This window comes from Gymnoscopelus microlampas (genome assembly GCF_963454915.1).
Source record: "Gymnoscopelus microlampas genome assembly, chromosome: 9".
Lineage (NCBI taxonomy): Eukaryota > Metazoa > Chordata > Actinopteri > Myctophiformes > Myctophidae > Gymnoscopelus > Gymnoscopelus microlampas.
In genome coordinates, this window is record NC_139946.1 from 33,228,085 (window position 1) to 33,300,173 (window position 72,089).

The 72,089-nt window shown below is 44.0% G+C and overlaps 3 protein-coding genes across 10 annotated transcripts in view; 2 read left to right on the top strand and 1 right to left on the bottom strand.

Annotated features, from left to right (window-relative positions):
• The first annotated feature begins 4,193 nt into the window (after positions 1-4,193).
• Positions 4,194-34,912, top strand: tprb (translocated promoter region b, nuclear basket protein). Of its 6 annotated transcripts, none has more exons than XM_084067698.1 (51): positions 4,194-4,345; positions 5,351-5,455; positions 6,065-6,138; positions 6,381-6,477; positions 6,616-6,719; positions 6,935-7,099; positions 7,292-7,384; positions 7,720-7,800; positions 7,979-8,066; positions 9,189-9,329; positions 9,473-9,576; positions 9,854-10,051; positions 10,184-10,291; positions 11,256-11,482; positions 11,864-12,027; positions 12,137-12,279; positions 13,139-13,287; positions 14,215-14,377; positions 14,503-14,637; positions 15,135-15,275; positions 15,842-16,016; positions 16,904-17,070; positions 17,262-17,414; positions 17,617-17,733; positions 17,931-18,134; positions 18,624-18,811; positions 19,195-19,342; positions 19,805-19,942; positions 20,475-20,606; positions 20,774-20,904; positions 20,997-21,207; positions 21,397-21,543; positions 22,343-22,541; positions 23,250-23,443; positions 24,064-24,137; positions 24,261-24,448; positions 25,314-25,598; positions 26,026-26,177; positions 26,313-26,393; positions 26,519-26,713; positions 27,359-27,514; positions 29,115-29,208; positions 29,789-29,949; positions 31,591-31,659; positions 31,754-31,845; positions 32,046-32,155; positions 32,513-32,611; positions 32,864-33,005; positions 33,558-33,679; positions 33,936-34,061; positions 34,774-34,912. In XM_084067698.1, the coding sequence occupies exons 1-51, from the start codon at positions 4,195-4,197 to the stop codon at positions 34,821-34,823; spliced, it is 7,131 nt and encodes a 2,376-aa protein (XP_083923824.1). In that variant the 5' UTR covers position 4,194; the 3' UTR covers positions 34,824-34,912. The 6 variants fall into 6 exon arrangements, with proteins under 6 accessions (XP_083923824.1, XP_083923827.1, XP_083923825.1 ...); XM_084067701.1 differs by having other exon boundaries at positions 33,564-33,679; XM_084067699.1 differs by having other exon boundaries at positions 31,757-31,845.
• A 120-nt stretch (positions 34,913-35,032) lies between these two features.
• Positions 35,033-43,590, bottom strand: prg4b (proteoglycan 4b). Of its 3 annotated transcripts, XM_084067704.1 has the most exons (15): positions 43,534-43,590; positions 43,301-43,400; positions 42,600-42,713; positions 42,248-42,370; positions 41,546-41,626; positions 41,366-41,437; positions 40,540-40,593; positions 40,046-40,333; positions 38,801-39,877; positions 38,140-38,226; positions 37,644-37,780; positions 37,136-37,292; positions 36,609-36,722; positions 36,156-36,296; positions 35,033-35,170 (listed from the first exon to the last, which is right to left on the bottom strand). In XM_084067704.1, exons 2-15 carry the CDS (start codon positions 43,383-43,385, stop codon positions 35,055-35,057), a joined length of 2,646 nt encoding a protein of 881 aa, XP_083923830.1. In that variant the 5' UTR covers positions 43,386-43,400; positions 43,534-43,590; the 3' UTR covers positions 35,033-35,054. The 3 variants fall into 3 exon arrangements, with proteins under 3 accessions (XP_083923830.1, XP_083923831.1, XP_083923832.1); XM_084067705.1 differs by lacking the exon at positions 43,534-43,590 and having other exon boundaries at positions 36,156-36,284; positions 43,301-43,447; XM_084067706.1 differs by lacking the exons at positions 41,546-41,626; positions 43,534-43,590 and having other exon boundaries at positions 43,301-43,447.
• A 28,379-nt stretch (positions 43,591-71,969) lies between these two features.
• The window catches only part of LOC311051513 (uncharacterized protein), a gene marked incomplete at its 3' end in the record, with an annotated part of 1,611 nt that continues 1,491 nt past the window's right edge, over positions 71,970-72,089 (top strand). Inside the window, exon 1 of the mRNA XM_084066091.1 lies at positions 71,970-71,991. The remainder of the gene's footprint in view (positions 71,992-72,089) is intronic.

Sequence of the window (72,089 nt, forward strand, 5' to 3'; positions counted from 1 at the left end):
ATGGGTAATAGAAGATATGGCTGGGCCATATATCGATATTATTGATATCATGATGAGACTAGATATCGTGTGGGATTTTGGATATCGTAATATCATGATATGACATAAGTGACATGACATTTGAAAGATCTTATGGAAATTGTATATTATCGTCACAATACAACAATATGATCACAATGTCAATATCGAGGCCCAGCCCTAATAGAGTGGTTCAGTAGGCATGAGTCAGGTGCTACACGTGACTATACATACCACACCTTTCTTAAACACCATGGAATGCAACATATGTACCGGTAGCCACATTTGACACAAAGTATTTACTCTGGGTTTCCCTTTTCTGACAAGTGTTGAAACATCTCACACAGTTTAAGAAGTTTGACAAAACTTCAGACAAAAAGGAGTACTCCGGTGTTTGTTACAACCTGTCTGGACATGGCTATACTGTGTACAGTATGTGTCACAAGGGGCACCGGTGGTGTTGAAACTGAAACTGCGGAGGCGTTTACTTAAAGCATCCTCTTAGAGGAAAAAGCAGTAATCCAGGATAATGCAATAAATGCCTCGATCAATTATTAAGAATTAAGAAGTTGCCAGAGGAAGGCCTCAAGCATTTGTCACTGACTTCTTTTATTTTCAAGGAAATATCAAACTTCATTAAATTGTCTCACATTAATTTCCTTAAAATGTGAATGAAGTGATCGTAATTGAGTGGTAGTTCTTATGATAGGGAAGATTACCATTATATTACTGTATACTGCATCCATATTTACATTAGGTACTGTATATTATTTTAGGTATGATGAAGCATTGCAACATGTAGACTGGACATAATGAGAGATCAATTAATTAAATCACAGATGGAAGATTGATGTTTTCACATTTCAAGGCTATAATAGCAACATTTACATTGTGGTTGTAAGAAAATATAGAAAATCTTCAATTTCCACTAACAGTTTTAGAATTGATTTCAAGATGTCACTGATTACTTTTAAAAACTGGCTTCCCTACTTTGAGAAAGAAAACTTTTTTTTCAAATGCCATGAGCTTGTAGATTGGCTATTTTAGCTATTCTTTAAACTAGAAAAAAGCCCCCTTCGGAGTTTGGCCACTTTCTATGTGAAAGGCCCGATCTTGATCTTGTGTTTTTTTTCCCTATAGAAACTGGGACCTATATAAGTAGATGGCAAACAATACAGAGGTAGGAATAGAAGATTTACAGAAAAGGTCACTCTCCATGTCTACAATAGGCTGTGGCATGTTAACCAACCTCAACCAATAGCCTGATAACAGAGAAAATCTGACTCCTCTGTGACCCTAATGAGGTGAACAGTTCAAGCATAACAAAACCACGACACAGAAGCATGTTTAGTACAGATGCATATAATTCAGCCGCAATTTAATGTGTCATGAATCAAATTAAGCTGTTTCCTGCTTTCTGTTCAAATCAATTGACACTCACTCGGTTAGATGAATTGTGGCTTATGCTAGTAAACAGAGAAATTAGGACCTGCTTTACAGAAGGTCTGTACTCTGTAGTATACGATTCTGTTTTGTGGTTCCAGGGCATACACTACAGTGTATAAGGTTTATCAGTTGTCCTTGATAAGCAACCACACAATATAAAGTAGATGTGAGCCGAGCCGTTTGAAGATCTATGTCTCTATCCATGTCCTCAAGTACTTTTTACTGAAGTAGTCATTAAATTGTCTGGCAATGTGAACGAAGAAATGTGCTATACAAGTGCTATACAAATAAAGATTGCATTATTGAATACACAGGACCACAATGGAAACAAGCCCTTAGGGCTTTTTGTGTTATCCTTTTATCACCATTGTATAATCGTACCACTGTACTATTTGCAAACTGTTAATAAAGTATTCAATGAAGATCTGATGATCTTCATTGATCATAATCTGAAGACAGATTATGATCATTGCAGTTTGCAGATTAGTCACCACTTGATGGCTGCTGTTTGTTTAATACATACATATGTACTGGACACACATTGGTGTACTGCTCCACTTTATCCTCAACCCTCAGTTCAAACTGCTTAACACAATTAGCAGGCACAGGAACTCATTTGTATGCCTAAGACTATCTGTTGACTGTGTCGAGTCAACAAGGCTGTAAGAGAAAACCAGGGATTATCCTTGAAATAGTTTATCCGCAACAATACCGTGCATCTACGTAGCCTTTAAGCCTCTTAAAAATGTGCTTCTGACCTAAAGTCTTCTGTTTAGGATTTCCCTGTCTCAGAGTCCTATTTCAAGCATCATTGCACTGTGTAGTGTTGTTGCCATTTTGTGTTGTACCTTGATGTGATTAGTCCACAGTTGCCTCACAGCAGAAGGTTCATACTGGGGCCTTTGCATGTTCTCCGACTCCCAGGGTTCAAGTGGGTTTCCTCTGGGTCTTATGGTTTCCTGCAACACTAAAAGACATACATGCATGTTAGGCATGTATAAGTTCAACTATCGGATACAGGATAGGTGGGCACTAGGGACATCTGGGCACCTCGATGTAAAATTGGCTATTTTGACCAAAATGTTAAAGAATATATATTTGAAAATGGTCTTAAGTACACATGATGTGAACATGCACGGTACATCATTATCAGACGTAATTTTATCCTTCAACTTGACAAAAATGTCAAATGTCAAAATGACTGGATATACTACAGGGTTTGTAGCAATTTGTAGCAATTGTAGAAATATTAGACCTGAATTGTTGAATGTTTATCATGTATACTTTACTTTACTTAAAGACATTTAAGTATAAAATAATAACACATTTTTAACATTTTGGAAGAAAATGCCAATTCAACACCGAGGTGCCCACTCTTCCTTGGTGCCCACCTATCCTGTTATCCAACTATCAGCAGTGCCAAGGCCCTTGACCAAGACACTGGTCTTTCTGGAGGCTAGCCTAGAGTAGGTCCCTGGGAGTTGCTCAGTGGCGGCACACTGCTCCTGATACTTAGTCAAAACTGGTCCCAAAAAATCACTTATTCCCTGTTTTACATTTTAAAACCAGAACAACATGACAAAATACCAATACCCAATTATCAGTTTCAGTTTTATAGTGTTCCAGTTCCAAATGTTCTGCTCTTTTTTTGTTCTGATTCATCACTTACAATTTCATTTGTTTAACCTGTTTACTGTATGAGTTCTGTCGCCTGATTGGATAGGCCTACAATTGGTATCCCGACTTGAAAATTAATTTTCAGTTCACTAAAGAGCAGTAGGCCTACTAGACGACCCTGTTACAGAAACAAACACAATAGCAATTATTGCAATACAGAGCTATTTAACACGTAGTTTAAACAAACAAAAATATCACTTGACTTTACACCACCTTTGCTAGAACTCTACTGATTGAATTGATTGCTGGTTGAAATCAAATGAAATACATTACCTCCGTTTTTCCAAAGTGATGCATTGTCGCCATCTGCTGGGGGAAATTGCCTCGCGTAAACACTTGAGCCTACACATCAGATGGAAATAATCAGTGCATACAAATTACAACTTAACTGTGGTTGTAAAAGACTAAAAGTACTCACATTCAATTTTTTTTGTATTTAAATAAAAGTATCAATACTGCTATGTTACAAAAGTAAAAGTAATTAGTTACTTTACACCACTTTTATCGTTCTTATGTTTTCAGGTAGTATTAGTCCACTCACCACCAGACACCGGGCAATCATTTCAAAGAGATTCATGGCAATAAATTGTTAAATTACTGAAGCTCAGCCAAGTTGCAGTAGTTCCACGTCTCCCGGTGTTAAAAATTCCACTATTCACCACACCAAGTCGGGCATGGGTGTGAGAGATGGTGGCATATTTGGAACATTATTTGGGCACCCACGCAGGCAGGGTCACAAAACATTTTACTTTGTTTGTTGACCTGAACCAGAGTGTAGAAGAGAGAGCAACGTCACGCCTTGATCTATAATATGGTCTATAGTAGTTCCAAGCATTGGAACTATCTCACTGAGACAGAGAACTTCCGCATTCCATTCTTACAATGGGAACGAGTCAACGCTAGTGTCGTAAAACTCTCTGGCTCTGAGTCTGACCTGAACCCTGAACACTTTAACCACGTGACATCGAAACACTACAGCTCCCATAATGCTCTACGACCTGAAAAGCTCCCAACTGCGCGTGCGTGCTCACCTTTCACAGTTACGGCGGAAAAATGGCGGCGGTGCTGCTGCAAGTGTTAGAACGAACGGAGATCGGTAAATTACCAAAAGCCGTTCAAAATAAACTGGAGAAGTTCCTTTTGGACCAGCAATATGAGATAGACTCGTTGAAGGCCCAGCAGGAGCAGTCCAGGGTCGATAACGGTAAGACAGAGCCTGTTGTTTGAGGTAGAAAGCCGAGGTAGTTGATAGCTTGTTTTGGCATATTAACTTGGCTGCGCGCGCCGGTGTCGCGCATTCGAAAATAGCAGATCTACAAGCTAACAACGCGTCGCATCGCGACGCGTTGTTAGCTTGTAGATCTGCTATTTTCGAATGCGTCGCGCATGCGACGCGTTGTTAGCTTGTAGATCTTCTATTTTTGAATGCGCGACCAACTCGGACTTTAGCTGTCTAGCTAGTCTCAAACGTGACAACGTTTTGCTTAAGCATGAACCAAGCTTTTGGCATGGCATGAACGACGGCTGTCCATTATTAAAGCGTCACGTTTTAAGTAACTATTTACTATTTAATAAATAGTATTTATTAGGGCTCACTGACACAAGCAGTGGTGGAAAAAGTACAAAAATGTTGTGCTTTTCAATACTGCAATGTAGAAATACTCCGTTACTTACAAGTTAAAGTCCAGAATTCAAAATGTACTTGAGTAAAAGTACAAAAGTATTGGTATCAAAGTGTACTTAAAGTACAAAAAGTAGAAGGTACTCATTATGCGGTATGTCCCATTTCACAGGTTTCAAATGTGTAACATTAACAAGGCTTAGATCAGCTATTTTCAAATAGCTAAAGTTTAAATAGAGCTGAAGTGGTTAATGTATGTTTTGTAATAATAATCCAAATCTACAAAGTAACTAGTAACTAAAGTTTTCAAATAATTGTATGAAGTAAAAAAAAGTACAATATTTGACTCTGAGATGTAGTGGAGTAAAAGTATAACAAATTGGAAATACTTAAGTAAAGTATAAGTACCTCAAAATTGTAATTACATACAGTACCATAAGTAAATGTACCTAGATACTTTCCACCACTGGGCACAAGTCACATGCTCAAGCCAAAGTCACCTAATTGTCTGTCCGTGTTGACAGACACATGTGTCAGACACATTTTAATTAGTGTTTTGTGTCTTGTTGTCATTTATTCCTCCTGCAGAGCAACAATTCTTCGAGAAAGTGAGGCTGCTGGAGCATTGCCAGGAAGAGTTTGTGCACCAGACTCATGATCACCATGCTTTGAAAAAGGCGTTCGCTGAGCTTCGTAAGACTGTTTTGAATATAAATATGGTTACAGTGTTGATTTTGACAGCAGATTTAGTTTTAGTCATAGTCTCTTGAATAAAATTCTATTTCGTTTTAGTCATATTCTAGTCATCTGAAATGTTTTACTTTTAGTGTAGTTTTCTACAGTAAATCTACAGTTGATTTAGTTGACTGAAATGTATTTTGGCAGGCCTTGATGGCGTCATAATGCCTGATTTTACACTTGTTTGCGTGCTGAAAATATCCGATGTACAAGCTCACAACGCGTGGCGACGCGTTGTGAGCTTGTAGATCTGCTATTTTCAGAGCGCAAACAAACGTAAAATGATTCGTCTTTTAGTTCTACTGAATCTCTTCTCCATTAGTCCTTCCCTAACATTTTAGTCTAGTTTTTATTTGTTGACGAAATTGTAAATATATTTAGTCTTTGTTTTAGTCATCATCGCTTAGTTTAGCTTTAGCTTTTAGCTTAGTGTCATTTACCTTGAGAATAAATGTCTCCACTGCTATTTTTTTATTCCAAGTGGTGTGGCTAGCCATTTGTTTAGTGTTTGTATCACTGATAGGGTCTTTAATGTTTCCCTTTTGATTCAATCTTTTTTAATAGAGGAGGAACTAAATACCGTTCGGGAGAAGAACAAGGAATATGAAGTCGCTCAAGAGAAATTACTATCAGAACGGGTAAGGGAAATTTAATGTATTTATTATTTTCGTAGCTGGTTACATGACGATGGTGGCTTTGGCAAATGGTTATGTATTTACAGTAAATACTATAACAAACCCTGTTGACATTTGTTGTGGACTACCACAGAAAACATTTTGCATTAGGGAGAATTTGGATGTCCACGCCAGTTACAGTTGTAGCAACTACCCAGCACAAGTACCAATAAGTACAATTGCTTAAGCTAAAACATCTCTTTTAGACTGTGCTGTCAAAAGCCAAAGAAGAACTGGATGCAGAAAAACGAGAGCTTATGCGAACATTGGAGAGGAGGTCCTTGGAAGTGGACAATCTTAATGGTATGGATTGATGAGTTAATTTGAAATATATCAGGACATTGGCCTACAAGTGCAGAGTCTCAGACAAACAAGTTAATTTGCAGACCTTTGCACGTATCGTACTCAACTCGTAGTCTTGTAATTTATTTTCCTCACCAGAGGACACCAGGAAGCTCAATGACAAGTTGGTGGAAGTCAGCGCCTCCAAGATGGGGCTGCAAATGAAACTGGATGAGCTTGAAGCTGCAGAGGTGAACATAAAGGTAAGCCATAAGATCTAAATTCAGACCACTTGTTATTGGATGGATGTAAGTCCCATGCTTCCTCATTGGAAGATGCAGTGTGTCAGGTCCCAGTGAAATCCACAGGCATGAAATGTTTCACAGAAACTGAATGTTCAGCTGAGTGCTGAAAAGAAGAGACCATAATACCGATCCTACCCACCCCTGACTTTTACTCCTGTGGATTGGCTTCTCAGTACAGGGAGAAGCGTATGGACCAGGAAAAGGAGCTACTTCAGGGTCAGATAACCTGGCTGAACGGGGAGCTAAAAGCCAAGAGCGAGATGTTGCTGTCTCTGTCCCGCCAGAAGGGTAATGAGATCCTGGAACTTAAATGCAACTTGGAGAACAAAGAGGATGAGGTATGTTGTTTTTTCCCCCGCCCCTTTTGGTCCTCCGAAATGTAGTATCTTCTCTTATAGAAAATGTATTTTGGAAAAAGTAATTCCCATTAATAATAATATGGTTAATGTATATAAGAGCTGAGTTCAATTTCATTGAGATGTGTGTTAATATGATCAAGTCAAGAATGTTGTTCTGTTTGTGTTTTCAAGTTGAACAGATTGCAAGACCAAGTGGCTAGCTTGAAGACGTCAAATGAAAACCTTCAGAAACGGGCTGAAGACATGATTGGCAAATTGAAAGAGGTATTGTGTATGATATTTCTTAAGCCTGATTTATACTTCGTATAAATCAGGCTTAAGAATGGTACAGTGAACAGAATGGTTCAAGTTCACAACGCATCGCGTCCATGACACATTGTGAATGTTTAGGTCTGTTGTTTTCAGCGTGCGATAAAGCATAAATTGGGCTTTAGGTTTACTTTTTTCTCTTCAATTGGACAGCTAAAATTACTTTAAGATGCTGTGAAGAAATTGGGATCACATAAGTCTTCAAAATAAAGTTGTTTGTTGTCCCTCTGTAAATTTGTCTTTGGCTGCATTGTGAGAACAGTATGTGATTGGACATCTCCTTCTTTCAGGCAAAGGAACAACAGGCAAGCATGGAAGAGAAGTTCAGGAACGAGCTGAATGCCAACATTAAGCTGTCTAATTTATACAAGGTTGGTAGAATATGGAGAATATGATATATAGTGAAACACTGACCTAATGTAAATGTCATCTTCTAGCATTCGAATTCTAGTACTACATCAGAAGAAAATGCTGTTGTGGCCATGTAGAATATTGGCTAGTTCCATTAGCTAGAATTTACCACTGCTAACGTTATGCCTTTGTTTGCAGGGAGCAGCAGCCGACTCGGAGTCGAAGAGTGAAGAGCTGAGTCGTGCGGTGGAGGAGCTGCACAAGCTACTGAAGGACGCTGGAGAAGGTGAGAGGCTGCGATAAAGTAAATCTAGCAGCCCCAATCTAAGTTGTAGATTGGCTATTTTCACAATTTCTGAAAAACAAATTGATTATTATATTAAATTATTTATGTTTTTTTTCATAATCGATTAAATTATTAGTTTGGTTAGTTTGGTTAACTGTTGCTCCCCTAGATGCTTTTTCTATTATTATTAGTTGCTTTAATTTTCATACATTCTGTAATCACATTATATGGATATACGGACATACACAACACAAAAACAAACAAAAACAAAAATTGCATCACACATTCAACTGCATCAGACACATTAAAGAAAAACGTACAAAGGCATCACAGACACGGGCAACAAAAAATTATTCTAACGGCACCAATCATCCATACATGACCTTAAGACACTCTGGCCAATAGCGCAGGGAGGACAGGCAACCAGGCCGTTCAATCAACTCCTGTCCATTGACATTAAGGGGGGGCCGCATCCCCAATCAGTCTGGGCAGCTGCAGTACTACCGGTCTCCATCTGATATTGAAATCCTCTGTCCTCATATGTAGTCTAGCTGTAATGCTTTCCATCAGGTGTTTTTTTTTAGCCTCTCCCTCCATTGCTGGATAGTCGGTGGCTCCAAGACACAGTAATAATTGTTTTTGCGATCAACAGCAACACCCCAAGCAAATACGGTATGTCTGGTTCAGTGGTTCTTGGTTACTATTCCCCCCGGAATCTCACCAAGTATAAAGAACGCTGGCTCAAAAGGAATGTCAACTCCCATAATTTGTTTAATCTCCCCTTGAATATCCCCCCAAAATGTAAGTATTTTTGGACAATCCCAAAATATGTGGGTATGGTCCCCAATCTTCCCACATTCTCTCCGGCATAATTCTGATGTGTTGCTGTGTTTCGCTAACATTTTAGGGGTCTTAAACACTCACATTTTTTGTTTTCCATTCAAACTCTCCAAGTAGGACTGCTTGTTAATTTATGAACATTAACTCTTTCACTGCCAGAGTATATACATTAATAAACTCACCCACTGCCAGAGAATTGTGTTTTAGAAACCTTTATACTGCTATATTGCCCTATTACACATATACTGCGGAAAAACACAACAAATGCTCTCCCAACTACAGCAAACAAGGCCCTGGAGGAGAAGCTAGAGGAAATGAATGGTGCCAAAGACGAGGCTGCCGCTGAACTCAGGGAGAGGATCCAGAGCCTAGAGAAAGAGTTGGACAATGCCAACGTACTGCTGTCGGACTCCAAATTCAGAGGTTAGTCAGTGCTCTTTGAGGTATTGATAACATTAGTGGTACAATATGATTGTCTTCATTTTGAATACAATCTACATCATAAGAACGGTTAAGGTCAGTCTAAATGAAAGAAGACATTTGTAGACATAACGTTGTATTTCCAGGTCCTGCTGGTGCAGCCACATTACTGTCGGAGGAGCAGATGACGACCATGTCTCCAACAGCAGCCGCTGTAGCCAAGATAAAACCTGGCATGAAGCTGACTGAGGTACATATTGCTCATATCGCTTTCTTTTACTAACTTGACCAAAATATACAGCCTACATTGTGCATTCCCAAACTAATTATTGTTCACGAACATTTCAAAATGGACATGTGCAGTTTATGATCGGCAACTTTTAACACTCCCTTGAAGGAGACTTTGGTCCAAACCATGGATGTGATTGTCTTACTCTGCATTCAGGTTACTTGGTTGCTGAAAGTGGACAGTTGTGCTCAGTAATAATGAACCATCATTGAGTGTTATAATCTCCCCTCTACCACAGCTGTACACAGCCTATGTGGAGAGCCAAGAACAGCTGCAGCTGGAGCGCTTGGAGAACAAGCGGGTGAACACGTACCTGGATGACATAGTGCAGGAGGTGGAGGCCAAGGCTCCTATCCTTAAACGACAGAGAGATGAACACGAGCGCATGCAGAAGTCCGTTGCTAGTCTGTCGGGCAAGCTGGAACACTCTGTGAAGGTGAGTCATTTAGACAAAGCTGGTTGTGTGCAGGGGGGATGGGAGTATTCATTTATCAGCATTTAATTTGTTTCCTTTTGCTGCTATAGCAGTGCTTTGTGTCTTATATTATGTGTGTCCACATGTCTTCAGGAGGTGCATCGCCTACAGAAGGAGTCTGATGAATCCAACAAGTGCTCCTCTCTACTGGAGAGGGAAAACAAGAGGTGTGAGCTGCAGCTGGTAGACATGGCTCAACAGGTGAGACTTTCCATACACAATTGTCAGGAGTGGCGTGTGTGTGGGGGGGAGAGTGCACATATATGAGCTGGGATAAAATGGGCAGAGCCATTCAGTGAAGGTAAAGGCATGACCTAAATAAAAAAACTAGTAGGCATAGCTTTGTCACCGGTTGCCTTCGCCGGCCGTCCAAGCCCATACAATGATTTGAAATGTATCTAGGCATTTGGTAGGCAGAGATATCCTATCATCTGGCTATGCAAGACTTATCTTAATGTGGAGTATGCTCCAGGCTTTACCGCTCACCTAGTTTTCCCCCTTTCTCGTCTAGATTTCCTCCCAGCACTCACCACTCAAAAATGTCCAAAAGTGGTTCTGTTTTGTGATGTCATGCTTATAGTGGCATGTGCTGTGATTGGTTTACTTAATACATAGTACAGACAAACCTTGTTGTAGATGGCATATGACCATAGATATTTAAAGAAAAGTTTCTGCAGTAAGACATGTCCCCTAGTTTGAGAGCGTTAGACTTTGACGTTTATTGGCTGGCAGCACAAATGATGAGTTTGCAACTTTGACACAGAAATAGAATCAGTGCAACTGGTGTGAAAGTGTTTGTGTTTGCTTGTTAGGTGCAATACACAGATGAGAACATTAATGTATACTTGGTTGTAAATGTCTTTCATCTAAGCCTAGAAAAAAAGAGTTTTTAGTTGTCCATCTGCAGAAAATTGTAGTTTCATTACAGCAGACTTACGTTAATAACATCCACCGTAGCATAATTACGTCACCTAGTACACAGTATGTGCAATGACTATTGGCTCTGCGCTTATATTTTTATTTTATTTTTATCTTTTAGAGTTCACCTTCACATCTCTCCTTGACCTCATGACATTTTCCACTGAGGTCAAATAAAAGTGGTAGAAAAGACAATTCGGATGTAGCACTAGTCTTGTTATAAACCACATGCTGTTCTTCCCACCAGGTGCGTGTACTGCTGCTGGAGCTGGAGGAGGCCCGTGGGAACCATGTGGTCCTGGAAGAGGAGCTGAGCTCAGCTGACATCAGCAGCACGTCTGAGGTGATCAGCCAGCACCTGGTGACCTTCCGCAGCGTGGAGGAGTTGCAGCAGCAGAACCAGCGCCTTCTGGTGGCCATCAGGGATCTCAGTGAAGCCCAGGAGGAAGAGGAGTTGGAGACTGCAGGCACCAAGTAAGATAGGGGGGGGGTGTGTGTGTGTGTGTGTGTGTGTGTGTGTGTGTGTGTGTGAGAAATAACCTGATGGTTTCCAATGGGTCACAATGTCTGTTGTTTGAGTTGTGCCCAAATGTTTCTCTTGTTGGTGAGATGTTGGAATAGACAAGAATAGACCATAAGAATCGATGTGTTTTTGGAAAGTTTGCAAGCATTCGGACATCTCAAGACCTTAAAACAAGTACGATAAGCAGGCATGCTGATTGGCTTAAAATTTTGTGTAACGTTTTAGGTCTCAGATTTTACCTCAGATTTGAAAACTACAGGGTTAAACCCAGTTATCTTATGCATGCGATATAGAGAATTGTCTGTTAAGCTATTTTAAATGAACTACCCTAGGCGCAGTGAGGTGGAGTGCAGTCTGGAGAAAGCCCAGTCTGAGCTGGAGGGTCTGAAGGAGCAACGTAACCAGCATATGCAGCTGACCGAGTCCATCGTCAGGCAGAGGGACATGTACCGTGTGCTCCTGGCCCAGGCGACAGGAGTCAGCTTCCCTCAGCAAGGTATCGTACACCATTTTATTTTGAAAAGAAAGAAAGTAAAATCATCAGAAAGTGCCTGCCGTCTTCTATGCCTGTTCCATTGAGCTACTGACCTATGATTTCTCTTAAGGAACAGGACAAGAGGAGTTGTCCCTGACCTCCACTCCTCGGCGCTCACCGGCAACCACGCCCACCACAGCCACGCCCACTGCACTTGTCTCCATGACCGCAGAGTCTGCTGAAGCTGTGGAGGCCAAGGCCGCCCTGCGACAGGTGAGTGTCAAGAGTTCCACTGCGAGTCTGTTGCATTGAGTAAGTAGGGATGCCCACATTGTGGAAGTTTGTGTAACTCATGTAATGTCAGCAGCTGACAACAGGGTATATTCAACTGTCCAGCAGATGACAACAGGTTATACGGTATTCAACTGTCCCAAATCAGTGATATGCACAACCTTTGTAGCCCATTAAACACGTTTAACAAATTCTGTGTTGTTGTCTGTCTGATGTGGATAAAACCTGCCTCTGAACCTTGTGGTAACCAGATTCTGAATTTCATTATATAAACTAAAATGTCCCCAAACCTTCCCTAGCCCATTGAGACCTGAAGCCGATTCTACATGTCTCCTAAATCTCAACAGTTTTCTGAAAACGTTTGTTTCTATATCAGTGGTGCTCAATCTTTTTCATGTCAAGGACCCCCAAAATTATATGTATTTGGCCGCGGACCCCCATCAAAATATTTTGTTCCACGGACCCCCAGAAGCAAAGATTTGAGTTAAAAATGTTCGCTTTAAAAATATATATATTCAAAGATTTGCACACATTTTCACGATTTTTCAAAAATAGCAGATCTACAAGCTCATAGCGCGGCACTCGGTGCCGTGCTATGAGCTTGTATATCTGCTATTTTTGATTAGCCCAAAGTGTAAAATAATGCTTTTTAGCTCAAATCTAAAAATGAGACCAGGTCTCATGAGTTCCAGGTCTCAATGGGCTAGATCAGTTGTTGTGGGCAGGTTTATCCATCAACCAGAGTGGCTTAGCTCTGACACTAGAGGGCAGTATATGCCTACTCTACTTACCAACTTAATATTATAAGTATGTGAGCATGTGTGTCTGGTTGCATCTGCAGTTGCAGGAGGTGTTCTCCACCTACAAGAAGGAGCGCGTGGAGAGCGACAAGGCTTTGGCAGAGCAGAATGAGAAGATGCAGGAGCAGCAGTCTGACCTACGCTCCCAGAATGCCAAGATATCCACCCAGCTGGAGTTTGCCTCCAAGAGGTAAGAGTGGAAGTCAAAACATGTTCAGGCTTAGTTCCCCCCGTGACAACAAATAAACGACTCCTTTTACCCAATTAAATCGTTAGGGGGCGGAAATTCGGTTCCGATTCTGAGGGCTACGATTCAATTAAATTGCGATTTGCGATTAATTTACTTCCATTATCTTTTATTGATAATAAAAACTAATGGAAGAGATGTGTCACTGTCAGCTGGAAGGTTATATTTGCCAACATCAATTGCAGAAAACCAACAAAAAAATAAAGCTAAAGTCCTTTTTTGTGAAATAATACTGACTTATAACTAAGGCTTCTCAATATTCTGATAACCAACCAAAATATGGCTGCTGCTCTGTGCAATTAGCGATATGATGAAAAAAATCGATTCATAATCGTCCATGTCCGAATCGCGATTAATTGCTGAATCGATTATATTTTCCACCCCTATATATCGTATATACTCTTTTTTCCCTCTACACTGAAATTAGCCAATCTACAAGCTCATGACGGGTTGTGATCTTGTAGATATGCTATTTTCACCTAATGTTTGACAGTTTTTGCTGAAAATTCACCTATTATGACATGGGAAGTTATGGTTCATGTGGTCAATTTCCAGTAGATTTCCTAATGATTTTACCTCTTTGATTAATCACATTTTTGTCTGGCCCTGTACAAAAGCCTAACAATATTGAACCACAGGCTTGTATTGTTGTATTTTATTGAGCCATGAACCAGAAATTGCTTAATATAACAATGACTCCACTGCACAAAATAACTCTGTAACTAGATTATAATTAGAGTTCAGCTCTCGTCGGTCAACAAAATATTTAGAACATTTTTCGGATTGTTCAACTTTGCCCCACATTAGAGATGGATGAAAATTGCATTTTAGACAACTGACATGATGTCTTCCATCTGATGATGGTGATAGATATGAGATGCTGCAGGACAATGTGGAGGTCTACAGGAAGGAGATTGCCTCCCTCAGGGAAAAGGGGCAGAAGATGGCTGCCGCCGCCCAGAGGAGCGAGCAGACGATTCACACCATGACACAAGACCTGAGGGCCGCTCAGGAGAAGCTCACCATGTCTGAGGTGTGTATTTGTGTTTTAAGCAACATTGTGGTAAATGATCTACATGCCAGGTGTTATTTGGCCATGCTTTTTATATGAAGTGTTGTAAAGTGTTGAGGCGTGCCGTGTCCCCTCGACCACCTCAGGGTCGTGCTGAAAGTGTGCGTAAGGAGAAAGACCTACTGAAGATGGTGGAGTCCAGACTGATGCAGGAGAAGGAAACCATCCTCGGCCAGCAGAGGAACCAGAACCTGCTGCTCACCAACCTTCAGACCATCCAGGTAATTCACCTGTCGCTTTATTCACTTGCTGTCTCTTTATCAAACACACAATATACCACACAGCTCAAGTCCAAATGTATTAGTAGTTGAGCCTGTACTGTTCTGCTTTTTTTCTGCGCTGTTTCTGCCTGTGTATTTCCTTCCCCTTGGTTGTCACCATACAGTCTGGCACAAAGAAAGTTGCTGTTTCAATGTATCGGTAGTATTAATTTTAGGCATTGCAGGCTTAAACTAAATATTGTGACACTCACAGAAATGTTCCAAACACTGACACAGACTGCCAGTGGGCCATAAGTAATTGTTGGGCATTGGGCAATAACGTTTATTTTTATTTTTAGATCAAAACTATTTTTGTTACCTTGCAACCCAACTTGTGTGATCCTGTCCGGGAACCACAGAATCCACTTTTGGCTCCCAGACCCATGAGTTGAGAAACTCTCCTGTAGAGTACAACTCCCCCTCCATTATTGTTAAAATGTTCCTCCAATGTGTCGTAGGCCACTCTGGAGCGCTCTGAGACGGACACCCGTCAGCGTCTCAACAGCCAGGTGGAGAAGCAGGAGAGAGAGATCTCCCAGCTGCAGAAGAGGCTGGAGCACGAGGTGGAGCAGCGCCATCTGCTCAACAGGAACCAAGATGTAAGTATGGATTCTCACCAACTCTCACCAACTGTCACCCATCTGTTTTTACCTGCTGTTGCACCAAAGAATGATTTATCTCCTTTTTGACATCCACACCCCCTATTCTTTCCGTCTTTGCAGTGGGGTGATTTAAAAATGAAACTAGAAAATGTGCTCCTCGGAGCACAGGTCTCCGCCAGTACTGTTCCTGATTAATCCTGTCTTACCTATTTATATTACATATTGTCACGTGTCACTTGACCAATGTTAGCTTGATCCCGTTAGCTTGACCAATGTTACCTCACTTCCAAAAACATAAATGTTTTTTGGAAGTGACACACCTATTTATAGGATTTTATTTCGTCATGCGTCTCGCTAGCCAATCAAAAGCATTGGTGACAACATATTGTCACGTGAAGCTTGACCAATGTTAGCTTGGCTAGGGGGGGGACACACACAGCGTGACGGGAACGAAAACATACTCTCCACCATGCCTTCGGCCTGGCGGAGACAATCAAAAGGTTGACAAAGTAAAACATGGTGACTTCATCTCTCCGTGTCTCTCCATGTCTTCTTTCACTCAGATCCAGCTGATGGAGGCCAAGAGGCAGCTGGAGACCCAAGTGGCTCTGCACCAGAAGACCAGGGAGCTTCTCAATGCCACCCAGCTGGAGATCAACACCCTCAGGGGGCAGCAAGGAAGCGGGGAGGCCCGACTGGTGCTCAGTGCTCCCACCACACCTACTCTGAGCTTCAGAGGTTTGTACACACAAACACACAGTTATATGAATTTGATGAAATATCACATTCTGTGACCCCAGGTTTAGGCTATGCTTAGCTTGAAGAGAGGTTGTAGTGAGTCAAGTGATGCATGCCATGAGTTACTGAAGTCGATATGTGGAGTCTTGTGGACCAACTTAACCTTGTTTTGGTACTTTTCTTCCAAAGGACATGGCAGCCAATTTAATCCGTCCAGTCCAGTAAATGTTTTATTTCAATTGGTCAATTTTACGTCCAGTATTTAGACACTTTATTTTTATGTTTGTCCTAATTTATCAGATGGGGGTTGGAATTGATAGCCCAGCTCTCATTTGCTCATGTGGCTTTGAGGCGAGACATAGTAAAAGACCCCAATGAAATACTTAAGCAGTTGGCTTTGAAAATGTTGCGGCTGGTTAAGCACAAACACAACTCGAATGATAGTTTTATTAGTCGTAGTTCGTATTGCTTTCTATCACTCCTTTACTTTGTCCTCATCGTTGCTGTCAGGCAGAAGCCTTGTAAATCCAAAACCATGTTAACACATCCAGGGATTCCGCCAGACAAATCTTTGCAACAAATACCATTTTGTTGCAATTGACTTAACAAAGGCGAAAAAGGTTTTAGTTAACATGTTAATACTTTATATTGTAAAAAAGAAAAACCACAGACTTAACCACTTTCAACCTGGTGTCCCTACTCTTTTTTAAATTGTGGACATACTTGTAGATCAGCTATTTTTGCATACGACGATGTACTATTTAATACAGAAAAAACTAATATGAAAAATGGAAGTACAAGCTTTCTGGCGGACAGCAACGTCATCCAACCATTGTTAACCATGCACTGTGCTATGACATCACACCCCTCCCCTCTATCACCTTCAGGTGTTCAGGTTTCAGACCAGGACAGCGAGGACCTGCGTGGTCGCCTGCAGCAGGCCGAGACCCGGGTCGAGGAGCTGGCAGAGCGCCTGAAGGGGGCCAGCTCCAGCATGGAGCAGTACAGAGCCATGGCCCAGAGCCTGGAGGAGTCGCTGAACAAAGAGAAGCAGGTGGGTCTAGTCTACTGTGATGTTTGCTGGGGGTGACACAATCCCAACAAACCACATTACTTTACCACCGCCTATGAAACGGATGGCTATAAACCACTAATTAAGTTACAGCATCACATTGAGATGCATGCAAGTTTTTGGTTATTAGCCTGCATGTCTTCATGGTACTTTGTCCTGTGGTCTGGGTCTAGGTGACGGAGCAAGTGCGCTCCTCTATTGAAGCCCGTGTGAAGGAGGGCCAGGAGCAGCACAGGCAGCTGGAGAAAAAGCTTCTGGAGGCAGAGAAGGCAAAGCAGGAGGTGGAGGAGGGGAAGAGGAGAGCCCTGGTCTCTGTCGAGCAGCAGGTACACCATTGAATGGCAAATACATTTAATGAACTCAGTATCGTACGGCGTATTGGCTTGTACGACTCATTTTAGCTTGCATGGGCAAAACATTTACGGTATTCAGTTTGATGTTTTTGGACTACCCTTAATCGCCTTTAGAGGAATCTGCAACAACAATATTGAAATGCATTTTCTTAATTTTACTTTGTGTGTGCGTTAGATGAACGAGCTGAGGAGAAGTCTGAGCAGTGTCCAGGCAGACCACAAGGAGGCGTTGCAGAAAGCAGCCGTGGCTGAGGCCCAGCAGAAGCAGGCTGTTTTGGACAGCCAGGAGCAGGTCAGGAACCTGAACTGATATTGTCAACAGTAGCTTGTAACACCACTTAATGCAGTTTGACTAACATGAATCTTTTCACAAGGTACTGATATATGAACATAAACTAGGTAGAGAATTAATAAAATGTTAGAATCGATATACAGCTTCCCCTTAGAACCACCATTGTCTTAAATGTTTTTATTTTTCCTGTTCGCCAGGCTAAGCTGGCAGCTGAAGCCCAGGATAAATATGAGCGGGAGATGATGCTGCATGCTGCTGACGTGGAAGCCCTCCAAGCAGCCAAGGCCCAGGCCCTGCAGGCTGCCGAGTTCAAGCACCAGCTGGAGGAGAGGGCACAGAGAGCCAGTGCACAGCTACTGGAGGCCAAGGTGTCTTGGGAGGCGCAAGAGAGGATCTTCAAGGTTGGTAGCAAAAAGATGACTGGATAAATGGATAGGTCAATTATTAAGAAATAACTCATGACAGCCAATTGTACTATATTGGTATTATTTATATTAGCACCGGCCTATGCAGGGAGTTGACCACACAAGTCGGGAACGATGTAAGTCTGGAACGCTAGTTGGGAATGCATGCCCCACCTGGTTATGCAATACCTGTTGAACCTGTTATCAGATTATTACAATTATTTATAAATGGGGACCGGCCTACACAGTAACAATGTAAGTTGGGAATGCATGCCACATCCAGGGATTCCGCCAGACAAATCTTTGCAACAAATACCATTTTGTTGCAATTGACTTAACAAAGGCGAAAAAGGTTTTAGTTAACTTGAATGTTGCCGCCTTTAGGCCAGTCGCAAAAGCCTGAATGTAAAGGTCAACAAAATAAATGTATACCATGATAAAATCACTTAATTAACCATTATATTTTGAATCTCGAATCTCTTCCAGGAAGAGATGTCAAAACTGGAGACCCGCTCTGAGGAGCTGCAGAGACAGAACACACTGCTTCATGAGCAGATCCAGACCATGAGCAGCAAGATGGCTGCTAATCTGCAACGTGCTGCCAACGAGAGCCCCATGAACATTTCTCTCACTGAGGAGGGCAAATCTCAAGACCAAGTCCTGGAGATACTCAGGTGAAAAAAATGAAATGAATAAATAACTAGAAAATGTGCTCCTCGGAGCACAGGTCTCCGCCAGTACTATTCCTGTCTTACCTCACTTTGAAAGAGACCAAGACTCTTTCAAAGTGACACATCTATTTATAGGCCGCTATACGTCATGCGTCTCACTAGCCAATCAGAGCACACTCTTTCAACGTATTGTCACGTGTCACGTGAGGCTTGACCAATGTTAGCTTGGCCGAGGGGGGGGGGGGACGGAAAGTGAAAACATAGTCTCCTGGCGGAGACAACAAGCTTTTGATAAACAAGGTGTCTCATAGATATAGGAAAGAAACATTGAAGTGCATGCAGTGAATTTAACTGAGAGCTAAATTGTGCCCCTGTTGCTCTCCCAGGTTTGTGCGTCGGGAGAAGGAGATTGCAGAGTCTCGTTTCGAGGTGGCCCAGGGGGAGAGCCTGCGTCACCGTCTGAGGGTGCAGCACCTAGAGCGAGAGCTGAAGGAGGCGCAGGACAGCCTGAACACAGAGAGGGAGAGAATGCAGGTCAGTATTAGGTGTATAGATCCCCTGACCTATACATTTAGTAAATGTGGTAAATTGGCAATTCTAGTATCAGTTATTCCCTTTTTAAATTACTAGACGTCCCGGCCTACGTCGCACCACCACATTGTAAGAACAGGAATGAGATTTATATTGTGATGCGTGGCTTCTTGTATTTAAAATGTAGTGTTTTGTAGAGTGTATATGGGTCCATTTACAAACAGAAGCTGTGGTAATGGCATTTAGGTAACAATGAAACAGCAGGTCACAAGGAATTATCACTTCACCCGAGTCACAACATCATAAGCACCGTGGAAGTCTCTTGCACATGTAGCCTGAGACGCCTGCTCCTCATTGCCTGTATCATTTTAGACATGGCATTTAGAAGTAGGTAGGCACACAACACGGGCATCTTTCTTTTACCATGTCAAAGTGTTGGTGTGTTATACCTTGTCGTTTGACTAGGTTACGGCCAAGACGCTGGCTCAGCACGACGAGCTGATGAAGAAGACGGAGACCATGAGTGTCCTGATGGAGACCAACAAGATGCTGAGAGAGGAGAAGGACAGGATGGATCAGGAGCTTCAACAGACCCAGGCCAAGGTAAGAGCTGTGTTCCGTGAAAGGATTCTGTTTGTGTGTAACCTTTATTTAAGACAGAGAGTCGCATTAAGGTATGAAATCTCTTTTGCAAGAGAGACCTGGCCAAGATGGGGCCAAAGCAGTACAACAGATTACAAAATTATAACAGAATGTAACAGATTTAATCAAAAACAATGAAAAATTAAATGATAATCAAATTAAAAAGTAGTAGTGTTGTAGTTTGTTGAGGAGGAGGGAGCACTGTGCTTTATCAATAAGCAAGACTCCTTTTTATCAAACTATCATTTCTAGGGGTGGGACGATATGGGTATCTCACGATACGATATCTGTGGCGATATTAGGCCCTCAATAACAATATATATCTATATTTTTAATATATCTATTTTTCGGCAGTATATCGATTATTTATCGCGGGAGGAAGTATTGCGATATATCGTCCCTCCCTTAATCATTTCAACTATAGAAACTAAATCACTTAATTTTACTTAAGTTTGGGGTTAGCTTTAACCCTCTCTCCCCCTGTGTCATTCAGGTGCGTAAGCTGGAGTCGGACATCATGCCGATGCAGCAGGCGAACTCAGAGTTGAGTGAGAAGAGCAGCATGCTGCAGGCTGAGAAGAAGATTCTGGAAGAAGAGATCAAACGCTGGAAGAACCGCACTCAGGTCAGCTGGACCCTAGACTAGAACACTGTAACTGAAGGAAAATGTCACGTTTTCAAGTTGGCAAAGTATTGTGCTTTCTCACATTTTGATCTCGTTGAAAGGAGAATGCAAATATTGCAATATACATTAATAGTTACACTAAGTTTGTCCCTCATGTGTTTCTCCAGGTCTTGGTGAGCCAGCAGAAAGACACAGATCCAGAGGAATACAAGCGTATGCATTCAGAGAAGGAGATGCACCTCAAACGCATCCAGCAGCTCACCGAGGAGAACAGCCGCCTCAAAGCAGAGGTGTCCAGGTGATGAGGGGACCTTTAACTTGCTCATTCCTCACACAGGTCCCCAACTCTTAATTCCCTCATTCCTGAAACCCTGTCATTTCTGTCTGCAGGAGCGGCGGGTCAGTGACCTCCCTGCAGAGTCAGCTGCAGAACCTGCGTGAGAACATGGGCAAGGTGGCGGAGGAGAGGAACAACCTGAGGAGGGAGGTGGAGGTCAAGAACCAGGATCTGCAGGAGAAGTTTCGCACCATCACCCAGGTCAAGAAGATCGGCCGACGCTACAAGACCCAGTATGATGAGCTCAAGATGGAACATGACAAGGTGTGTGGAGGAAACAGAAATTGGTGGCTCAGCCAGTTCACACTATGCACTAACCACATGCTCCTTGTGAGTCCCAAGGACTCAAGTTTGAATCTGGCTTACCCGAGGAATGTACCTCACATTACTCTACGTTCCTCACAAATATTTGAAACTGTTAAGCATTAACATGCCATGCCGTGGTTCCTCCAGATTGTGGCTGAGGCAGCAGCGGGACCGTCCCAGGACCAGGAGGCCCATCAAGCCTCAGTCCAGGAGCTTCAGGGCCTGAGAGATTCCCTGGCCCAGGCAGAAACCAGAACCAGGGATCTTGAGGCACAGTTGGAGAACCTCAACACGGTCAGAGACCATTATGTCACCCTTTTCTATTTCCTTCATCCATTTGAATGTTAATTGTCTGCAGATCTATCTTACTTTTCGGAGTGACCTGCAAAATGAAAGAGTACTCACCCGAAAGAAATAACTACAAAAGTGTGCTCTGGACGGCAGTCATAGCCTGGAATGGGATCTGAAAAATCTGACTTAGGCATCTTGATCACATGACCTCAGAGATGACGTGTACCGATTTGTGAGGAGTAGTAGCAAAAAGTATGTTTTGAAGAAAACTCAAGATGGTGGAAAATGTAATCTGGCACCATATGGCTGGGGCCTATATGGAGAGTGATGGTCCAAGGAATCCAGGGGAAAAAAGATTTTGATTGTATGATCTACGGTTCAAGAGTTAAGGCGAAAACCGTATGTGGGATGTTGTAGCACCACCATGAGGCCCATTTTAAAAATTGGGGATGGAGGTTCTTCTTGTCCTATTGTGACTGTGTGTGCAAAGTTCCACAGCAATCATTATGGATACGTCTTGATCACATGACTACAGAGTAATGTGTAACGAATTGTGCATGCAAAGTTTCACACCGGTGCCGGAGATTAGCTGCTCACAGACAAACGGACATACAGGAGCGAAAACGTATCTCCAGCCTTTGGTCTTCCGTACTGGCAGAGACAATAATATAAAACCTTGAATTGCTTTAAATGTGATTTTTATGATTATTAAGACGAGTGTCGGTTGATGGTGTCGACTGCCAAAATAACGTGTTATCAACTGAAGCATTAAACATGACTATGTCTGTCTGCCCTGCGCCAGGTGCTCGGGGAGCGTGATACAGAGGTGCGTGCGGCCCAGGAGCAGTCATCCAGGCTGCAGGTAGAGATGGGTAGATTGAGGCAGGAGTTGCATGACAGGGCTACCCATGAGGACACACTGAAGCAGCAGATGGCCGACAAGGAGGAAAAGACCAGGAAAGCTTTTGTGGGTGCCAAACAGAAGATCAACCAGCTCGCAGGTAAGAGTTTTCAAATGGGGGAAGCCTCCCCATGAGCCATGCATTGGAGTGCTCATCTTAGATCCCTGACCATGTCCACTTGTAGCATGTGTCTTAACCACATGAACCCTAGCATAATGTCATAATAGGCGAACTTTTGGGGAAAGTAGACAAACATAATGCTAAAATATATCTACAAGATCACAACAAATTGTGTTGAGACATTTTGTGAGCTTGTCGATCAGCTATTTTGAGGAAAGAGATTTTGTGGAGAGGGGAAAAAGGAGGGGATGAAACGTAGCCCCCTGGGTTGCATCGTGACTCGCTGAGCTTGCAGATCTGCGCAAAATAATGAATTGCCCAAAATAGGGATACTAGGGAATAGGGATGGTTAAAGACATTGCATTGGGGCACACCTACTGCATATCCTCTGTATTATACGAACACCAATAAAATGGTATGCATCATTCAAATGCATACCATTTTAACTGAGCAGGATTGGACTGGACAGGACTGAGCCGCCTTTGAAACAACCACACAAAATGCCAATTTATGCCAACAATAAATGAGTGAGTGACAGATAAACAGAGAAAACTATGAGCAGCATACATATCAACAGGAGGGGCTGTGCAATTTATACAGTATGGTGAAAAATAGTGATACTCGGCTGTATTGATTTTCTAGGCACATCCTTATCCTTAAAGTGCTTGCTCGTTTGTTTTTCTCCAGCCACTAAGGACGTTCTACAGAAGGAAAATGAGGAGCTGAAGCAGCAGCGCGAGGAGCTGGAGGTGCGCGTGAGCGCGCTCAAATCCCAGTACGAGGGCCGTCTGGGCCGACAGGAGAGAGAGCTCCGGGAGCTCCGGGGTCAGCAGGAGAGACAGGAGCAGAGGGATGAGCCCCCTGAGGCGGGCCCCAGCAAGGTGAGCTTGGTTTTAAGGGCTTTAGTAGCACAGACTTGACACATGGGAATCAACCAAAATATAAGGTTGATATCTTTGTACAACCAGTAGTTATTAAATTAAGAGAAAAGAGTGCTACAGTTCAAATTCCCGAAAGGAATTTATCAGTGGATTGAGATTCCCTCATCTACTTTAAATGTTTTGTTTCTGTTGTGGTTTACTTTACCGTAGGGTTTTCAATTCATGCAGAAAATGAGTTATTTAGCATAAGTATCATAAGTTTGACATGAAAGTTAATACATTATACCCTTTAATTCCTCAACATGTAATCTGAAGCCATTATGTTTTCTGTTTTAACTTGATAACTGCCTGTGTGGTTCCAAAATTCAAAAAAGTGATTTGTAGACACTATCTTGTGAACAAAACATGTTAATATCATAAGGATTTTTTGCTAAAGTGCACATTTTTATAATTCAACCAAAACATAATGCAAAGATTCCAACAAATCTGCAGGGTGTTACATCATCCTTTGTAGCACTATTTGTTTAACTACCAATCGGAAACGATTCTGCAATAATCCAGTTATTCATTGATGGTCAAACTATGAGTTTGTGATCATTGTCCACCTGTCCTAATGTTAGACCCAGGAACAGCAAAGGAATACAGAGCAAAGACAGATCAGTCTGAAGACCACCCAAGCTGCAGACAGGGGCAGGTATGATTTAAACTCTCATTCAGAGGATATATATACTGTATACTTGTCATTCATGCACTGTTTTGTTAAAGGTTTGCTTTCCTCAGCCACAACATTACTTGGTGTCATTTTTTGTTTTCTCAGTGCCAGTACATCAGAGCCCCCGACCGCCAACATTAAGCCGACCCCTCTGGCGGCTCAGGCTGGCAAGCAGCCTGTCAACCCAGGCAACAAGCCCACCCCAAGGGCTAGCATCCGACCCATGGTCACTCCAGCCACCCCAACACCCACGGCCACGGTCATGCCCACTACACAGGTGGAGAACCAGGAAGGTAAGTCTGTTATTACATTATGTGTAAGAATTTGCATTCCACATAGAAAGGTTTTCACTTAAAAATGATATTCATTTAGCATTAACTGCACCAATAGATGTATGTTTAATTGTAGAATGTAGCAGCATATTACCTTTTTATGAAGGGAAATTCCGCCCAAAAGCACTTGAATGATATCACAGAATAAAGAAATTGGCAACATACATAACTTTTTTTGGCTGCCGAATGTAATTTGGTTAATTGTTAATTGTAACTCAGCAACTGCAGCAAGGTTATGCTTTACTGTATTTTGTGGGAAAGTGGGTACACCCAAGAAAAAAAGCTTAAAACAACATTGTGGATAATCTTTTAGATTATAACTCCAGGAGTATATCGAACCTTAAAGACTGACAACTCGAAACAGATGAGTATTTTTAAGTGTGCTTTATACTTAGTTGTGCGTCTGTGTCACACACTGAAAATAGCAGAATAAACTGTAGACACGTTCAACACGGTTCAACTGGCAGTGATCAGGCATGTGCGCGACACGAGCACAGGCGACCTTTTCTGGGGATCACGCCCGCTTTTCACTCTACCTGTCCGATTGCCCACACCTCTCTACCTGCCGCAAAATTAATTACTGTGTGCATCAATCGCTTTCCATGTGAAAAGACCTTAAGGCTTATTGGTATGATCTTGACCTTGCTACACAGTGGTCTCAACTGAATGGAATGTTCTCTCTGTGACAATTTATTTGGACCACGTATGTATTTAGTATAGCAAAGACCAGTATATAGTAACTTCTATCACAGATGTTCTTTTAATCTTAATGGAAGCAGGACTATTAAAAAGCACTGTGTTCCACTTTCTTTTCCCTCTTCTCCAGCCATGCAGTCCAGCGAGGGTCCTCCAGTGGAGCATGTGACCGTGTACGGCAGTGCCAGCGGCTCTGTGCGTTCCACCAGCCCCAATGTCCAGACCACACTGGCTGGTCCCATGCTGACTGTGCAGCAGACGCAGACGCAGACCACCGCGTTTGTTCAACCAACGCAGCAGCAGAGCCTCACCCACACAGAACCAGCCACCCAGGAACCACCGTCCATGGTGATGGAGGCAGCACCCAGCTCACAGGTGGAGAGACCTTCGACGTCCTCGGCTGTGTTCGGCACCGGTGAGACTCATTAATGTTATGAGGAGAGAAAGAAATGGTTAAAATATATTTTCGTGAACGGCTTTCGGGGAGATGTAGTTCCAGACTCTATATAGCATTCAGAGATTGTGGAATAGCGGTCTGGCTACGCTAATATGAACCCTAGCATTCTATTCTAGACTTGTCATAATAGGTGAACATTCAACGAAAATAGATAAATATTTGGAGAAAATGGCAGATCTACAAGCTCACAAGACATCACAACAGATCAGCTTTTTTCAGTAAAGATTTGGTGTTGAGTGAAAAAGGAGGGGGGCAGGTACAGACCATTGGGGGACCCCAGTATATAGGGTTTAAGTGGTTAATAATTGAATTGTCACAATCATTGATAATATAGCTGTGAGAAAAGTTATATTGAAATGTTACCCATCTCTGTTTCTAAAATTAGTTTCAGCTACACCAGGCACCTCCTCCATGTCGAAGAGGCCTCGTGAGGAGGAGCAGGACAGTTCGTCGATGGTCACCGACACAGAGCAGGAGGACCCCTCTGAGTTCCCCGTTCCCAAAAAGTTACGCATCATTCAGAGGGTGGGCCCTGAGGTGAGAGAAGAATTACCTCTTAGCTACGTATGTTAACCATTATAGTATTCAACAGTATTGGAAGGTAATTGGGTGTTTCCAGTAATCTGATCATGGTTATTGTGTGAGACTTAAGTGTTGTGGGTTCTCCCTCAGGAGGAGGTGCTGGCTGAGGACAGTACTGAGGCAGAGGGAGTGGTGCCAACAGACAGCCAGGAAGGTCCAGATGCCAATCAGGTCAACCATTTATTATCAATCATAGGATTTATTTTTCTTATTTAATGTCTAATGCCAGTTAAGAACCTAGAGGCATGTCATGGATGACAGGTGAACATTGTATTGTACTGTATGTGATCTTACAGGGAGAGTTTCAGGTACTGGAGGAGGGTGAAGAGGAGGGAGCCTCCCAGTCTGTCCCTGTGGAGCTGGACATCGCCATGACACACCCTGACACCCCCGACCAGCCCCAGCAAGACGTTATCGTCATACTGACTGACACAGAGAGCGAGGATGACCAGGAGGAGGACGAAGAAGAGGACGAGGAAGATGATGAGCAGGTACAGTATCTTCCACTGGAAGCTTTGAAGAGAGGGATCACATTGCGAAACACTTTTAGCAAAGCAGATGTTGACAATGCATAAGAAAACTATTCCAGGTACTTAGTTTATTAGAAAGTGAAATGATTGTATTGATGTTATATTACCACGCTGACGGTTGAAGTTCTCTAGCATAACAAAAAGACTATAAAACTATAACATTACATTACATTACAGTAATTTAGCAGACGGTTTTATCCAAAGCGACTTAAAAGAATTCAACATAACTTTAAATCTGTTACACTTTGGAGTTACAATACAGTAATGATGACATGTTCAACTTTATTATTATTATTGAGATCTATACAATTTATCCAGATCAAGAAAAGGTTGATATACAGTAGAGCAGTGTATGAAATGACATGGATACTGTAAGTGGTTGTCAAACATTTTCTTCACGTTCAAAAATAGCCGATCTTGTAGATCAGCTATTTTCAATAGCCGAAACACATAATAGAGCTTAAGTATTTTAACTGTTACTCATTTTGCTGGGGACCGCCTGGAACCCCTTCAAGGACGTCTGGGGTCCCCACACCCCACTTTGAGAACCAGTGCTGTAGTCTGTAAGATATTGTCTGTAAATACCGGTTTTCATGGCTACCGTAGGACTACGATGAAGAGGATGAGGAGGAAGATGACGACGAGGAAGAGGAGGATGAGGATGATGAAGATGAGGATGACGGTGCAATGGGAGAGGAAGGGGAGGACAGCAATGAAGGGAGCGGGGACGGCAATGAGGCCTACGAGGGAGACGACACAGAGGTTCGATCACCATGGGACACATGCATACACACCCAGAGTTACTGCTCTGAACTTTTACTTGCCCTCACCCGCAAAGCTATCATTTCCCGTATCCCAGAATCCCTTCGACACACTCTGTTATGCAAACACGCGCACACGCCCTCCTCTGCCCACCCACTCAGTTTTTCCACACTCTCATCCCCCCGCCACATGTGTGTTGTTATCCCTCTTGTCATAACTACGTCTGTCTGTGTACAAGGTGTGTGTTGACTTTAGCTATTTACCTTGCTTTCGTTCTGTGCCAGTGTGTGCACACACACACACGTTTAGCAGGATGAATCACAGTGTCTAGATGAATACTAAAGCGACCTTGGCCTTACTTGTACACATAATCTGCAATGGCAGTAATGATTGGAATGGATTCCCCAGTTCCAACTCGAGGCTTTTTTCCCCCTTTTTTAACTGTGTGGGTCTGAAAGAAGTATCTGTCTAGAACAGGGCCTGTCTGTCTCTCTGTGTCCATAACTAATCTCGCAAACCACTAGACCAATCAGCACCACATTTCTTGTGCACACTGTTACTAGGCTAACGAGGAATCCCAGTATCACTACCCCATTCTAGTTTACACCTATACTTTTTTTCTAAATATATATTTTTTAACTTTTAATCACTTAAAAACTTATAATGGAAGTCAAAAAGGATCGGATTGACCGGTGACCTCATCGGCTAGACTCTTTCAGAGCCATGCCGTCAATAAGGAAGTGAGTGGTGGTGGAACGAGACTGAAAACGTGCCCAAATATGGAGTCATAAGTCATAGATACGTCATAGACTGCCGTTATAGACTGGCCACATGAAGTCCATAATCTGTGTGAAGTTGGACTGTTATTGGACCCAGTCTTGTTGTTAAACTTTAGACTTTAAGTGGAACAACCCAGTTTTATTTAACTGATATAATACCAATAAATGTGTAGAATAATACATACTGTATAATAAGCTAATATGCTCTCAAATAATACTATAAATATATTTTCAAATGGCATGCTGAAATCATAGGACAATGTAAACGCTTTTTAAAACCATTACTTATGGTCTGTCTCATGTCCATCATTGTGTCCACTGTAAGGTTGATTCAATTAAATTAGCAAATTGTAAAACGTACGATGGGCTATTGTCGCTTCTCTGGATTTTTTCATCAAAGGGACATCAAGCGGTCAAATTGAGGTCTGTCAAAGTTGTGAAACAAAGAATGAGCCTATAGTAAATTCCCTGTCCTCAAAAGAAAAGCCAGGGAATCTCCAGATCCAGGAAAATATTTTGTCACAGAAACGGTGTGACACCCCTATAGCCCCGTTTGTATTATATTTCATGTGTGTATGCATATGGCTGCTGTTTTTCCAGGGTAGGGGGAAATGAATCATAATCGACTTGTGGTGCCCTGCCAATATAACCTGGCAGCAGCCATGGTGTGTGGGAACTGTCCTGTACACTCTCCCACCCATCCCTCGTCTTTACTTTTCTCTTTCATTTTTCACCCTTTCTATAATCTCTGTCTTTCTCATTGGGATTTCCCGATTTCATTTTGATGACTTTGACACACCTCTCTTTGTCTCCCTTACCAGGGAGCTGATGTGACTGATCCAGGCACGGAGACTGAGGAAAGCTTGGGAGCGACTGACTCCACCCAGCGGCCGGCCGACTCCCAGACACCCAGCTGTAAGATCCAGGAAAACGCTGACAAAAAGCATGCATACACACACATACACCCGCCCCCGTCTCTCCACACGCACACTCCACACATTCACAGACACAGACGCTCACACCCCAATGTATCCCCCCACCCAACAAACACGCACACACACACTCCCTCTCTCTCTTTCGTCCCGACGTAGAATTAGCTATCTGACCACTTTGTGATGACTGAGAAAGCTGTAATATGTTATTGTCCGTCTGGGGCAGAGAGTGGCAGACCTATTAGTGCTATGCAGAATTTATTTTCAACTGAAACATATAAATGTTATTTGGTTGGTGTTTGGACGTTTTTACTGTGTCTATAGCTCTGTAACACATATATAGTGTATACGCTTTCTGAAACATTTTGTGGCTGAGACCCAAATTGAGCAGATACAGTGACATCTTGGTACCCAGACATATTAAAACATGCTGTTAACCACTTTACTGGTAGGCCCTACCAGAAATTGACCCATGACCCGTCTTGGGTGTTGACCCAGAGTTTAACAGTCGCTGTTGAAAACCAGGTCCAAACTAATTTGTTAAATCTTGCTCTTTTTCTCAGTTGAAGGAAACATGATGGAAGCCTTCTCCACAGAGCAACCAATCACAAGTTCCAGTCAACGCATGCCCCAGTCACCACGGAGACCACCAAACCAACTGCCCCCCCGCCTAAACATCCACCCCGCCCAGACACAGGAGCTGGGGCCCCCAGCTCAGGTCCAGGTATAAAAGGATAGAAATGTAACCTTTTAGCCACACAGTTGACCCTTGGCACTCCCATTTTGTTCTGTTTCTCTGCTTTTATCGTATGTTTTTTTGCCATTTTATTAAATAAAATGAATTTTATAAATGAATGAAAGAAATTGTTTTATTTTTCACCTGATAGTATTGATAGTACTACCTTCATAGTACTTGGTTATATATTTCTTAGGCTACATCTACACCAATATGTTTTTGCTTTTGTTTTAAAATGACCATCTTTTGACGCTCCATCTATACAATAGTAGATAGGTCAGGCATGCCAAACAAATGTTAAGTTGCGGGCAGGATTGGTTAACATTTGACTTTATGTGGTGATGTGTTGTTTGGGCACTTGTGTCCAATGCTGAAAGGCACAAATGCTGCTAAACATACTGAAACCTTTTTCAACAGTTGCTTTTGTACTTGGTGCCATTATGGCACAAAGAATTGGACAATTTTAAGTAGAAGCTGTGTCAGCTTAACACCTTCCCACACATGTTTCCAAACATTGTAGTCGTACCAAAGAACTAATTCAGATGATAAATGTTGAATTTCATTCATGGAAATGTTCTTTAGCTTAGACTTTAATATGAAACCTTAATACTCAAGTTTTGTGAAAACTCAGGCGTGAGAGATTGGTCAAACATAAAATCCATAATTTTGCAGGATTTCCTCCATCAAGGTGGCTGCAGGTAGCCTTGAAAGCGCTGGGGGAGCAGCTTCCCAACATGCATACCTAGATTCACCAGTATGTGGTGGTATTCGTTATAATTAATAAGGGTGCTCACTGCTCAGGTGGGCAAAAGTCAGAAGAATTGGTACTCTGTACTGGGGAGTTTCTGCCCAATTCAAGCAATGTCTGTAACAATGATGTTCATGTCAAATTTCTAGATGTACTGTATACTAATTGAAAGGAACCTTTGAGCACAGCTCCTTTGCTCAACCAGCGTATATGTGGCTGGGTCAGCCGGGTAAAATATCTTCTGACAAAATATAACAAACTTGTCGATATATCAATGCAGTAGCGAGTCTTCCCTTGTCACTCTGGTAATACAACATACTGTATGCTACCTTGATAAGTACATCCACAGGCACCCTCATATTTGCTTTTGCTCCTTCCACATATGGGACATACATAGTCAATTAGCTTGCCTCCTGCGCATGTAGGCAGTAATAGCATTATAAAAAGAAGAATTTAACTGCACAACAGCTGGCATAGTTAACTAGGTCAGTAATGCCTGTAATTCGTTGTCCATGTTGAATTAACTACTAGTTGTCAAAACATTTGTTTTCTTCCGGAAAAGGATCATGTAATAGTGACGTTAAGGAGGGAAGGCCATGTTACATAAGAATCAATCAGGAAGCAAACGTGGGTGCCACCCTCATTTTCAAAAGTCTTTATTCCTGCCGTCTAGACTAAGATGTATTGTCAGTTTAAACACAAAAAAAATGTTTTTAAAACGCAGGAGTAGTGTGGATATTAGGTGCAAAAGTACTGTAGCAAAAGTTATTTGGTTTTAAAACGAAAACATCTTGGTGTGGATGTAGCCCTAGTAGAGAGCATGTTTGGTGTGGTCAGACACTTGCAGATCTGTGTGGCTGACAAACAATTTTGTCTTGCAGCGCATGCCCGTTCGTCGCCAGTCTGTCCCCAGAGTCCCTCAGCTTACACCTGGGATGGCCAGCAGTGCAGTAAGTCTATCAGTTCACCAATATAACATACTGACGTGTTCTATTATGTGGGTGTGCTATTGTTTATCCACATCACTTTGCTCTCTGTCTGCAGCAGCACTTTTTTGATGACGATGACAGGATGGTTCCCAGCACCCCCACTCTGGTGGTACCTCACCGTTCCGATGGCTTTGATCAGGCAATCCAGTAAGTCACACTGGATACATGCCTGCACACTGCACAGTATGGAATGGAAAGCAGATTTTTAAATATATTTTTATCACTAGCTTGGGCTGTATTGAAATTATACGACTTCTGCCACTGCAAGTTATTATATTGTCACACACACACCACTCGAGTTTGTATTGTTCTTGACTCTTTGCTCTGTGTGTGTATGTGTGCACCAGTTCCCCTCAGGTGGCAGGTGTTCCTCGGTTCAGGTTTGGCTCTCCAGAGGACTTCCCCCAGGCCAGTTCTTCCTCCCACTCAGACCTGGGACAGCTTGCATCACAAGGAGGTTCGTCACCACACTGTGTGGTATTTTTATACTCAGGTTGGAAAGGTCTCTGGGAAATATTAGACGATTCAACACACAACCTCCTATGTAACCAAATGATAATAATGAAAGACTTATAGGTGGGGTGGCAGTGCCTCTAACTAATAGGGTGTCCAACCCCTTCAAGTTAAATGGTAGAGCATTAGCTGGATGATCCTCTCCCAAATGTATGGACAATGGTCTTATTGTCATGATCTATGTATTGTGTTCTTTGTCTCATATCATTTTATATATCTCAATAGGATATATCTCAATAGGAACCAGTTAGTAAGTGTGTGTGTGTGTGTGTGTGTGTGTGTGTGTGTGTGTGTGTTGCAGGTCTGGGGATGTATGAAAGCCCTCTGTTCCTAGCGTCTCATGAAGAGGACTCTGGTGGACGCAGTGTTCCCACCACACCTTTACAAGTAGCGGCACCAGGTGACACCCAGTTCCTCTTTCTGTCTCTCACTAATGTCCTGACAATAGCTGTATCAGGTTAATGACATAATTCAATATTGGTTAATATTGGCCTTTTTGCTCAGCCAGACACAGATCATATGCTCCTTGTAAACGCAACCCAGGTTCAAATCTGACCCCCGTCTTGTGTTGCATGTGTCCTCTCACTCTGCCCCTGGTTTCCTGTAAGTGTAGCAATCAGGTCAACTTAATTTTCCATTTTGACTCCCACAGTAACAGTCTTCTCAGAGGTGCTGCCTTCTGACTGTACAGAACACGCCTCCCAGTCGGTGCCCATGGTGAGCACCTCCACACCAGGAGGACCCAGTCCAGGAGAAGAGAGGGATGATGTCTTCCTGGAGCCAGATGGAGACAGGTCTGTTATGAGTCTCTCTGAATCACTTTTGAGTAATCTTATACAGGGCTCAGATTCATGGTGTGTCAGCCATAAGTTGGCCTCTATGGTTGATCTGACCCAGGGTCTCTGGGTTTATTCCAGGGGCGCAGCCATGGGTGGGCCTGGGTGGGCCGTGGCCCACATAGAGAGCTGGCCCACCCAATCGATTTAGCAAAAATATGTATATATATATATTTTAAAAACAATTTATAATAAAATTTTGGATTAAAAAAATCGGTAAAATCAGGCAAAAATAAGAATTAAATAACATAACCCTAACCCTAAAACCGAAATAAAGTAACAAAAAACGCCCAAAAGCGCCCAATATCCGCACAATAACCGCTCCTGCTCAGGCCCGGCCTATATTGGCGTTCTGGCTGCGCCACTGGTTTATTCAAAGCATTGTTTCAATGCTTAACCCTATGTTTCATGCAGCCTGAGTGACTGACCTTTTTTTCATTTTCTTTTCTTTCTCTGAATCGAGTATTATCTCTTTTTTTTGTTGGCACTATCAATGTTTGTGTGTTCCAGGTCCAGTGCAGAGGCATCAGTGAATCCTTTGGTGTCCCAGGGGGACGTTGAGGAGCCTAGCCAGCCCTCTGATGAGGCAAGCCTCCCCTCCACCAGCCAGGAGCCTTCTTCCAGCTCTGCAGGTACAGTAGAACCTCTTTTCCATTCAGCTTCAGTTCTACTGCTCCTGGCTTTGTGATTTGATAGCATTAATTAATTAAGTACATAATTGGTGTTTATTGAAAGAGACTCATATTCACAAAGTTCAGCAGGAACTACCGCTCTGCAGCCACAGTACAAAAGAGTTTGCATAGCTTTGAGGAAGAGATTTTTGCTACCAATACCACACGTGTTAAGTTCAGTATGTCTCCAACCAACTCTGCTCAACAACTTGACTAGATACCAGCAGTATTCTACCGAAACCGTCAAGACCTTCACCCAACAGACCTGCACCCAGCAGACCTGCACCCAGCAGACAGCTGCAGCGCTGGCCAGAGAGCCGTGGTGGCCGTATGAAGAGAGGAGGTAACACACACTTCTGTTCTCCCATTGAGTGATACTTATCACATGCTGTATATTATATGATAACTATATATATATATATATATATATATATATATATATATATATATGAAAACAAAAGAAGACATAATCATTCAGATAACCAATCAGTAACTATACATGTGAGCACAGTTGATTTGATTTCAACGATAATTTGAGTCCTCTGTTAATTTACATTATGAGAACTATAGCTTCTATATTGATCACATATATTTTACAATATGATGACTATAGCTTCCATATGGATCACATTCAATGAAATGTGAGAGCTATAGATTCCATATTGATCACATATATTACAATATGAGGATTATAACTTCCATATTTTTTTCTAAAAAGAAGAAAAGAAGATATTTATGTGTAATTGCAGTTGAAAGTTGGTGTGCAATAATACCCCGCACTAGATTGTAGTGAGCATCTCAGCTCAGCAAACGACAAATAGCATTGTGAATAATCTTACACACAGCACAGCATTGAGAATAATCTTACACACAGCACACCACTGAATGTGTCAGTACGTTATCATTTTAATATTGGAAAAACAAAACAATCAGAAGACAAACTGCATCTGAGATTATCTTTTTTGATACAAAAATTCCTGCAATAGCACATTTTATACAGACTTTTTACATCATTATAGCAGGCTTTTTCTAACAAATCTTTTCTTTGCGACCAGGGCATCCATTCCCTTCTCGGGGTTTGCATGGGAGAAGATTTGCGAGATGAATCACTGATCCACCGTTTCAACCGTGACACAATATACAAGACAGCATTCCTGACTACAAAACATTTTATAGTGAATTTTCCCATCTGTGTTTGAATTATGTAACTAGTTCATATGTTGTTGTTGCCTATTTTTTTCATGTTAAACAGTCCATGCTGAAGCATTGTTTTATTATAAGATAATAAAGTTTTCAAAGGGTGACAAAAGTGAGTGAATAAGTGAGGGTTTTCTGATCAGACCTCATTTGGGCACTTGAAAAAGTCTTTGGCGGAGTTCTTCTGTGGTGTAGTGGACTGAGGCGTTGCAATGACTGGTTGCGGACCATCCATTCTCACGTTGTAGTATTTGGCTAAAACAGGAAGATGGGTGGTTAGTTGATAATTGTTTTGGACTTTTTAAAGTTGTTGGAGCACTCCATGAAATTACATTTTGTTTGTCCAATCCATGCAATTTACTGTATCTAGTCTAGGGCATTAGCACTGAAATGGGAAAAAAACACATGCAGCTTCTTCAACGTGCCTGGTGGGCACAAACAAGGGCTTACCATGAGTTTTAAGAGGTGTCATGTTTACTGTGTTGCTTTAGTGACATAATTGACTAGACAGACAGTAGCCCACCCCTGCCAACAACATTTCATTCATTAGTATTGAAGCCTAAACCTCTAAAGATTTTTTTTGTGAGAATATTTACTTTGCTTTTGTGGATCCCTTATTTTATAGTATCATTTATTTAGACCCTGTACTTTATTCATTGGATGATTAATGTGCTCACACTTGGTGAATGAACCCAATCTTCTCATCTCCCTTGGTCTGCCTAACCACCCCACCCAAACACACATGTTTTTTGTCAGACATGATGTGGGTAATGGTAACAACACGTGTCTGAGTGCAGACAGGTGCAAGTTTTTTTCTTTTCGTTTTTTTTTTTTTTCAACAGTAGGCAATTCACATAAACAGTTTTTATATTGAGGCCAGAGGAATGACGTGTGGGACGTAAAGAGGGTTTAGCCACTAAACCATAAATGCAACAGTTTTACATGTCCATCTGGGGAAGCTCTTAAAGCTACTATCTGAGACTTATTTTAATTCATAATACGGTATTTTAACCAATCTAGATGGTAGAAAATGTTAATACAAATAACAGTCACACATCTGCATCGGTTGTAGATGATCTCCCTACTCTTCCCTTGAGACATTTCACCCCCTATTGTTGCAGTTATGTCTGTACTCCGGTAGAGAGAGACAACGAACATAACACTTATGGATTGTAGCTTTAAGACTAAGTAGCTGAAATAATCTATATCAAAATGACTCGGATGTGCATTGGAAACTTACATCTGGAGAAGACGTAGTACTTGTATCCATCCAGGACACTGCGGGTGGGGACAGACACAGCAGAAGTGACAGCCGTGGGGAAACCTCTCCAGGACACCCGAATGTTGATGGGGGATCCGAGGCTAGATACTGGAGATAAAACTACAAGGAATAATATTGTGATGAGCAGATAAGACATTGGGGCTTCTGATTACTGATTTGAATATCATTTTGTTTCATAAAATAATGACTACTGTTACATTACCTGTATCTAAAATATTGACACATGACCATAATGTGTGCACCATATAAACATGTGGACTGTGTTTCTCTGCACTACTTGCACATGCCATGGACATGTCTTTCACCAACCCCCACATTTTACAGTCGCAACAACCACTGCATGACTCATTTTTAGAAGAACAAGGATTCTCAAGGTCAGGCAAATACAATATGCAGTTTCAATGAGTGCACCTGCTTGACGGGCCGTTCGAGTGCGGACAGTGTACACAGCATACTGGACCTTCCTCCCGGTCCCACATGTTGGCCGGGTGCCAGACTGGTATGAATACTTCTGGACCTGACCCCCTGGGGCAGAACCAAACAAGAAGGACATCAGTGTCTCTGAACTCAATCAATCACTGAAAATGTACTGCATATGAAATACAATTCACACAGCAAAAAGGAAAAATATATGATCATAAGCTATCATTGATATTGACTTCGTCGTAAAGATTTTTAAATTCATCTTTCTCACATTCTGCAAAGAAAACAAAATACCATTAAAACAGTTTGGACCAGGAGTTCCCAAACCTTTCCATGCCAAGGACCCGAAAGTAGGTGAGATAGCTTTAAAAGATAGCCAATCTACATCTCACCCATTGCAGCTACTTTCAATATCGACAATGTTTGACAATTTCTGACAATAATGACATGCCCAAAATAGGGACGCCAGGTTGAAAGTGGTTAACTGGCACAATAATCATGGTCTGGACTATCACCTCTCTTGAAGAAGTACACAGATTCCCTCCTCTGCCGGTACTCCGGCACTGACAGAGCAGCTGTGATCTGGCCCCGCAGCCCGTCAAAGCCTGTGGAGATGGATCTGGGGTAGCCAGGGTCCACCATGTCGTTGTTAAACCTCCAGTACTGTGCTCCCTGTCAGGGTCACATACTGTATGTCACAAACATATTCATAAAGGAAAGAATGGAACCACCAAACCTTTGACAATAATGACATGCCCAAAATAGGGACCCCAGGTTGAAAGTGATTAACTGGCACAATAATCCTATGAATACTTGGTTGACCGAGGCTCCCCTGGGGTCCCCTGGTTCCATCCTTTTTCCCTCCACACTATATTCTCATCTGTGAAAATGCCATTTTTGTAGAATGTTCACCTATTATGACATTCCCAAAAAAGGGACGCGAGGGTTCTTGTGCATAACAGCTCAAGAGAATTGCCAAGTACTTTACAGAAACATCCTGCTCATTGTATAGAGGGAGCTTACCTTGAAGATGTACGTTTTGCCTTGGCAGTTGCAGCGGGTGAAAACGGTGTCAACAGGAGAGGGGACACCCCAAGTCTCTGTGATGCCACGGGCAGGACCTGGCACTCTGTTTCCATCCAGGACCCAGAAGTAGTGTCCTATAACAAAATAACATCATTTTGGAGTGCTGGTCCACCTTAATGGCATAACTCTCTAAATATAATTTTGACTGGCATTAATTGATTTTTTTTTACGATGCTCACTGAAAGATATATATTTTTTCCTTCTTACATGAGTATTCCATTGCATACTGTATGTGTGTGATAACTATTATTTTTTTCCCTTTGTACAGTATGTGTTCTGCTGTACACAAACAAAATGGCAGGTGTTTTGTTTAAACCATAAGTGTTGCATATCTCTTGACTGTGGGTGACACACCAGAGAGCCATGTTCAGTGTTAGTCAGAGAGGATGTAGGCGTGGTCAGGTTGGCCCTGCAGCAACGGTCTGGCACTAACCTCGGAAAACAACCATTGTCCCGTTTCTCAGGGTGGTGACTGCACTGGTTGGCCGTCCGCTACAGAGGTTGGTATCGTTGTTGTCATCTAGAGAAAGTCAAACTGTTAAATTAATTGGTGAAATATTTTTTTCCTGGAGCTGCCTGCCTGCATTCTCCTACACTGCGATCTCTGTTATGTTCCATTATTTAAAATAACTGAGTTTTGTTTCCACATCTAAAACTAATTTGGGGTGGAGGAAAAAAGGTCACTGCTGTCACTTAATATCTTGTGGATAAACTTTGAAGCCTGTTCACCCAGAGGCATAATAAACACCAGCTCATAAAGAGAGAGAAAGAGAACGAGAGAGAGAGAGAGAGTGTAGTAGAGCAGTGTTTTTTAAACAGGCACACCTATTCATAACGAAAATAGCCGATCTACAAACTCACAAGGAATTGTGCATAAAGTACTGATCAATTAAAAAATAATTCACAACGTTTTGTATAATTGTATATATTGCAATAACAATGTATGGTTATCACAAAGTCCCAATGCACACCTGGACTTGCCTCCTGCATCAGCACACTGTTTTAGAACCACTGCAGTAGAGTACATGTGGAAGAGACACTGCGTCTTTGCAATAGTGTTCAAATAACAGGATTAAAGTCCTAGCATGACTCACCTGCTTGATAGTCTTTTATGTTGTCTATGTTTGGAGGTGCTATTTCTACAGGCTTGGGCTTGGGTTTAGAAATAGGTTTGACTTGGCCTGGCTTTGTTGGAAGGGGTTTGGGTTGGTCGGGTTTGCTCTGGGGTTTGGAGGTAGGATTGGATTGCATGACACTGGTTGGAGCTGGTGTTGCATCATCCACCCCCTGGTCCTGAGCTGGGTCTGTGGGTGAGGGTGCAGGCCCGTCCCAGCTATCTGGATTGTCCCCTCTGACCCCGGGCCCAGACTCAGATCCTGGCCCTGCCCCATTGTCAGCCTGGGAACTGGTGGCAGAAGGAGAGGAGTCAGTGGCTGTTGTGGAGGGGGTAGGAGGCGCTGAAGAACCAGAGGTTGGTTCTGGGTCCCCTGGGGATGGTGAGGAGCCATCTGTGGGTCCAGTGGATACCAGACCTGTTGTTGTGGGTTTAGAGGCTACAGTGGAGGCTGGCTCTGGCCCATTGTCAGCCTGGGAACTGGTGGCATCGGGATCCTGGGTGTCTGAAGGAGAGGAGTCAGGGGTTGTTGTGGAGGGGGTCCGAGGTGATGAGGAGCCAGATGTCGGTTCTGGGTTGCCTGGGGAAGATGAGGAGCCATCTGTGGGTCCAGTGGAGACCAGACCTGCTGTTGTGGGTTTAGAGGTTACAGTGGAGACTGTGGTTGTGGCCAGGCTTGGATTTATAGTTGTAGTAGATGACTGGTTCAAGTCTGCGTTTGGTGAGTCTTCATCTTCTGGCTCAGAAGGCGGGTCTTCAGACTGAAGTGTAGTGGATGTACTTGGGTCTACAATCTGGCCCTCTGAAAGTTGTTCATCATCAGGTATCGCCTCACTGCCTTCAGGCTGTAATTCATCCTGGTCTTCAGGCTGTATTTCTGGGGTGCTGGTCGATGTAGGATCAAACCCAGAAGGGGATCCAGGATAAGACTCTGAACTTGGGTTAGGCTGAGTGGAGACCTGGGAGGATACAGTGGAGGTTGGAGTGAGCTGAGGGGAAGTTGTTCCTGGTTCAGATGTGTGGGTGGGATCAGACTGTTCCTCGGGATTGCTGGCGTCTGCCAGTTGAAGAACATGATTTAAAAACATGATTAAAAACAGCGTAATCATCAGGAATCCAAATAACGGACATGATGAGTAACATATACCGTAATTAAATGCTGTAATTTCCCAGAACAGTGCTATCAGCTAATTTTATTGCCAAGTTATTCTTGGCTCTGACATACCTGTACTCTCAGTGGGACCTTCTGCATCGGCTTGGTCAGAGGGCAAGAGATCTGTGTTGGCCTGTGTTGGCCCGTTATCTGAAGGGCCTCCAGGGGCCTCATCAGTTGGAGGGAGGTTTGTGAACATTTCCTCTGGTGTCAGCTCCAGCTTAGAGTCATCCTCTGAGTTTGGCAGGGAGGGGTCAGAGGTCACAGGTTCAAGCAGGTCAGTTGGAGAGGGTTCATAGCCACTAGTGCTCTCTGGGATTGGCTCTGGGTCCTGCAGTCCAGTCTCAGAATACGGATCATCTGGGTTATTAGGAAAGTGTATGTCATATAGTGAGAATGGTACATTTACTTTATTAGTGAAAAATCAGAGCAAGATTTTATTATGCAATATATTAACCATGTAAGCTCTACAGTATATACTTCATCGTATGACAAAAAGTGAAAATAGCCAATCTACAAGCTCATAGCCATTGTAGGGGGTTAAACAAACAATCAATCTCTCTCACCATCGCCAATATCATCTTGTGGGTCTGGAGTGACCAGCGGCATATAATCATCATCTGTGAACAGATTAAGTATAATTAGACATTAATTGCAAATATTTTACAATTGGCATTAATTTGTTTTTGTTCGTTTAGTTATGTTTCATTTATATTCCTTCCACGTTTATCTATATTTGTTTCAGTGATTGACAGCTTTTGCCCAAGCACTTGGACATTAACTGACGGGAGGAAATGTCATGGCATGTCAGCCTCCTGGGAGATAAATGATGTGGATGGCAGTGTGTCTCCACTGTATTCAGTAAACTGTACCAGACCAAGCTTGTAATTCATAAAAGCATAAAAACATACAGTCATTCATTCTCAGCCTCGTTTGTGCTTCCCTCTCTTGACTTTTTGTGACTGGGCTTGTGCCCATAAACCTCCTCCACATGGTCCAATCATAACAACACATGTTCCCTGTGTTTGTCTTGGCCGGTGAGACCTAAGCTCTTGGCAAGACCTTGTCCTCAAAACATGTCACAGCGACAGAACCACTGTGTGACACATCCAACTAAAAAACTAAAAAACATCTCCTCATATACATCTTTCTAACGTGTGCCTTACTGATTTTTTCAGTTCATCAGAGTTCAGAATACATTTGTTTTATGAGAAGAACGTTACTCAGATCCTATTCTTTTTTACTGAAGAAATCAGTAAGTTAAGTTAACTTATTTATTTGATTTTGTCTCAATTTAACCAGGCAAGTTAATCGAGGACCAGTTCTCATTTACAATGATGACCTATGTTCTTTCTTATGAATGTTTCTTCTCAGCTTACGGTGGCTGCTCACCTGGGTCATTTCCCTCACTGAATGTGGGCGGGGTCACATTTGGATCCTCAGATTGTACATCCACAGTAGGTTCTGTGAATTAAAATATAGAATTAAGGTAGGCCTATGATGAAAAATAATTCCCCCCCCATCTATGTAGCTAATACAAATCCAAGCTTTTGTTTAATGTAAATAATATACCTTTGGGTTTGTTATTTTTTACATTATCGCATGAGCTAGTCTCCCCCGGTGTCGTTTTACTGTCTGGTCCATTCATTGCTTCTGTGATAAATTACCAAGACAGAAGATATTGTCAGCTACTGTATGACCTGATGCATTTATGCAGATTACTTCATGTATCACATATTGTACATGCTGACTGTCATGCAAGGGTACTCTCTTCCTCTGGACAAAATGGTACACTGCCAAGGCACAAAGAATATGGGCCATTATAATGTACATTATCATTACCCCTATTGGAATCACCAATAGTTAACATGCATCTAACTACAAATCGCCATAACCATAAAAAATATAACTCTAAAAAGATGATCCATGTTTAATACAGCTGGGTGCTGAGGCTAACATGCAAGCTATTATTTAACCATGCTCGCGTTCAAGTGTAATTATGAAGTTAATTTATGAGATCGTATCATGTCTTCATTATAGATGGATGGATATGTACAGTTTATGCTGTGCGCGTGCGTGCGTGTGTGTGTGTGTGTGTGTGTGTGTGTGTGTGTGTGTGTGTGTGTGTGTGTGTGTGTGTGTGTGTGTGTGTGTGTGTGTGTGTGTGTGTGTGTGTGTGTGTGTGTGTGTGAAATCAATAATGATGCCATGCTGGAAGATATTATGCAAAGACTTCACATAAACATGCTGAAAGTGTTTGACAGGAGGACTTACCATCTGTGCCACAGGAGTTCTGGTAGTCTGAGCAACACTGCTTGTACTTATAACAGTCACTATCACATGTACACTGCCTGCCTCTCTTGAAGGGCTCTCCACACCGGCCCAAACACGAGTCTCCTGTGTAACACACACACACACACACACACACACACACACACACACACACACACACACACACACACACACACACACACACACACAGCAGAATTCAGGTTACAGAGCATCGATAGGGCTACATGCAGATTCTCACATGATACATACATAATTAGTGGCAAATGCCATTACAAAATGTGTCATCACGACTATAAGCTAACGATTATGTCATAAGCCACAGCAAAGGCCTTACTTGTAGTACACTGGGATTCGTAGTCTTTGCAGCACTCATCATGAACTATGCACTCATAGTCACATTGACACTCACTACCCCTGTAGTATTCACCACCACACCGTCCTCTGCAGCCTACATGTAATTAAAACACATTTTGCACATGGAAATACACCTACAAGCACATATAGGAACATAAATCATACTTGTTCAGGGCAGTGAACCTTTATCTGTAACTAGAGATAGGCCTAATGTATATTAAAAAAAGAATTTCTCACTGTAACTAACTTAGCATAGTAATACTCATCAAGTAGTAATAGTGCATATGACAAACAATAAATGCATATGTGATAGCCATTTCTCATATCAACAAATTATATCCCAGATACTGTTTTCACTCTTAGTAAATAATTTATAACAAAGTAAATAGGAAATGGAGCACAGCAAACTTTGGTAGCCTAACCTCCAGGAAAAGCATTTCATTACACATTTCTAGTGATTAATAGCCTACATCTTCATTTGTATTCAATATTTGAATGTCCTTTGTGTATAGCACTTAGGACTTTGGTCAGCTTAAACTGTTAAAATGTGCTCTAGAAATAATCTTTACTTATAGCCTATTTGCTTTACTCACATTACTATCAGCACATTGAGTCAGTTTACAATTACAGTAGGCCTATATGACATTTCATATGATCCAGGTTAGAATAGCCTTTACTCACTCTGGGCAGCAGCAAATGTAAAGGCACAAGCCATAAAAATAGCCACAAAAAGTGCAGGTGGAGACATCTTCAGAGATTGTACCATGATGACCCTATACAACTGAACATGATATATAACAGAAAGAAATCAATGAATACAAATAGATTTAAACACACAGCATAGGCTATACACTCAGAGAAACACAGAAAGAACGTGTCCTGCTTGTAAGAAGACAGAAGAAACTTGCTCTCACCCAGAGACAGCCGCTGTCCAAGTCCTGCTGAATGTTTGATGGCGCTACCTTTTAAAGGGCCAGACCGTTACCTTTTAAAGGGCCAGACCGGCTGAATTCCCGTTAACGCTAATTGGAGCGGGGGAAGTGAAATGCGTGATGAGTTCACAGACGTCCCACGCACGTCTGGGTGGGGATCACCCTCCAGGACAGACTACATGTTTCCACACAAATGTTTCTTTGGAAGCACATCAACGCATGCTTAGCCTATATGTGCCAGATGGGTGACATCACAGTCTTGGAATAGCAATAATAATAAGAAATAAAATAAAACGTTAAGATGTGATGGATCACTGAAAAACAAAGTTATTTTTTATTAAAGTTACTTTCCTTTTAAAATAAACAAGCTGATCATGTTCAGTAGCCTGTGCCTTTCAGTTGACTATACCCATGGTCAGAGATAAGCCAATACCTGTCAGATCCGTCTTGATCACATGACTATAGAGATCATTTGTACCAATTTGCGTGAAATTTGGACAAAATCTGTAGGAGTAGCCTAGTTACTGTCAAAAAAAATGTTTTGCAAAAATCGGCCTCCTGGTGGCGCTACAACAGGCCCATGTGAAAAAAAATGGGGGTTCTGCTCTGGCATTCAGGGAGTGTGTGCACAGTTTCGCTACGACCAAGCCAACGGTGCCGAGATTAGCTGGTCACAGACACACACACACACACACACACACACACACACACACACACACACACACACACACACACACACACACACACACACACACACACACACACACACACACACACACACACACACACACAGGGTGCAAAACATAGTCTCTGCCACGCCTTCGGCCTGGCGGATTTTTTTTAGGTGGGATGCTCTCAAGGCAATATGCCCAAATTGCTAATTGCCATCCCATGGCCATTTCGTTTTCATTGTAGGGTTTGGCCAGTATTATTTGTGGCTTGTGGTTGGTGATGGTAGACCATATCATCATGCCTGTGGTATATTTACTCAACATGTCACGTAGGTTTTACAGGAAAATTGCTCATTAGTGGACTAGTGTTGGGTGATATTTCATTCGAGAAAACAGGATCTGATTGACCTTGGAAATAACTGTGTACCAAACAGTCTGACAAACAGACACCGGGGAAATAGCCCTGTAACATTAATGGAAGTAATTGGCTGGCGTGAATAGGAAGTAGCAGACAAGCCCTTATTATCCCAGTGAGCCATAGTCGAATATTAGACGTCCGTTTTTTTAAAGACCTAAATTAGCTGGTCTAGAATCGGTCTATAATGTAGACCGAATTTAGCCGACTGAATTTAAAGCATTATTCCATAAATATCGATTAAAAAAACAACTGTAAGTTGCATAACTGATCACCAATTATTGGACAAAAACAATTTGAATAGCCATTGATCATTATACAGTATAGTTTAAATTTAGCCAAGATTTAGACGTTTAAATCAAAACCATATATAAACGTCTACATTTAGACCAGTTTTAAACCATGACATTTATTGTATTTTTTAGACATGTTTTTGAAAAAGGGTTTTTGCGACCGTAGGTCGCATTTACTATAGAAACCTGCTCCAGGTGTCCGTCCGTCACCCCGTCCCTCCGTCACACACGTCCCGTCACTCCGTCACACACGTCCCGTCACACTTTTGCCCTGCTCTTATCTCCGCACCCGTTGCCCCGATCCATGCCAGATTTCGCACACACACTCCTTACCTGCCAAACTACACCCTCCAAGGACCCCCGGAGCTCCAGGGACCCCCAGCTGCCTCGGGGACCCCCAAGTGTAAAAAATGAGCACATGTGGACAAATTACCAAATGACCACCCCAACGGGGCTGCTCACGGGGCATTCCCGGGGACCACCCACTCCTGGTGCTCCAGAACGGATGCAAAAGTGGTGGCGCCCCCAGTGGAGGACCCCCTGCCACTGCAGCTCACATAAAATGCCGTAACTCGGGCTAGGAGCGTCCGGGAGAGCCGCGGCCGGTACCTATTCGTCCGCCAAGGCAACGAGGACACCCCACCCCTAATTTCTCACATGGCCCTCTTCTAGCGCCACCTTCAGGCCGCTTTTCACAACACATTTTTGCCCACTACTCCTACAGTTTTGCCCCTAAAAACACGCAAATTGCTACACACTACACAGTATGTGTACACTCATGTCATCAACATGCCTGCCACCACATTTCTTAGACCACCAAACAAAACTATACATTGCCCACACAACTAGGAACCAATCGCCGTTACAGCCCTCTTCTGTATACATGTGCTACGGTCGCTTATCTCCCGATTAGGGAGTCTTACTGGTATTAGGACGCTAACAGTATGTTTAGAAGTGATAATATCTCACTATTATCGCTTAAATAATGGCAGTTTGCATTAATGTGATAGGCCAGTAATGCAAATAGTCCTTTAAAATATATTTCTATAACGGCAGTTCGCACTATTTGCGGTCGAGGACAGCCTAAATCAAAATAAACTCGACGTGACTGCACATTGCATACAATTAAACATTATTTTAAAAACACTGATTTGTGTATCAATGGTGATTGTGCAGAATTAACAGTCAACCTGTGAATATAAGTACAATGTCAGTCTGTGTGAGACAGTCTGTGAATAATATTTTATTTTATTTTAGGCAGCTATCTCCTCTGTGCCTTAATTGTCTGAAATTGCACCCTTCTACCATAATGGTATTAATTGAATTATTCTACCATATGAATCTGTCAATCATATTTATTAATGTAATTCACATTTTCACCCTTTATTCTCAGTAAAATATTTGATATGTCAAAAATATGTAGGTATTTTTTTACTTTACTGGAATATTTGCAATTTTCAGTACTTTTACTTCTACTCCATTACATCTCAGAGGCAAATATCATAATTTTACTCCACCACAATTATTTGAAAACTTTATACTAGTTAGGCCTACTTTGTAGATTTTGATTATTATCACTAAAGATACATTAACCACTTCAGCCCTATAAACATTTCCACCATTTGAAAATAGCAGATCTACAAGCTCACAATGCGTTGCCACGCAACGCATTGTGAGCTTGTAGATCTGCTCAGTGTCCACTCTTCGTTACGTCACCGCCCACGCCCATCGCAGGTGGCTTTGCGGGTGAGATCAAAGACAAAGCGCGAGCAGAGTTCAGCCCCGCCTCACCCCCCCCCACACACACACACACACACACAGAGCGGCAAATACGAACGAGCGTTTGTGACGCAGCTCTGTTTAAATGTTTCGAAGTAAAAAATAGTGTTAAAAAGTTAACTAAACCACTCATAATGTAACATTATTCCACATGGACGTCGAGTAGAGTTAACAGGGAGTGTTGCAGGGAGGTGGGACAAGCTGTTAAAACGCTAAAACAAGACAATTATCTCCAAGCAGGTGAGGTTTTTTTGATGGAATTGCGAGTCATTTCACAATTGCAACTAGTAGGATGTGTGAAGTGAATATATAATATATGTGTTTTATTGAGCTGTTTGTGACGCTGACACACATTGAAATGTCATTAGGCAAAACGATGTAAAACATCACAATTACATTTATAATACTTTGTCTAAAAGGCCTTGTTTCCATTGAGGTCCTTGGTATTCATTTCATGACAGGCCTAGTCAGTGCTGGAAAGTAACAGAGTACATGTACTCAAGTACTGTAGGCTACTTTGAGTACAATTTTGAGATTTATTTTACTTTACTCGAGTATTTCCAATTTGCAGTACGTTTACTTCTACTCCACTACATCTCAGAAATAAATATAGTACTTTTACTCCACTACAATTGTTTGAAAACTTTAGTTACTAGTTACTTTGTAGATTTTGATTATTATTACAAAACCTACAGTAACCACTTAAGCCCTATATATATATTTCGGCCATTTGAAAATAGCAGATCTACAAGCTCACAATGCGTCGCGGTGCGAGGCATTGTGAGCTTGTAGATCTGCTCATACAGTAGCAGACCGCTTTGTGGTCAGATCAAAGGGACAGCAGGTGTTTGCCGCCTCGCGCGCTCGCGCTCTCTCTCTCTCTCACACAGCAGCAAACACGACGTTTAATTGTTTGGAAAAGACAGTTTAAAAGTGAACTTTACCAACTCCTAATGTAACATTAGTCACATGGACATGGTTATGGGTAAAGTTATCAGTTTTTATTAGGCTGGTGAAGCGCAGGCTGTTTAAAACACAAGTGAATGAATTCTCCATCCAGACAAACAGGTGAGCAGTGATTCTCAACCATTTTAATCTCAAGGACCCCCAGTTTGACATGCATTAGGCTACGGACCCCCATATAATGGCATTTCTATCTCTGGGACCCCACAACTGTAAAATCTATGTTAATGTAACTCTGAGAGTGTACAAATGTAACCAAATGGACCCGACCCGTTAGGGTCCATTTGGTTCCATTTGTACACTCTCAGAGTTACAGACCCATAAGGGTCCATTTGTTCCTAATCTATCATTTAGCGGGGGACCCCCTGGAACTCCCTCAAGGACCCCTGGGGGTCCCTGGACCCCACTTTGAGAACCAATACACTAGGCTGTGTATGTTGTGACTGGCTCTCGCTCACTTGAATTAATTCTTTCTTCTTTCTGTCTTTCTTTCTTTCTTTCTTTCTTTGTTTCTCAGAGTGGAGACACAGACTGTGCTGAGGGTGCTCTTGTGCCCTAAATGCCCAGAAGACTGAGGTTCTCACAGTATGACATCCTACCAGAACATCCAGCTCTAATGACTACACAGAGGTTATCTGGTGATACCTGAGAATTCTCTGTGAGTTTTTCTTTTTTTCTTTACTTATACATATATATATAATATTTCCAATTTGCAGTACTTTTACTTTACTCCACTACATCTAAGAGACAACTATTGTGCTTTTACTCCACTACTATTTGCAAACTTAAGTTACTAGTTACTTTGTAGATTTTGATTATTACTAAACATATTAAACACTTCAACCATTTCGGCCTTTTGAAAATGGCAGATCTACAAGCTCACAATGCATCGTGATGCGACACATTGTGAGCTTGTAGATCTGCTATTTTCAAAAGATTTGTATCCATTTGAAAACTTGTGAAACAGGACATTCTGCATAATGAGTACTTCTACTTTTGGGACCCATTAAGACCTGAAGCCGATTCTACATGTCTCCTAAATCCCTATTCTATAATAGTCTGAAAAATGTATGTTTCTATATCAGTGGTGCTCAATCTGTTTCATGTCAAGGACCCCCAAAATGATATGTATTTGGCCACGGACCCCCATCTCAAAATATTTTGTTCCAGGGGGTCCCAGAAGCAAAGATTTGAGTTAAAAATGTTCGCTTTAAAAAATATATATATTCAAAGATTTGCACACATTTTCACGAGTTTTCAAAAATAGCAGATCTACAAGCTCATAGCGCGGCTCATAGGGCTTAAAGGGTTTTGAAGTACATTTTGATGCCAACACCTTGTGAGCAGCTGAGTCAAATGACTGATTGACATCACCAGCTGGTTTGGAAATGACAGATAAATTGTGTTGCAACACAAGGACTAAAAGGGTTTCAAATATGTTTATTGAGGCTGTTGACCCTGTGAGGAAGTTAAATGATGTGTGGGTCACGTGTCTCTCCTCTGCAGAGCTGTAGAGCGTTGGTTCTCAAAGTGGGGTCCGGGGACCCCCAGGGGTCCTTGGGGGGGTTCCAGGGGGTCCCCAGCAAAATGTGTTAATATAGAATCACAATCATTTTATTTGTAGCCACTTTAACCTTTTATACTTTGGCTATTTTAGAAAAATCGTGAATATTTGTGCAAATCTTTGAATATAATATTTTTTAAAGCAAACATTTAAACTCAAATCTTTGCTTCTGGGGGTCCCTGGAACAAAATATTTTGAGATGGGGGTCCGCGGCCAAATACATATCATTTTGGGGGTCCTTGACATGAAAAAGTTTGAGAACCACTGCTGTAGAGGAGGAGGAGGGATGTTCATATTTGTATCATGTTTTGTTTTTTTATAATGTGTGAATGAACTGGGCCTGTGTGTGACATATAGTGGGATTTGTTTGGAAATTCCTTTATGATTAAGAGTCATTGTGTAGATAACATAATAGTTGAGTTAACCCATTCAATCCGGGAATGCATCTGTGTCATTTTAAGATTTCTTTGGCTATTCAAAAACAGCAGATCTACAAGCTCATAGCGCGGCACCGAGTGCCGCGCTATGAGCTTGTAGATCTGCTATTTTTGAAAAAGATATTGTGAAAATTTGTCAAATCTTTGAATATATATATTTTTTAAAAGCGAAAAGTCAAATCTTTGCTTCTGGTGGGTCCCTGGAACAACACATTTTGAGATGGGGGGTCCGCTGGTTCCTATTTGTCTCTCAAGCAAGGTGGTTAAGATCATTGAAGGCTGGCTGAGCTCGTTCATTTGGAGCAAGAGACGGCCCAGGTTATAATGATCAAAATTACAAGTTCTGTCTGACCCTGAGGGTGGACTAGATCTTATAAAGTGGTATCAGGCAGCTGCACAATAGGCTCTATGCACAGCAGCCATATTGGGAATGAATTGGGCCCTTTCCTTACTTCCTTCACAGGTGTTGCCAATAATACTAATTAAGGCTCTGTTCCATTTAGTGTGGCACAGTAGTTGTCTTATTTTCAAGGACCCCCATAACTCTGAGAGTGTACAAATGGAACCAATTGGACCCTTACGGGTCCATTTGGTTAAATTTTTACACTCTCAGAGTTACACACAAGGGGCCATTTGGGAACCAAAATGGAGTGTTTCTAGTGAGCCAACATGCACAATATCAGCACCCTGACCAGAATGGAACAGAGCCTTCATTACACGCAAGGGCCCCAATTCATTCCCAATATGGCTGCTGTGCATAGAGCCTATTGCGGTTTGTAGCGGCCTGGTTAAAGGGTGACCAGCCTTCAATTTGGCTAGATATTGAAACTGCACAGTGTGATTGTCCTCTCCGGCATCTCTTGTTTCTTACAGACCCTAAAACAGTGAAGAAACTTTGTAAAACCCCAATTGTTTCCAACACGCTTAGGGCGTGGAGGGTGACGAGGCTCCTGGAGGGCCGAGCCAAAATAACATCACCTCTCACCTCAATTCAGGGGAACCCAGACTTCCCTCCTGGCCTTAATGACCCTGGGTTTAATTCTTGTAAAGATGGTGGTATAACAACATTAGGAAATGTGTCTGAGGGTCCTATACTCATGTCGTTTGATCAAATACTAGAAAAATATGGTCAATTTTTTCATATTTTTTACAGGTGAGGGATTTCATTCTCAGGCGCACTGTACGTTTATCTACCAATTACACCTTCTATGTATGTAGATCTCCCTCGCACAGGGTTGTCAAGCAACCAACTTTAGCGGACACGACTCAAACAAGTGCTTTTTCAGATTTATTGAAGTTGTCTAAAACACACAACACTCACTCACACATCTAAACTCTACACTCTATTTGTTAGGTTGTAAACCTGCAAACAAACACAGAAAACAACACAACAACAATTACTGACATGAAATATAATATACATAAACTGTAACATAACAGGAATAAGTAATAAAACGTCGTGTAAACACGCTCATATTTATACACACCGTTGGTCGGTCGGCTGCTTGCAAACGTATGTCGCACTTACAATAACACGGGAACTAAACCGGAAGTCGTCACACTGACGCATGCGCAGTCCACATTATAACGGCTGTATTTTATGTTAAACTACTCATTTATCCCTCTGAAAATTAAACAGTAAGCATATAAATAACTCAGTCACTTAGACAATACTTTCCTCCTGCAGACACACACACTAATCCGCCTGAATAAAGAAAGTAAATAAAATAACCTCCACGTAAAACCGGAAGTGACGTCGCTTTACCCCGTAAATCACGTAATCCTGCTCTCAATACTAACACCCACTGGGTGGCGCTAGAACCCTACATAAGCAGGTAATATGCATCAACACTTATAATAATACTTGGAAATGTACTGGAAAGTTCTACACCTCCCACTTGGTTATTGTGGCCTCAAGTCCTAAGAAAACCACACCAAAACCTACATAAGCACATTCAAAGTCTTTAGTAAAAAAGAGAAAAATGTTTATGCACTGTACACAATAGTCCGTCAAACATTGTCCGTAAAAGGCACAACTATGCTAAAACAAAAAGGTTGGAGTCTTCTCAACGGCCTCAATGCTGCATAACATCCTTCAAGCTCAGACCACACGAATGCGACTACTGCACCACTGCCAGCTAACCATAAACCGACGTACAAGCCCACCCTAAGACGTGCTTGCACCTCGGCCATGCCCAGCCGCAGCGGCACCGAGTCGCACCGGCATGGAACTGGCTGTATCGAAACACACCCCCAGCCCCCGGGGAGTATGGCAGTGGGAAAATCTTTTCTTCCTTTATCGTTCCTCCACTGGACACCACCCTCCTAACATCCCTGTGGAGGATGGTGGAGGGGCAATTTTCTACGCGCTGGTCACGCTTGGACAGACCAGCAAAGACGGGAAGGCTATGACACGCCCTCACCTTCACGTCTCCGACCACCCCTTTCACGTCGGGACACTCCTCCACGACCCGACCCAGGTCAACCAGCAAGACCAGGTCCTCCATGGCAACGTTCTTAGCAGGTTCTGCTACTGTCGACTCCTCCCACTGTGCTGCTGTACGGTCGACTTGGTCTACGAATGCAGTCACCCTGAGTCCTCTGGGGTCTTTGTATTCCTCAGAGACCGAGACCGTCACATCTGGGGTTACGTTATCCTTTTTCCTGACTTTCTTTCTATGCAGCTCAGGACTGCCGTCGGGAGGTTCCATCCTGGCCTGTGCCCTTGTGGTAATAGCTGAGAGGGCCTTTCTTTGAGGCTCGCTCACAACCTTTCTAGCAGCAGCAACTACTCCAGAGGCGGACTTCACAGGCCATTCTTCAACAGGATCGGCCTGGAGGCCAGGACTACTTTGCCACACAGGGTCTTCTTTGAGCAGCTCTGGCAGAACCAGTGTCTCTGATTTGTACTCTGTCGCATCTGGCCTCCCACCTTGACCAGACCGGGCCTGAGTCTTCTCCGTTGCTCCACGCCTCCCACTGTGACCAGACAGGACCCACTGGGGCGGCTTGAGGTCAAGGCCACCTTTCTCTGGTATGGCCTCGACTTCCCTCACGATTGCCTCCAGTGTGCTTGGGCAACTGAGGACGGGGCTTAGCACATCTGGATATTTCAGCAGGATGCTGCCCACACTCACTTCCCTGCATTCCCGACTGCTGCCCACGATGCTCCGCACCGGTGTGTTGACGGAGTGTGGGCTGGTATAGGTCTCCTCCCCAGCCTTTCCCGCAGGAGTAGCCACTTTGATCGTTTCCTCTGCAGCTTCTTCTCCTGAGGCCTTCTCCATAGCCTCGTCCGCAGGAGCAACCTCCTTTACTGCTGTCTCCTCCACAGCCTCTTCTGAGGAAGTTACCGCCTCTACGACTTCCTTGTCGCAAGCAGTAGTTGATCCGACGTCCACATCACTTCTCTGCCTCAGGTCCTTTGGGAAGAGCTCTTCCACCTTGACGGTCGCCGTTCTCATGGAGCGTGCAAAGTGAGTTGACAGATGGCGTGTAGTTACCTCTACTTCCTCAAAGAGGTCTGGATGCACACCGCTCACTATCTTGCCAAGTGGACCGTCCCATAGCACAAGGTCGCCGTTCCTCCGTATTCTTTGTGGTGCCAGCCGACCTTCACGAGCACTGATGAGTAGTTCGACCTTCTCGGGACGGGCCAGTTCTCCAGTTTTGACTGCATCGAGTCCGACTCCCGGGAAGAACTGCTCCAATCGCTCCGAGTCCACCACCCGATCTACTTTGGCGATGTCTTCTAGGCCGTAGCAGATCATCTCATGTAACCTCAAGGTCCTTCGTGGTGACCACACCTTGATTGTAACGAGATACCTCTTCGTGTTGATTCTCGTCCTCATCTTCCCAACACCATACACAACCAGTGTTATTGGCTCACCAGTCAGCCCGAGTCTCTCAGCGGCTCGGTGTGTTATATAATTGGTGTCGGAGGCGAGGTCAACCAGGGCTCCAACCCAGTCTCCCCCTCTTGTTGTGACGTCAACAAGCATCATAAGGACTGGTAGCTCCTTTAAGCCACTTTCCTCAACCAGACTCCTTCTGGTGCAAACTTTAGAGGTCGACTTGTTAGTGAAGGCTTTCTTCACAGCCTCCAACTGGTTTGGAGTCAGGTCTAACTTCGCAATGACAGCCTCCTGTTCCTCTGTCATACCACGAGGCCCTCTCTTCTTTTCCGCTTTGGGTTCCTCCTTAGTAGCTACCCTCTCCCCAGGTGGCCAGGGGCAGAGGAAGTAATGATGGTCTGCAGCGTCCTCCCCTGCACACTCTTCCTTTCGGCAGAGAAATCTCTCTGTACATGCGCCTTCAGCTCTGTGAACACCCAGGCACTTGTGACATGCTTTTGCCCTCTTTACCTGGGCTTTCTTTTCCGACAGATTAGCCTTCCTGAAAGCCTTGCAGCGGAAAAGTCTCTTTCCATGTTCTTCATCTCCGCACATGGCGCACGGTTCCCGTTGGGACTCCTTCTCCTCAACGTCACTCGCTGTTGTCCGGGTGAATGACTGCCTTTCCAGTCTTTTCTCATTCGGGCTCTCTCTCTCACGCTGGCTAGTTTTGTCATTAGAGTAGGAGGACCCAAGCTCCAGCTCCGCTAGTCTTTCGAGGACCTCCTCCTGGCCCTTCAGGAACAGCAACAGTCTGTCAAAATAATTCCCTTGGGTAACGCCATTAACAAGGTCCCGCTCATAGTGGAGCCACTTTTCTCTGACAGCCACAGGAAGCTTGTTCTCTATGGTAGCAACAGTCATCTGATTTTTTATGACGTCCTCCATGTCAAGGTCTTTTAGATCAAACAGTGCTCTCTCCACTGCCTGAATTAGGGTAATTGTCTTTCTAGGCTGGTAGCCCTTAACAACAGGTAATTCCTCCAGTTCCTTCACGATCAGGCGAGCAGTTATCCTCTTGTTTCCGAATCGATTGTCCAGGAGCCTGAAGATGTCATCTACGTTTCTGCAGTGATCTAATCCAAGCTCTTTCCTCAGCGACCCCTCTATACTGTCGAGCAGGTGGAACAGCTTGCACTCTTGTGATCCTGAGGGCTCCGCCAACACCTGTAGGCTCTCCCAGTTCTTCCGCCAGCGCCAATAGTCTCTCCTGTCTCCAGAGAACTTAGGCAGGCTTATGGCCGCAAGTTTTATTTTTGGCCTGGCCCACATGCCACTGCTACCCCCTCCAGAGGCCATGCTGGCACCACTGTGGGGCGCAAACCCTCCTTGCAACACGCTATCGTTGCCGTGTAGCACTGCGCGGGCACTCCGCTGCGGTGTGCTAGTGGAGCCTGGAATTGGACTGAAAGGAGCCGCACTGTCGACACGTCTCAACCGTGGGGAAGCACTAGGTTGTGGCTGACTGGTAGTGGCCTCTGCCTGTGCTACGGAAAGTTGGTTAGAGTTATTGTCAGTGGCTACTGCTTGTCCACCGACCTGCAGGGGAGGGTTGCTAACAGGGAGAGAGTCGCTACCAGTGACGGCAGGATGGTTAGGATTGTCCCCAACCGGCCCTTGCTGGTCATTATTCTCCACGTCTACCTCTTCTTCCTCCTCATCACCGGCGTCCCGCTGACCCTTTACCTCACGGATGTGTGACCACTCGTCCATCAGCCTCTCCTTTTTCTCCCTTAGCTCCCTATAACGCTTCTCCATCTCCGCTGCATTGTCTTTAGGAACAACATGCCTCCACTCACGCACTACGTCCGCAAGTGCATAGAGTGGTCTGTCCAGTGTGTTACTCTCCACACTTCGTTGGTCATGAGATGCAGCTTGTGTGCTAAGCGGTTTGGTTTGCTCAAAAGCGAGCTCAAACTCCTTTACAAGAGCGTTTACCTTTGGTTCTGCATGGTGGGACCATAGGGCCAACAGGACCCTCTGCTCTGTTGCTTTATATCTTAACCTGCAGGCGTCCCTCTTCTTGGACACCTCATCTATCGTCGCTGCATGGGTTGCATCCTCACTTTCTTCCAAAGCCAACACATAGTCACCGCTAACATCAAGTAGTTTGGCGTACTCATCCTTAAGTGATCGTAATGCCCTGATCAATACGTCTTCAGTAGCATCATCCAGAATATAGTCTGTGTTATTGGCTGTCTTTGTTAATGCTGTCTGCGCCGTGGTTCGCTTCTGCTTTAACTCGTCTATGTTTGCCATTGTACTTCTTTGTTTACCCCTCTGTGTTAGCTGTTGGCACTTACCAGCGCTCCTCCAGATGCAGTAGCACAGCAGTTAGCTTAGCAGCTGTCTTTAAGCATTGGCAGTCAGTTAGCAATGGTAGCTTCTATATGAAGCAGCGTTAGCTTAGCTTGTTAGCTGCTATGGTGAAACAGTGTTAGCTTAGCTTGTTAGCTTCTTTGTACAACAGCATTAGCTTAGCTCATTAGCTTCTATGGTGAAACAGCGTTAGCTTAGCACGTTAGCTTCTTTGGTGAACAATGTTATTCAGCTCGGTAGCTCTTAGCTAAATAGCAGCAATATATTCAGACACAGTCAAGTTCTTAGCTCAAACAGCAGCAGCAGTGTTCAGCAATATATTCACAGACACAGACACGTTTCCTCCTTTATGATTGTCCACACAGTTTTATCTACAACTGTGGGTAAATAGTGCAACACAACAGCTCTCCTCCGTCGTGTAGCAGTAGCAACACAAGTAGCAACACAACGGCTCTCCTCCGTCGTGTAGCGTCGATCTCCGTAGTTTGGTCGCTCCCCGTGGATCCCACTTGTCCACCGGGGCGTTCCTTTCACGACGTCCGCTCCTCCCGTCCTCTTGCGTCGGAGGTGGATGACGGTTAATACCGTTGGTTATTAAAAACCACTACGGTTTACAACTGTACGTTTATCTACCAATTACACCTTCTATGTATGTAGATCTCCCTCGCACAGGGTTGTCAAGCAACCAACTTTAGCGGACACGACTCAAACAAGTGCTTTTTCAGATTTATTGAAGTTGTCTAAAACACACAACACTCACTCACACATCTAAACTCTACACTCTATTTGTTAGGTTGTAAACCTGCAAACAAACACAGAAAACAACACAACAACAATTACTGACATGAAATATAATATACATAAACTGTAACATAACAGGAATAAGTAATAAAACGTCGTGTAAACACGCTCATATTTATACACACCGTTGGTCGGTCGGCTGCTTGCAAACGTATGTCGCACTTACAATAACACGGGAACTAAACCGGAAGTCGTCACACTGACGCATGCGCAGTCCACATTATAACGGCTGTATTTTATGTTAAACTACTCATTTATCCCTCTGAAAATTAAACAGTAAGCATATAAATAACTCAGTCACTTAGACAATACTTTCCTCCTGCAGACACACACACTAATCCGCCTGAATAAAGAAAGTAAATAAAATAACCTCCACGTAAAACCGGAAGTGACGTCGCTTTACCCCGTAAATCACGTAATCCTGCTCTCAATACTAACACCCACTGGGTGGCGCTAGAACCCTACATAAGCAGGTAATATGCATCAACACTTATAATAATACTTGGAAATGTACTGGAAAGTTCTACACGCACACAACACTATCAACTAACATAGGTACCTCTCCAATTGAAAGAGCACTGACAATGGATTTTACAAGGGGTTTTATTAGCATTCTCTATGGCCCGTTAAGATCCAATGTGACTGTTAACACCCTGGATACTAAGAGGAACTCAGAGTTACAGACCCATAAGGGTCCATTTGGTTCCATTTGTACACTTTCAGAGTTACAGACCCATAAGGGTCCATTTGGTTCCATTTGTACACTTTCAGAGTTACAGACCCATAAGGGTCCATTTGGTTACATTTGTACATGCACTGTCAGAGTTACAGACCTATAAGGGTCTGTATTTGGCCGGTATATGTATTTGGCCACGGACCCCCATCTCAAAATATTTTGTTCTAGGGGGTCCCAGAAGCAAAGATTTGAGTTAAAAATGTTCGCTTTTAAAAAATATATATTCAAAGATTTGCACACATGTTCACGATTTTTCAAAAATAGCAGATCTACAAGCTCATAGCGCGGCACTCAGTGCTATTTTTGAATAGCCAAAGTGTAAAATAAAGCTTTTTAGCTCAAATCTAAAAATGGTACAGATGTGTTCCAGGTCTTAAAGGGTTTTAAAGTACATTTTGATACCAACACCCCACACACACACACACAGACAGACAGAGAGACAGACAGAGAGACAGACAGAGAGACAGACAGAGACAGACAGAGACAGACAGACAGAGCTGAGTCAAATGACTGATTGACGTCACCAGCTGGTTTGGAAGTGACAGATCAATTGTGTTGCAATGTTTCCTCTGTGTGCATAATGACATTTTTAAAGCAATACACAAGGACTAAAAGGGTTTTAAATATGTTTGTTGAGGCTGTTGACCCTGTGAGGAAGTTAAATGATGTGTGGGTCACGTGTCTCTCCTGCAGAGCTGGTAGGGTAATCCTGTTGATTGGGAAAGGGCTGTAGAGTGTTGGTTCTCAAAGTGCGGGGGGTTCCAGGGGGTCCCCAGCAAAATGTGTTAATATAGAATCACAATAATTTTATTTGTAACCACTTTAACCTTTTATACTTTTCAAAAATAGCAGATATACAAGCTCATAGCACGGCACCGAGTGCCGCACTATGAGCTTGTAGATCTGCTATTTTAGAAAAATCATGAATATTTGTGAAAATCTTTGAATATAATATTTTTTAAAGCAAACTTCTTTCTTTCTTTCTTTCTCTCTCTCTCTCTCTCTCTCTCTCTCTCTCAGAGTGCCCAGAAGACTGAGGTTCTCAAGGAGATGGCGGGGATGCCCTTAGAGATGGAGATCTCTCTATCCATGGATTTGTCTGCCTGGGGGGGGATTCCTCCGTGCGGTTGACCCTGGTCTTAGGTGGACCTCCACTGTGGCTCGATTGCTGAGCGATCAGATTTCTGTCGCCTTACGGTGGTCTCCACTGGTGGTCTCCGCCAAAGACATCGGCCCGGCGGGGGTTTCCTCTGAAGACACCTCATAGTAGGACCTAATTTTAGGAACTAATGTTTCCTTTTCCTTTGCTGGATGCTGCAGTTGCTTCATGCTGCAGTCTGTTGGATGGTGCTTGTGGCGTATGCATGTTGGATGCTGATTGAGTCGTATGTGTGCTGATGTGGTTAAAGATGTTGCTCTGCTGCTTTTTTTTTTAGGTTGTGGAATCGACAATTGTATATGTATTTATTGTTTTCAGGTTGAATCTAGAAGGTAGTTTTTTTCAGGGTGTAGTACGACTATGTTGGTAGTGTAACCCTAACCCTAACACGTTTCTTTCAGGTTGTAGTGTGACTATGTTGGTAGTGTTGTGGCTGTTATTTTGTGTGTGTGTGTGTGAGAGAGAGAGAATTTGCATTCAATATATTTTTAGACATAAGCCTCTGTAAATCCAGGCCTGGACCTGGTCATTTCGTTCCGTTCACACTAATCACATGACGCTGCTACATTTTAATCAAGACAATCTACGTTTTTCATTTAAAAGTTTAATTTCTTGCCCGAAGAAGAACAAGATCAAGATCACCATGTTGATGTATTTCATAAACATGGTGATCTTGATCAACAACGAGATGCACATTTTGATTGAAAAATTTCTACCCAATGGAGCAACTATTTTTGATTGCTCGCCCACATTTGGAGTTACATCATGGCAAGGTAACTATACAATCCAAAATCAGAATGTGGTACTTATGATCATATTATTTTATGAACAATCTAATGAGCATTTTTCTTTCTTTCTTGACCCAGATTGGACCAGGTGCTGAAGACGATGAGAGATTATCGCCTCGACATACTAGGCCAGGGGCATTCAACTAGATTAGACAGGGGCCCAAAATTGTTAAATGAATTGAGGTCGGGGGCCACAGGCCTATGAAAACAAAAGAAAATAAGCAAATGTTCATGGTTAACCGTTTAACCGGTAACTGTTAAGACATTTGTAACCAGATAATACCAACGGTTAAATGGTTCATATTTATTTTTCATTTAATTGTTAGTGCAAATTCGCCCCCCCCTCCCCGACATAAAGTGGTGCCTGGAGGCAGATGCACAGCAACCACATAAGACTGCAATTCTGCCTTAAGTTAAACACAGGGAAATAAAGTACCATGCGCACTTCAAGAAGCTGCCAAGCTGACATAGACCTGAAGGCTGTGGGATTTCCTTTTCAAAACATTTCACAGAATAACACCATGTTTTGCAGTAAAACTATGATCTGAATTCAAATGTTTTCTTCAATCAAAAATCTTGCAGTTTGATAACTGAGGTAATTATGTACTATATGCATGATAATGCAGCATGGCAGATCTACAGCAGTAGGAATACATATCCTGACACAGAGTGGAGGATCGTCCCCAAATATTCTGGAATACAACTGCTTCCAATAATGAATTAGTCAAATCAATTAAGCATGTGTCACTCCTCCAGCGCAGTGGGGACTGGGAAATTAATTAATAGTTGATAACAACACAATATACTATTGTAATTTCCCCAAAATTATCATCAACATTGACCATCATCTTCAGTTTAAAAGTATATAAACAAGTTCTCACTATAAACCACATTGTTTCAGAGGACATAAGACACTAATAACAAATACAATATAAATACTGACCCATAAAGATGAATGCCACTTATGCCATAGTCATAATCTTATCATCTGTACCAACCAAGTGTAGCCAGTGTTGGGAAAGTTCACTTTCTACATGAACCAACTGGTAGTTCCTCATCATTGCTGCCACTTGTAATGTCTCATACATGGTTCTCACGTTCCACGGATGGATGGATAGGATACTTCGACAGACGGGATGGATGGATGGATAAGACACTTCGACAGACGGGATGGATGGATGGATAGGACACTTCGACAGACGGGATGGATGGATGGATAGGACACTTCGACAGACGGGATGGATGGGACACTTCGACAGACGGGATGGATGGATGGATAGGACACTTCGACAGACGGGGTGGATGGATGGATAAGACACTTCGACAGACGGGATGGATGGATGGATAGGACACTTCGACAGACGGGGTGGATGGATGGATAGGACACTTCGACAGACGGGGTGGATGGATGGATAGGACACTTCGACAGACGGGATGGATAGGACACTATCGACCGACGGGGTGGATGGATGGATAGGACACTTCGACCGACGGGATGGATGGATGGATGGATAGGACACTTCGACAGACGGGGTGGATGGATGAATAGGACACTTCGACAGACGGGGTGGATGGATGGATAGGACACTTCGACAGACGGGTTGGATGGATGGATAGGACACTTCGACAGACGGGGTGGATGGATGGATAGGACACTTCGACCGACGGGATGGATGGATAGATAAGACACTTCGACCGACGGGATGGATGGATGGATAGGACACTTCGACAGACGGGGTGGATGGATGGATAGGACACTTCGACCGACGGGGTGGATGGACAGATAGGACACTTCGACCAACGGGATGGATGGATAGGACACTTCGACAGACGGGATGGATGGATGGATGGATAGGACACTTCGACCAACGATGGATGGATAGGACACTTCGACAGACGGGATGGATGGATGGATAGGACACTTCGACCGACGGGGTGGATGGATGATAGGACACTTCGACAGACGGGTGGATGGATGGATAGGACACTTCGACAGACGGGGTGGATGGATGGATAGGACACTTCGACAGACGGGTGGATGGATGGATAGGACACTTCGACAGACGGGATGGATGGATGGATAGGACATTTCGACCGACGGGGTGAATGGATGGATAGGACACTTCGACCGACGGGGTGGATGGATGGATAGGAAACTTCGACAGACGGGATGGATGGATGGATAGGACACTTCGACAGACGGGATGGATGGATGGATAGGACACTTCGACAGACGGGATGGATGGATGGATAGGACACTTCGACCGACGGGATGGATGGATAGGACACTTCGACCGACGGGATGGATGGATGGATAGGACACTTACATAGACGGGATGGATGGATGGATAGGACACTTCGACAGACGGGGTGGATGGATGGATAGGACACTTCGACCGACGGGATGGATGGATGGATAGGACACTTCGACCGACGGGATGGATGGATAGGACACTTCGACAAACGGGATGGATGGATGGATAGGACACTTCGACAGACGGGGTGGATGGATGGATAGGACACTTCGACCGACGGGATGGATGGATGGATAGGACACTTCGACCAACGATGGATGGATAGGACACTTCGACAGACGGGATGGATGGATGGATAGGACACTTCGACCGACGGGATGGATGGATGGATAGGACACTTCGACCGACGGGATGGATGGATGGATAGGACACTTCGACCGACGGGATGGATGGATGGATAGGACACTTCGACCGACGGGATGGATGGATGGATAGGACACTTCGACCGACGGGATGGATGGATGGATAGGACACTTCGACGACGGGGTGGATGGATGGATAGGACACTTCGACCGACGGGGTGGATGGATGATAGGACACTTCGACAGACGTGGTGGATGGATGGATAGGACACTTCGACAGACGGGGTGGATGGATGGATAGGACACTTCGACAGACGGGATGGATGGATGGATAGGACACTTCGACCGACGGGGTGGATGGATGGATAGGACACTTCGACAGACGGGATGGATGGATAGGACACTTCGACAGACGGGATGGATGGATGGATAGGACACTTCGACCGACGGGATGGATGGATAGGACACTTCGACCGACGGGATGGATGGATGGATAGGACACTTCGACCGACGGGATGGATGGATGGATAGGACACTTACATAGACGGGATGGATGGATGGATAGGACACTTCGACAGACGGGGTGGATGGATGGATAGGACACTTCGACCGACGGGGTGGATGGATGGATAGGACACTTCGACCGACGGGATGGATGGATGGATAGGACATTTCGACCGACGGGATGGATGGATAGGACACTTCGACAGACGGGATGGATGGATGGATAGAACACTTCGACAGACGGGATGGATGGATGGATAGGACACTTCGACAGACGGGATGGATGGATGGATAGGACACTTCGACCGACGGGATGGATGGATGGATAGGACACTTCGACCGACGGGATGGATGGATGGATAGGACACTTCGACCGACGGGATGGATGGATGGATAGGACACTTCGACCGACGGGATGGATGGATGGATAGGACACTTCGACCGACGGGATGGATGGATGGATAGGACACTTCGACGACGGGGTGGATGGATGGATAGGACACTTCGACCGACGGGGTGGATGGATGATAGGACACTTCGACAGACGTGGTGGATGGATGGATAGGACACTTCGACAGACGGGGTGGATGGATGGATAGGACACTTCGACAGACGGGATGGATGGATGGATAGGACACTTCGACCGACGGGGTGGATGGATGGATAGGACACTTCGACAGACGGGATGGATGGATAGGACACTTCGACAGACGGGATGGATGGATGGATAGGACACTTCGACCGACGGGATGGATGGATAGGACACTTCGACCGACGGGATGGATGGATGGATAGGACACTTCGACCGACGGGATGGATGGATGGATAGGACACTTACATAGACGGGATGGATGGATGGATAGGACACTTCGACAGACGGGGTGGATGGATGGATAGGACACTTCGACCGACGGGGTGGATGGATGGATAGGACACTTCGACCGACGGGATGGATGGATGGATAGGACATTTCGACCGACGGGATGGATGGATAGGACACTTCGACAGACGGGATGGATGGATGGATAGGACACTTCGACAGACGGGATGGATGGATGGATAGGACACTTCGACAGACGGGGTGGATGGATGGATAGGACACTTCGACCGACGGGATGGATGGATGGATAGGACACTTCGACCAACGATGGATGGATAGGACACTTCGACAGACGGGATGGATGGATGGATAGGACACTTCGACCGACGGGATGGATGGATGGATAGGACACTTCGACCGACGGGATGGATGGATGGATAGGACACTTCGACCGACGGGGTGGATGGATGGATAGGACACTTCGACCGACGGGATGGATGGATGGATAGGACACTTCGACAGACGGGGTAGATGGATGGATAGGACACTTCGACAGACGGGGTGGATGGATGGATAGGACACTTCGACAGACGGGATGGATGGATGGATAGGACATTTCTACAGACGGGGTGGATGGATGGATAGGACACTTCGACAGACGGGATGGATGGATGGATAGGACACTTCGACAGACGTGGTGGATGGATGGATAGGACACTTCGACAGACGGGGTGGATGGATGGATAGGACACTTCGACAGACGGGGTGGATGGATGGATAGGACACTTCGACCGACGGGGTGGATGGATGGATAGGACACTTCGACAGACGGGATGGATGGATAGGACACTTCGACAGACGGGATGGATGGATGGATAGGACACTTCGACAGGCGGGGTGGATGGATGGATAGGACACTTCGACAGACGGGATGGATGGATAGGACACTTCGACAGACGTGGTGGATGGATGGATAGGACACTTCGACAGACGGGATGGATGGATGGATAGGACACTTCGACAAACGGGATGGATAGGACACTTCGACAGACAGGATGGATGGATAGGACACTTCGACAGACGGGATGGATAGATGGATAGGACACTTCGACCGACGGGGTGGATTGATGGATAGGACACTTCGACCGACGGGGTGGATGGATGGATAGGACACTTCCACAGACGGGTTGTATGGATGGATAGGACACTTCGACCGACGGGATGGATGGATGGATAGGACACTTCGACAGACGGGATGGATGGATCGATAGGACACTTCGACAGACGGGGTGGATGGATGGATAGGACACTTCGACCGACGGGATGGATGGATGGATAGGACACTTCGACCGATGGGATGGATGGATGGATAAGACACTTCGACCGACGGGATGGATGGATGGATAGGACACTTAGACGGGATGGATGGATGGATAGGACACTTCGACCGACGGGATCGATGGATAGGACACTTACATAGACGGGATGGATGGATGGATAGGACACTTACATAGACGGGATGGATGGATGGATAGGACACTTCGACCGACGGGATGGATGGATAGGACACTTCGACCGACGGGATGGATGGATAGGACACTTACATAGACGGGATGGATAGATGGATAGGACACTTCGACCGACGGGATGGATGGATGGATAGGACACTTCGACAGACGGGGTGGATGGATGGATAGGACACTTCGACAGACAGGATGGATGGATAGGACACTTCGACAGACGGGATGGATGGATGGATAGGACACTTCGACCGACGGGATGGATGGATGGATAGGACACTTCGACCGACGGGATGGATGGATGGATAGGACACTTCGACGACGGGGTGGATGGATGGATAGGACACTTCGACCGACGGGGTGGATGGATGATAGGACACTTCGACAGACGTGGTGGATGGATGGATAGGACACTTCGACAGACGGGGTGGATGGATGGATAGGACACTTCGACAGACGGGATGGATGGATGGATAGGACACTTCGACCGACGGGATGGATGGATAGGACACTTCGACAGACGGGATGGATGGATGGATAGGACACTTCGACCGACGGGATGGATGGATAGGACACTTCGACCGACGGGATGGATGGATGGATAGGACACTTCGACCGACGGGATGGATGGATGGATAGGACACTTACATAGACGGGATGGATGGATGGATAGGACACTTCGACAGACGGGGTGGATGGATGGATAGGACACTTCGACCGACGGGGTGGATGGATGGATAGGACACTTCGACCGACGGGATGGATGGATGGATAGGACATTTCGACCGACGGGATGGATGGATAGGACACTTCGACAGACGGGATGGATGGATGGATAGGACACTTCGACAGACGGGATGGATGGATGGATAGGACACTTCGACAGACGGGGTGGATGGATGGATAGGACACTTCGACCGACGGGATGGATGGATGGATAGGACACTTCGACCAACGATGGATGGATAGGACACTTCGACAGACGGGATGGATGGATGGATAGGACACTTCGACCGACGGGATGGATGGATGGATAGGACACTTCGACCGACGGGATGGATGGATGGATAGGACACTTCGACCGACGGGGTGGATGGATGGATAGGACACTTCGACCGACGGGATGGATGGATGGATAGGACACTTCGACAGACGTGGTGGATGGATGGATAGGACACTTCGACAGACGGGGTGGATGGATGGATAGGACACTTCGACAGACGGGATGGATGGATGGATAGGACATTTCTACAGACGGGGTGGATGGATGGATAGGACACTTCGACAGACGGGATGGATGGATGGATAGGACACTTCGACAGACGTGGTGGATGGATGGATAGGACACTTCGACAGACGGGGTGGATGGATGGATAGGACACTTCGACAGACGGGGTGGATGGATGGATAGGACACTTCGACCGACGGGGTGGATGGATGGATAGGACACTTCGACAGACGGGATGGATGGATAGGACACTTCGACAGACGGGATGGATGGATGGATAGGACACTTCGACAGGCGGGGTGGATGGATGGATAGGACACTTCGACAGACGGGATGGATGGATAGGACACTTCGACAGACGTGGTGGATGGATGGATAGGACACTTCGACAGACGGGATGGATGGATGGATAGGACACTTCGACAAACGGGATGGATAGGACACTTCGACAGACAGGATGGATGGATAGGACACTTCGACAGACGGGATGGATGGGTGGATAGGACACTTCGACCGACGGGGTGGATTGATGGATAGGACACTTCGACCGACGGGGTGGATGGATGGATAGGACACTTCCACAGACGGGTTGTATGGATGGATAGGACACTTCGACCGACGGGATGGATGGATGGATAGGACACTTCGACAGACGGGATGGATGGATCGATAGGACACTTCGACAGACGGGGTGGATGGATGGATAGGACACTTCGACCGACGGGATGGATGGATGGATAGGACACTTCGACCGATGGGATGGATGGATGGATAAGACACTTCGACCGACGGGATGGATGGATGGATAGGACACTTAGACGGGATGGATGGATGGATAGGACACTTCGACCGACGGGATCGATGGATAGGACACTTACATAGACGGGATGGATGGATGGATAGGACACTTACATAGACGGGATGGATGGATGGATAGGACACTTCGACCGACGGGATGGATGGATAGGACACTTCGACCGACGGGATGGATGGATAGGACACTTACATAGACGGGATGGATAGATGGATAGGACACTTCGACCGACGGGATGGATGGATGGATAGGACACTTCGACAGACGGGGTGGATGGATGGATAGGACACTTCGACAGACAGGATGGATGGATAGGACACTTCGACAGACGGGATGGATGGATGGATAGGACACTTTGACCGACGGGATGGATTGATGGATAGGACACTTCGACCGACGGGGTGGATGGATGGATAGGACACTTCGACCGACGGGATGGATGGATGGATAGGACACTTCGACAGACGGGATGGATGGATGGATAGGACACTTCGACAGACGGGGTGGATGGATGGATAGGACACTTCGACCGACGGGGTGGATGGATGGATAGGACACTTCGACAGACGGGATGGATGGATAGGACACTTCGACAGACGGGATGGATGGATGGATAGGACACTTCGACAGGCGGGGTGGATGGATGGATAGGACACTTCGACAGACGGGATGGATGGATAGGACACTTCGACAGACGGGATGGATGGATAGGACACTTCGACCGACGGGATGGATGGATAGGACACTTTGACCGACGGGGTGGATGGATGGATAGGACACTTCGACCGACGGGATGGATGGATGGATAGGACACTTCGACAGACGGGGTGGATGGATGGATAGGACACTTGGATGGATAGGACACTTCGACCGACGGGATGGATGGATGGATAGGACACTTCGACCGACGGGGTGGATGGATGGATAGGACACTTCGACAGACGGGATGGATGGATGGATAGGACACTTCGACAGAGGGGATGGATGGATGGATAGGACACTTAGACCGACGGGATGGATGGATGGATAGGACACTTCGACAGACGGGATGGATGGATGGATAGTACACTTCGACAAACGGGATGGATAGGACACTTCGACAGACAGGATGGATGGATAGGACACTTCGACAGACGGGATGGATGGATGGATAGGACACTTCGACAGACAGGATGGATGGATGGATAGGACACTTCGACAAACGGGATGGATAGGACACTTCGACAGACAGGATTGATGGATAGGACACTTCGACCGACGGGATGGATGGATGGATAGGACACTTCGACAGACGGGGTGGATGGATGGATAGGACACTTCGACCGACGGGATGGATGGATGGATAGGACACTTCGACAGACGGGGTGGATGGATGGATAGGACACTTCGACCGACGGGATGGATGGATGGATAGGACACTTCGACAAACGGGATGGATGGATGGATAGGACACTTCGACCGACGGGATGGATGGATGGATAGGACACTTCAACCGACGGGATGGATGGATGGATAGGACACTTCGACAAACGGGATGGATAGGACACTTCGACAGACAGGATGGATGGATAGGACACTTCGACAGACGGGATGGATTGATGGATAGGACACTTCGACCGACGGGATGGATTGATGGATAGGACACTTCGACCGACGGGGTGGATGGATGGATAGGACACTTCGACAGACGGGTTGTATGGATGGATAGGACACTTCGACCGACGGGATGGATGGATGGATAGGACACTTCGACAGACGGGATGGATGGATGGATAGGACACTTCGACAGACGGGGTGGATGGATGGATAGGACACTTCGACCGACGGGGTGGATGGATGGATAGGACACTTCGACAGACGGGATGGATGGATGGATAGGACACTTCGACAGACGGGATGGATGGATGGATAGGACACTTCGACAGACGGGATGGATGGATGGATAGGACACTTCGACAGACGGGATGGATAGTTGGATAGGACACTTCGACAGACGGGATGGATGGATAGGACACTTCGACAGACGGGATGGATGGATAGGACACTTCGACAGACGGGATGGATGGATAGGACACTTCGACCGACGGGATGGATGGATAGGACACTTCGACCGACGGGGTGGATGGATGGATAGGACACTTCGACCGACGGAGGATGGATAGGACACTTCGACCGACGGAGGATGGATAGGACACTTCGACAGACGGGATGGATGGATAGGACACTTCGACCGACGGGGTGGATGGATGGATAGGACACTTCGACAGACGGGATGGATGGATGGATAGGACACTTCGACAGACGGGATGGATGGATGGATAGGACACTTCGACAGACGGGATGGATGGATGGATAGGACACTTAGACCGACGGAGGATGGATGGATGGATAGGACACTTCGACAGACGGGATGGATGGATAGGACACTTCGACCGACGGGGTGGATGGATGGATAGGACACTTCGACAGACGGGATGGATGACTGATTGGTCTCTGCAACGTCCTCTGCAGCCCCGTATCCAGAACCCTGTATCCATAACTTTGTATCCAGAGCCTGCAGCCCCGTATCCAGAACCCTGTATCCATAACTTTGTATCCAGAGCCTGCAGCCCTGTATCCAGAACCCTGCCTATCTGCCGATCACATAATCACCTCTTAGTCCTGTACAGACCACCATCGGAGGCCGGCCTCTTTGATGTGGGACCCGAGATGAGGGCGTGGCTGCACGACCTTGAGCTGGACATCTAATGATGATAAACGAAAGAAGAAGAAGCCTGAGTCTCACTTCTCCTTGTAATATATTGTAATAAGTGTAATAATGATTTATTTTTGTTCGTTATATATTGTAATATATGTAATATCTATTTACTTCTGTTTGTAATATATTGTAATATATGTAATATCTGTTTACGTCTGTTTGTAATAAATGTGACGTCCGTGTAAGTCTGAAATGTATCCAGAGCCTGCAGCCCTGTATCCAGAACCCTGCCGATCTGCCGATCACATAATCACCTCTGTGTCCTGTACAGACCACCATCGTAGGCCGGCCGCTTTGATGTGGGACTTGAGATGAGGGCGTGGCTGCACGTTATTGAGCTGGACATCTAATGATGATAAACGAAAGAAGAAGAAGCCTGATTCTCACTTATGTTTGTAATATATTGTAATATGTAATATGTATTTACTTCTGTTTGTATTATATTGTAATATATGTAATATATATTTACTTCTGTTTGTATTATATTGTAATATATGTAATATATATTTACTTCTGTTTGTAATATATTGTAATATATGTAATACGTCTGTTTGTAATGTATGTGGCGTCCATGTACGTCTGTTTGCAATCCCCCCACCACCCCCAACCCCCCAATCCCCACCCCCCCCCCACAGAGGGGGGAGGTGGGGGTGTCCCCACTCTCGGCCTGCACCTTGTCGTGGTGAGTGGGCTTTAAACCAAGACAGGCCATTTAACCCATTAAAACCGGGAAAGGATCTGTGTCATTTTGATTTTAGATTTTAAAAACATTTTCAGATGGGGGGGGGGGGGGGTCAGTGGCCAAATATATATATATATATGTATCAATTTGGGGATCCTTGGCACGAAAAAGTCCCAGAACCACTGATTTAAACTCGCTTCCAAAAGCTGAGTGCCGTACATCGGAAAAACGTTGTACAAATGACCTTTAGTATATTGTGATATAATGTATATGGACGTCGCGATGCGACGCATTGTGAGCTTGTAGATCTGCTATTTTCAAAAAAGATTTTTATGCATTTTATACATTCGAAAACTTTGTGAAATGGGATCTGCATAATGAGTACTTTCTACTTTTGGCACTTTAGTACATTTTGAATTCCGGACTTTTACTTTCAACAGAGTACTTCTACATTGCAGTATTGATACTTTTACTTAAGTAAAGAAATTGAGTAATGTTCCCGCCACTGCCTGTAAATGAGTCAAAGAGGTAAAAGACACTGGTATGGCACTCCTGGTTCACTAGGACGGGGTTCAAGTCCCTGAGGTGTCCTGATGGTTACATTTAGGTTAAAAGTGTATTTGTAAGTGTAGTCATTTACAGGTACCCCCCAAAATAATCACATCTGAACTGGGGACCCCCCACCCTGACCAGCACTTGGACTTGGAGATGTAGGCATTACATTTAGTTTGACTCGGTTCCATGGATAAACATTGTGAAAATAGCCGATCTACAAGCTCACAACGCCTCTCAGTGTGAGGCGTTGTGAGCTTGTAGATCGACTATTTTCACCTCTTTTGCCTCTTTCTTACGTAATATTTGACAATTTGTTTTTAAAAAGGTCTTTAAAGTCATTAAATTGTAACATTATAAATGTGCAGATACCCTGTATGCGCTTATACTGTATGTTGGTTTGTTTACTGAGTGAGTAAACAATGTTGCCCATTAAGCTAATCATCTGGTCCCAAACCAGTAGTGTGTTCTACCGTCACACGCTGTATATGCCGTATACAGTCCAGATTTTTTTGGGGAAAAGCGCATACAGTCTAATAACCATTTCATTGAAAACGAGTGTATACCCACGACCACGCGCATCGTATCGTATACCCTCCGAAAAAACTTAGAACACACCACTGTCCCAAACCCCAGTTATGGAAACACTGCTTTAGAGGTACTAATGTTGTTCCCAAAACTAACTAACTAACAAACTGACAAACTTACTAACATATTGACTAACTAACTAATTTACTAACTAACAAACTGACAAACTTACTAACATATTGACTAACTAACTAATTTACTAATTAACAAACAGACTTACTAATTAACTAATAAACATACTGACTAACTCACTAACTAACTCACTAACTAACAAACTCACTGACTAATACTTACTAATTAACTAACTAACAGACTCACTCACTTAGCCTGGCGTGGCCAGAACTATAGTTCTGGCCATAAGGATTTTTGTCTGTAGTTACTAAACAACTAGAATGGATTATTGTGTATATGTGTAATGTTTAATATTAGTTTAGACTTGAGCAAATATTATGACCTGTTTGGGGTAATGTGACCAATTTCTATTTTTTAAGCCCTTGTTCACACCCAACCATCAAAACCCACAAAATCCACCGCCACAGGTAATTATCTATGTTAACATGTTTTTTTTTATTTTGTCCAACTGTACCTGGCCATGAAGACAATTTATCTCAATAGCTACTGTTTGTCCCACCCCTAT

Excerpts from the sequence above, each read along its gene's own strand:
- prg4b (XM_084067704.1), bottom strand. The coding sequence starts at position 43,385 with ATGGTACAATCTCTGAAGATGTCTCCACCTGCACTTTTTGTGGCTATT. Across the intron at positions 40,334-40,539 it reads ACAAGATGATATTGGCGATG|ATGATCCGTATTCTGAGACT; the intron begins GTGAGAGAGATT and ends CTAATAACCCAG. Across the intron at positions 37,781-38,139 it reads GACAATGGTTGTTTTCCGAG|GACACTACTTCTGGGTCCTG; the intron begins GTTAGTGCCAGA and ends ATTTTGTTATAG.
- tprb (XM_084067698.1), top strand. The coding sequence starts at position 4,195 with ATGGCGGCGGTGCTGCTGCAAGTGTTAGAACGAACGGAGATCGGTAAA. Across the intron at positions 7,385-7,719 it reads TGATTGGCAAATTGAAAGAG|GCAAAGGAACAACAGGCAAG; the intron begins GTATTGTGTATG and ends TCCTTCTTTCAG. Across the intron at positions 27,515-29,114 it reads ACGAGGGAGACGACACAGAG|GGAGCTGATGTGACTGATCC; the intron begins GTTCGATCACCA and ends CTCCCTTACCAG.